The sequence below is a fragment of the Phoenix dactylifera genome, chromosome 1 (assembly GCF_009389715.1).
Source record: "Phoenix dactylifera cultivar Barhee BC4 chromosome 1, palm_55x_up_171113_PBpolish2nd_filt_p, whole genome shotgun sequence".
NCBI classification, from domain to species: Eukaryota; Viridiplantae; Streptophyta; class Magnoliopsida; order Arecales; family Arecaceae; genus Phoenix; species Phoenix dactylifera.
Genome location: NC_052392.1, coordinates 3,467,347 through 3,529,146, shown reverse-complemented (window position 1 = coordinate 3,529,146; position 61,800 = coordinate 3,467,347). Strand labels below are relative to the sequence as shown.

The 61,800-nt window shown below is 41.2% G+C and overlaps 4 protein-coding genes across 5 annotated transcripts; all 4 read right to left on the bottom strand.

Annotated features, from left to right (window-relative positions):
- Positions 1-21,036: 21,036 nt before the first annotated feature.
- LOC103699254 (putative disease resistance protein At3g14460) lies at positions 21,037-22,719 on the bottom strand. Its single transcript, XM_008781296.2, has one exon. The coding sequence runs from the start codon at positions 22,717-22,719 to the stop codon at positions 21,037-21,039; it is 1,683 nt and encodes a 560-aa protein (XP_008779518.2).
- Positions 22,720-22,755: 36 nt separating this feature from the next.
- LOC120104219 (putative disease resistance protein RGA4) lies at positions 22,756-31,238 on the bottom strand. Its single transcript, XM_039114985.1, has 2 exons — positions 30,694-31,238; positions 22,756-23,464 (listed from the first exon to the last, which is right to left on the bottom strand). The coding sequence occupies exons 1-2, from the start codon at positions 31,236-31,238 to the stop codon at positions 22,756-22,758; spliced, it is 1,254 nt and encodes a 417-aa protein (XP_038970913.1).
- An 8,483-nt stretch (positions 31,239-39,721) lies between these two features.
- Positions 39,722-43,954, bottom strand: LOC103715783 (putative disease resistance protein RGA3). Of its 2 annotated transcripts, XM_039124093.1 has the most exons (4): positions 40,606-43,954; positions 40,422-40,497; positions 40,099-40,253; positions 39,722-40,011 (listed from the first exon to the last, which is right to left on the bottom strand). In XM_039124093.1, exon 1 carries the CDS (start codon positions 43,832-43,834, stop codon positions 40,676-40,678), a length of 3,159 nt encoding a protein of 1,052 aa, XP_038980021.1. In that variant the 5' UTR covers positions 43,835-43,954; the 3' UTR covers positions 39,722-40,011; positions 40,099-40,253; positions 40,422-40,497; positions 40,606-40,675. The 2 variants fall into 2 exon arrangements, with proteins under 2 accessions (XP_038980021.1, XP_038980019.1); XM_039124091.1 differs by having other exon boundaries at positions 39,722-40,253.
- Positions 43,955-48,199: 4,245 nt separating this feature from the next.
- LOC120110141 (putative disease resistance protein RGA3) lies at positions 48,200-52,876 on the bottom strand. Its single transcript, XM_039124088.1, is given in 6 exon segments — positions 48,200-48,731; positions 48,828-48,923; positions 49,030-49,116; positions 49,300-49,376; positions 49,485-51,147; positions 51,150-52,876. Coding segments are annotated over 2 exon segments (3,192 nt in total). The 5' UTR covers positions 52,749-52,876; the 3' UTR covers positions 48,200-48,731; positions 48,828-48,923; positions 49,030-49,116; positions 49,300-49,376; positions 49,485-49,554.
- Between the last annotated feature and the right edge of the window lie 8,924 nt (positions 52,877-61,800).

The window sequence follows — 61,800 nt, the reverse complement described above, 5'->3', positions numbered from 1 at the left end:
AATCAAGTTTCAGCCATTTTTTCCAGCAGGTTATATGAAAACATTCCGACTTTGGAGCAACAGGTTGACAGTGTGCTGCACAGGCAGGTCACTTAATGTGGGACTCTCCTTGAAAAGAAGGGTACTTCTGTTGACATTATAAGACTTCTAATCATCCGCTAGTAGCGCAGGGACCATCTTAATTAACCTGTGTTACAGCATCTGTTCTCTGATAACACAGGGCTGACCATAAAGCAATCGAACGCTTGCTTGTTAAGAAAAATTCTAGTGTTCCTCTCTTTCCAGCATACATAGCCATATCATAGCAGCAAAGAGCATGAGGATTAACACCAACTTTTAATTTTGAGAATAAATTATCACCAACTTTTCCTTTCCCAAGCAACTAAAACAGCTGTTTTTCCCCTTATATTTTCAATAATTGTGGGTGTTGTAGCGAATTTACCTTTCAAATTGTTTTTGCATCTTACAGACGTTGCTTGTTCTTGTTGAGATATTGGTTTCGAAGTTGAAGGTCCCAATCCTGTACAGGGATATCGATCTTTTTGGACAAAGAAAAGAAGAAATTTTTTTTTGGAGTGAAAAATACAAAGAAGAAAATTAAAATCACATAGAAGGCAGCCAAGAAAAGAAAATGAAAAAGAAACTGGTAACACATAGCCTCTCTTGGAGGCAAGGTCATTAGTAATCTAATCAGAATACGTACCTGAAGAGTATTACGGAGTTGGCAAGTAGTTCCACATCTCTTGCTTGCTTCAAGATGTGTCATCAGCTCAGAGGCAATCAGGCAGCCCTTCAGTGATAGATTTTTGTTGGGGAGAGTCAACTTGTGGAGGGAAGGGAAGCATGGTCGCTCTTCGTCGGCACCTACTAACCACTCTGGGAGAGATTCTTCAGCTTCTCGATCGTCGAGCTCTATGTGCTCCACAGCTTCCACATCCTCCACGTACATCAACTCCTCACAAGCATAAACATGTAGGAGTTTGAGTGTAGGAAAGCTGGACACTCTCTCCAAACTTGAGTTGTCCACCAAGATCAATTCTGTAAGAGAACGGATGTTTTGTCTCTCTCTGAGGATATTGGCGTTTCTTATTTATAATTCTCTTCAGGGCAGTGGCATGATAGAGGAGGCTCTCTGGAAGAGACCTCAACTTCGGACATCTATTAATGATCAATACCTTAAGAGAAGGTAGCAACGACAGTGTCTGGTTTTTCTCCTGCTCCCTCCACCATTCTTCCCAATTAGGCATGTCTGTAAATACAAGTTGCTCTAGTTTTGGCAAAGTAGGAGGAGAAGCAAGAGTATGTTATTCTTTCATTCTGCCTCCTGCGCCAGCACTTCCATCTGCCAGCAAGTAGAATTTAGATCCGATGCTTGTGACTGCAGAAGCACCAAAAATTGGAGGAAATCTAGTTGTGGCAGCATTCTCAACGGTGGAACTTGCTTGCATACAGCACAATTCTCTAGATCCAGCCTTCGCAGGTTGCAGAGAGATGATGAGGGTGTCATCATCCGGCTAGGAAGCTTACAGCCAAAGTAGCCATCGATTTGAAGCGTTTCGAGGCATGGTGGTGGGCAGAGCTCCTCGAAGACCTCCCCTATTCTCTTGACATCTGTTAGGAAACCATCAATAATGCAATTCCCTCCATGAAAGGAAACTACCAATCTGTCAAATGCTGTTAAAGATACAGAGTTAATTGGAAACCAATAAGGAAGATATAGAGCCATTGGAAACTAATAAAGGAAGATGCACAATTGTTGGAACAAACCATCAATCATGGTAATTCCCTCCAAGAAAGAAAACCACCAATCTCTCAAATGTTTATTGAAGATGCAGAGTTATTGGAAACCAATAAAGAAAGATATAGAGCCATTGGAAACCAATAAGGAAGATGCAGAGTTATTGGAAACAAAGGAAGAAGTCTCTCCAACGTTCCAATTAAGCTGTTAAAATCCTTTGTAATTATTTTCCTTCCCATTCTATTGTTGTAAGGTTTCCTATTTATAATCAAATACAATCACCTCTCAAATTAAGGAGAGTTTTAACCCAAAAAACTACTAGCTAAATCTTTCTTCATGGTATCAGAGCATGCTTATTACTAATGCTCTCAAAAAAACATCATCATCCGATCCACAAAAACCCACTCTTCCGCTCAATTTTGTGCAACTCTCCTCCATAGCTTCTCCAACAATTGCTGTCAGTAACTTTGTTACCCTCCGCCTGAAATCAGATAACTACCCTCTCTGCTGGAGCAAATTCTGATCCTTGCTGCAAGCCAAGATTTGCTTGGCTATCTCAATGGCGACACACTAGAACCCACATGAACTATTGCTAGGTCAGGATCATCCAACACTAGCTCCATTCCCAACCCCGAACACACTAAGTGGAAGAAGAATGATCTTCTTTTAAGAGAGTGGATCATTGGAAGCTTAACTGAAGAAGCCCTCGGTTCTTGTTATTGGACTGGAATCAGCCTCCAAGGTCTGGAGTGCTCTTCAAGAGGCGTATGCCCAACCTTCCTAGGAGAGACAGTTTATGCTTCTACATCAGTTGAATTCTCTTCACAAAACTTCTGAGATGGAACTTGATGATTATATTTGTGAGTTTAAGCAAATTTCCGATAGCTTTGCTGTTGTGGGATGACCTGTCTCGGACAAAGAAAAGGTTTTTTCTCTCTTAAATGGCTTAGGTGCTCAATATGAACCTTTTGTTTTTTCTATGCTTAAACCACCTATTCCATTCTATGGTGAGATAATTCCTTTACTTCAAGCCTTCGAAATTCATACTAACACCAACAAACACCACTCCCATAGCTATGCTGCATTTTTTAGTCAATAGAACAAAGGCAACAAAAACAAAGGTACATTCCATTGTCATAGCAAGAATTATTCAGGCAAAGGTAGAAAACCCTCTCCTTCAAATAAGCCTACAAATTGTAATACTCCTCCACCAACCAACCCTACTCGATCCAAGACCTCGGGTCACTCCTCCAATGCAATTGTTCGCTGTCAAATTTGTAAAAGGCACAAACATGAAGCCCTTGTGTGCTGGTTCCGCTATGATCAGTTCGATGATGACACTCCGAATCAAGAGGCGTCTACTGCTTTGCAAATCTGTGATGCTTTGGAAGACCAGGAGTGGACAACTAACACTGGAGCATCATCTCATATGATGCCAAATGCTGGTATGTTGTGTAATCTCAAACCTTATAGAGGCACTGATAAATTTTTATACTATGCTTGTCTTGTTGATGATCACAGTAGATATATGTGGCTTGTTCCGTTGCAAAAAAAAAATGAATTCTTTAACTATTTTCGTGCCTTTGTTGCTTATATTAAGCGACAATTCTTCCATAAGAACAAAATTTTGCAAAGTGATGGCGGGGGTGAGTTTTTTAGCAATACTTTCACTAATTATTTGCAGGAGCTTGGTATAGTCCATTAATTGTCATGCCCACACACCTTGGAACAAAATGGTGTCATTGAACGTTGCCACCGAATCATTCATGAGCTTGGCCTTACTATGCTATATCACTATGGTATGCCAAAAAAAAAATTAGGTGGAAGTCTTTTCCACCACTACTTTTTTAATTAATCGCTTACCATCTCTTGCAAATCATAGTGAATCTTCTTTTTATAAAGTCTATGGCAAACATCCTAATTATAAATCCTTTAGAGTTTCGGCTATAAATGTTATCCTTACACTTGACATACCAAATCTAATAAGTTTGTTCCCAAAACTGTATTATGCATTTTTATGGGTTACAGCCAAAAACATAAAGGATACAAATGTGTTTCTCCTCAATTAGGAAAAATGTTTGTCTCTAGACATGTGGTGTTTGATGAAGAGATTTTTCCTTACAAAAACCAAAGCACACTTTATCTAACCTCCCACAGCACACAAAATATTACATCCTTTTTAGATTGGCTTGATGAGCAGCCCCCTATGCCTACATCTGCATCCCCTATGATGTCTCCAATCGAATCACCCTCACACATTATCGACCTTCCCACTTTGAAAGTAATAGCCAACCCTGAGCACAGATAAACACTGCGTTAGAGAATCTTTCTGTCCTCGCGAATCACTTCTTCATGGTGTCATCTAGTCCTCTTATGGCCTCAGCTCCGAGCATGTCTTCAGAAAACATTCATCCCATGGTCACACGGGGTAAGGTAGGTATTTCTAAACCCAATCCCAATTACGCCTATCTTCATAGTGTTACCTCCATCCCTCAGATACCAAAAACTATTAAAACTGCTTTAAAACATGAGGGATGGGTCAATGCTATGAAAGATGAATGTAAAAATGGAACCTAGAGTTTAGTCCCTAGAGAGCCTAACATGCATGTAATTAGCAACAAATGGGTTTACAAAACTAAACTCAATTCTGATGGTACCTTAGAATGCCTAAAGGCTCGTTTAGTTGCAAAAGGATATCATCAAGTTGATGGCATCGATTACCATGAGACTTTCTCTCCGGTAATCAAACAAGGTACCATAAGACTTATGCTCTCTATTGCTCTTTCAAAAAACTGAGACATTCGACAACTTGATGTTAAAAATATTTTTTAACATGGTTCTCTCCAAGAAACTATTTTTATGGAACAACGTCCCGGTTTCATTGATTCTCACTTTCCAAATGATGTTTGCAAATTATACAAAGCATTATATGGTCTCAAACAAGCACTACGTGCATGGTATGCTCATTTTAGCTCATTTTTGACAAAATTTAGCTTCTTCTATAGCATTGCTGACCCTTCACTCTTTATTTACAAAAAAACAGAGTGACACTTTAATACTCCTTCTCTATGTTGATAATATTCTTTTGACAGGGTCCAATCCTACCCTTTTACAAAATTTTATTCTTGATCTTCATAAATAATTCGATATGAAGGATCTTGGATTTCTTCGTTAATTCCTTGGTTTTCAAATTACACGTACTACTAATGGTTGCTCTTGTCACGTCTAAGTATACTTTAGACATTCTTCAATGAGCTCAAATGGAGGGGTGTAAGCCGATGAACACCCCCATGTCTCCCAAGGACAAGGCCTCCACGGACACCACCCCATTTCCTGATCCTACTCACTATCGGAGTATAGTTGGTGCTTTACAATATCTTACATTTACCAGACCTTACCTCTCTTTTACTATGAATTTTGTCTCACAATTTATGAATTCTCCAATGCAAGGACATTATCAACTTGTCAAAAGGATCCTCAGATATGTGCACGGCACCATCACTCTTGGGCTTCACCTTTGCCACCATTTGGCTCTTAACTTTTATGTTTTTTCTAACTCTGATTGGGTCGGTTGTAAGGAGACTTGACGATCTACCTCAGGATACTGTACCTTTCTTGGTAGCAATATCATCTCTTGGTCAGCCAAAAAACAGTCTTCCGTCTCCCGTTCTAGCTCCAAAGTTAAAAAAAAAAACATTATCCATTACTGCCGCTAAATTACTTTGGTTATCCTACATTTTACGTGATCTTGGCATTCCTCCACAACGCCCTCCTCTCCTCCTAACTGACAATCAAAGTGCTATTTATATGGCAGCCAATCCTATTTTTCATGCCTGTAGCAAGCATATAGAAATTGATTTCCATTTCGTTCGGAGAAAAGTCCAACAAGGTCTACTTCGCACGAATCATGTTCCATCCAAACTCCAAACAACAGACATTTTTACAACACCATTGGATCGGCCAGCATATGAGTTCAATCGCCGCAAATTAAGCCTCATCTTGCAGCTTCATTTGAGGGGGGATGTTAGGAAACCATCATTCATGCAATTACCATCAATCATGCAATTTCCTCCAAGAAAGAAAACCACCAATCTGTCAAATACTGTTGAAGATATAGAGTTATTGGAAACCAATTAGGAAGATATAGAGCCGTTGGAAACTAATAAGGAAGATGCAGAGTTGTTGGAAACAAACCATCAATCATGCAATTCCCTCCAAGAAAGAAAACTACCAATCTGTCAAATGCTATTGAAGATGTAGAGTTATTGGAAACCAATAAGAAAGATATAGAGCCATTGGAAACCAATAAGGAAGATGCAGAGTTGTTGGAAACAAAAAAGAAATCTCTCCAGCGTTCCAATTGAGCTGTTAAAATCTTTGTAATTATTTTTCTTCCCATTCTATTGTTGTAAGGTTTCCTATTTATAGTCAAATACAATCACCTTTCAAATTAAGGAGAGTTTCACCCAAAAAACTAATAGCTAAATCTTTCTTCAACATCTTCCTCATAATTATTTAAATGAGGCTGCTGCACATTAGAAGAACTACTCCGTAGAGTGCAATGCAGAAATAGAACTGTGAGATGGGGCTTGGTTTGAAGTGCTGCGGCTTTTGCTTCGGCCCTGTTCGATACGCTCTCCAACTTGTATATGCTAAGATAGCAGAGGGGGCGAGGCATTTTAACTCTTCCAAGGTGCACCATCCTACTCCAGATCTGCAGCCCTCGCTAGCATTCACCACAAATCCCACTAGTGTATTTAGTTGTTCCAATCTCCCTATTCCTATTGGCATAACATCAATTGGTGCATCATTGACATCCAGAACCGTTGGACTGGTTAACCCAAGGACATCGCTAGGGAGGCTGTGCAAATATTTACAATTCTTGAATATCAAAAATTGGAGATTTCTAAGATTTCCTATACTCTCTGGTATCTCTCTTATTGGAGTCTCACGGAGATCAAGACGTCTCAGGTGCACAAGATCTCCCAAGGAAGTTGGTAGATTGTCAATGGCTATTTCAAGTAAATTTAGGACCCTTAAACTCCTCAGCTTTTTGAGGAGATCTTCTGGAAGATCATATATAAGTGGGGCATGGAAGAATGACAGGTTCCTCAAGGATCTCTCTTCCACCAATGAGTTCGGCGCTGTTTCCAATCTTCCATCCACAATTTTTCCATTATTGTAAATCTTCTGAGGAAGATCCCATGCCATGTCAGAAATAGCAGAAATAGGGATTTTTTTTCTTGTGCTCGTTTATCAAGTAGTCCGCCGGCTTCCTTGCATCATCCTCAATTTTCTCTCCCACACAAGATCAGGTTCAACAACGGGAGATGTCTTGCGGCTTATTCCACTCTCATAGCGGTCATCACGAGGATGGACTCCTAAGCTGTTGGTTCCATCTCCCTTCCAAGTTCTCACATTAGTCTTAGCTTTCTAGTTTACTGAAATAAAAATAAGACATTCTAGTAGCATAAAAAAATGTTTGATTGTGGGAACGCTATGTTAGCTGGTCTAATTACCACTAGAACAGAAAAAATGAAACAATCCATTGGGCTCTTACACAAAGAACCAAGTATCGTACCTGCTGTGGCAAAAACATTTAAAATAGAAGAAATGAACCGATCGATATGTTGAATCACGCCTGCCATAGCACAAAATTAATGCAAAAGAAGAGACATGAACCAAAGATGATAATAGATGCATGTAGGATGGGTGGTTTGAATGGGCTTGAGAGCCCTTATTTTTTGAACTGATGTAGGATGGATGTTATCTTGCAGTCACAAGGGTCCTCCTGGAACCGATCCAGCGGGGGATCATTTTGGGCCAGAAAGATGTCGAATTGGGTGTGAGCTGGATTAAGCATGGATTATAGTAACTTGGAGTAAGCTCGAGACTACATTTAACCTAGCCTAACCCACCGATTTTGGTATCGCTAGGCATAGAATCCATCATAAAAATAGCATCATCACACTATAGGAAAATTGGGAAAAGCCGACCCTTTTTTGCCGATGCTATCCACACGCGTCGGGAAAAAATACCCCAGGCATCACATATCCTCACGGTTCAAAGAAGCGTCGGTGGCTGCTCCCCAAATACAACCCTCCCGATCGAGCCCTAGCCTGGCCTCCTTTTCCGGCTCTCCGCCTCCCCGAATACCCACCCTCCTTTTTCGGCTCTCCGCCTCCCCGAATACCCACCCGATCGAGCCCTAGCTAGCCCTCCTCTCCGGCACGAGCGGCTGCCTCCGCCCTCAAGCCTCCTCCCTCCTCTCCGGCGTCAACCGACAAGCCTTCAAGCCTCGAGCGAGCTTCACCTCCGCCCGAGGATCTTTTCGAGGATCTTCTCCTCGTCCCTCCTCTCCGGCTCCGACCGATTGGCCCTCAAGCGTTGATCGAGCTTCTTCTCCGCCCGAGGATCTTCTCCTTGTTCTTTGGAAGCGCCGATTCGAGGTATGCCCCCTCTTTCTCCTGTCAGCTAAATACTTTACAGAAAATTTTCTTTACCACTGTAGGATGTTTGTTGTGGTGGCACATACATGCGCTTAGTTGGAATAGTTGACGAATCTATGTCCCCGATGCAATACTTGCTCATCATCTCCTTAGCAGAGGTGCTGTGACCTACATCTTCAAAATCGTTGGTTGCATCCTTCCCTGCAAAGACAATTAGATGAAAAATTTAGTTCTGCAAATAGAGTCAATTAAGCAAGACCAGAGTTTGACTGGTTTAATCATGCTTTCTTTTATATAAGAATGGAGGAAAATATACAAGACAAAAAGCAACTAACATGTAAAATCTACAGTTCAACAAAAAGCTGATTTGAATTATTACCAGTTACTGCTAGCAAGACTTCATCACCACCTGGATGCTCATCCATAAATGGGGTGACATCGAACACCTGTAGTACCAAAATATGTGAAAATAAAAGTGAGTACTTCATGATGAAGAAAAGATATGGGCATGCCCAAATTTTCATATCAAGTCCCCGCAAGTTAATACGCAATTATTCGGATATGTCTTAAGCTCTTCATAAATCATTGTCCTATATGTTAATAAGGGGAGATTGTCAATATACAGATCGACTTGCCTAACGTAAAAAAAAAGAAGGGGAAGAGAAGAGCATAGGTTTAATGTTTTATAAACACTAAATCTCAGATAATGTCAGAAAGAAAGAAGGCAAGAACAGTAATATAATTTGGTTTAGGTGTGAAATCATTAATATTTTTATAAGAGATAACGCGTAAGTCCCTACAAATGACGACCAGAATGAGAACTACTAGATACAATTTCTTAAGATGATTAAGATAAAAATATTGAAGTCACCAGGAGAAAGGAAAGAGGGCATTTCAAGAAAAGATCCAATTTTCTGTAAGTTCTTACAGAAAATTTAAATACTTTACAGCTAAATGTAATTTCTTTACCACTGTGGTCATACTGTAAGTTGAATTGTGATTCAGATCATAACTTGAGCTGCTTTTTTTTTTGTGACTCCTGTCATCCTAACTCCACATTTGCATCACAAATAAGACCTAGACTAGCTAATTGGGCACGCATGAGTTTTGCACTGATAAAGAATGCTCGGGTGAATGTATATTGATGCCATAAAGATAGGGACAAAAATCAGTACAAATTAAAAAAAAAAAAACAAAAAAAACATGGTTATAGTACTTGGGTTCTCATGCTCCAAGTAAATTTCTTAGGTTCTCCTGCTCCAATATACATTTATGACATGACACAAGAAAAGAATATGATATGGCACAAGAAACCCACTTGTGCCTTTCCCTTCAAAGCAACTGCATTTAATGATAGGAATACACACATACAAATATATATACATACAATATATATATATATATATATATTGTATGTATATATGTGTATATATGTACACATATATTCATAGACATGCATGCATACATAAACACGTACTTTTCATGAGTAAAAAAAAAAAAAACCAATATAGCCCATTCACTGGATGTACAGATATATGAATGCTATTTATCAGAGTTATATATGTAGTCTTTTTGGGGGATGAACTATATGTTGTCATCTGCATGAGTGTGGATGAAGCAATGAGGTAGCTTGGCAGACTGGATAAAATGCAAGATGGTATTGCAATGACATCTAAGAGCACCTGACATTGATACACAATAGTGATGATATTTAGGAACTGAAATTTGAGGTTCCTGTGCCAGTGTACCGACTCGTGTGCTGCATTTCTTTTGACAAGCTATCTTATGTAAGGATGCCAGTCTTTTTGAACAGAAGCTCTATGTCTGTGGCTAGAATGCTGGCATCTTTTAACTGTGGAACTTCTTCATGGCATCAATGTCAGAAAGGTACGCAACCACTTTCAAGGCATCTTTTATCTGTGGAACTTCTTTCACTACAGTAAATGAGGAAAAAGAGAGAGGTAGAAAGAGAGAGGTTTCTTTTCTTGCCATTAGCTAAACAAAACCTCTTCCATATAGCAGGAAAGAGAGAGGTAGAAAGTGATCCCTATGAATGAGTGAGAAGGCTCTCCAAGCACCACATTTCTTTAATCTAGCTTTTAGGCTGAAGGTAGGTGAAAAGTACCATTAATCTCATCGCATGGATAGAGATATCTGGCATTGGACTTTTTTGTTTGTCTTTATTTATCTATCTAGCAAATGTGAGGAATGGCTTGCATCATGGAGAATATAATTTATAATTCCTAGGATACATAGGGTTGATGATAAGCACCATGGACCACATTACTATTGTTCCTGATGCTTAGCTAAATACAATGTCTCACCGACCATCACATGAACTATTGCACAAAATAATACATCCATGGTTCAAGAAAGATAGGACCATAGAAAAGGTGCCATTTGTTAAATCTTTCGACAAACACGTATAAATAAAATAAGAAAAAGGCATCTGCTGCTATGTGTTTTGGATTCAAAATAAATAGCTTACAAGTTGTATGTTACATGCATCCACCAAATCATATGATAATGGTGCATCCAATTCACATTCAATAAAAGCAGAATATAAGTTGGAAATCTTCTCTTCTTTTTTGTATAGGTTTAAATGTACAAGATGAAATACAGCCTAGTGGGATTATAGATGCTTTGATTCGTCCCAACTGTCACATGCATATAATATGGATTTTTGTTTTTTTCTGTTTCATGCATATACTATGGATCTGTTTCATGCATACTGTGGAATGTGGATGCATTATGCATTACTTGCCCTTATGCATATTAGATCTTGATTCGTAATATCTTGGATTGGTGCACTTACCCTTATGAGAAATGATAAGATCAACTTTAGGCTCCTATGAAACTACATATGTGTATGGGAATAGGTCAACTCGTGATAGTAGATGTTTGCCAATATTGATTCAATTAGTATCTTCTGACCTGGATTTCAAAACTGGGATCCAAGGAACCTTCAAAATGGACTAAATTGTAAGGTAGGTTTCTTAACAAGCTATGGTTTTGTTTTGAGAATGATTACAGCGCATTATTTTTGTATTTTGAATGTCAGGCAATATATTGTGAGGTTATAGTAAGTGTCACATGCTTTTCTTCATGCAATTTATATGTAGTCCATCCTTCTAATAGTGTTTATCTTTTTTATATGAACTGCAGTTCAATCGGTATTCTAATAGAATGGACAAAAGTTGGATAAATAAGTTGAGATCCAGTGCCGAATATTTGGATGGAGTTCAGAATTTCATTAAGTTTGCTTTTGAGAAATCTAATATGAACGGAAAAATTTTATGTCCATGTCAAAAATGTGTAAACGGTTCTGCTCTTGATCCAAAAATTGTTGAAGAACATTTGGTATGGAATGGTTTTCTAAAGGGTTATACTGCATGGGTACTCCATGGAGAGTTCATACCTTCATGTAACCAACCCTATCTAGAAGACACCTTCAATTTTGGATGTAGTGACACGGAACAAAATTCTGTAGAAGAAGATGATATAAGGAGCCTACTTAGAGATGCTCTTGGACATAATATCAGAACTGTAGGAGAAAATGAGCGTGCAGTTATTGATCAGTCCATGCATGTTGAGGAATCTATACATGCTGATGACACAGCTCATTATGATAACTTGGTGAAAGATTGTGATCAAGAACTGTATCCGGGTTGTAAGAATTTTATGAAGATTTCTTTTCTTCTGCATTTATTACATTTGAAATATTTGAATGGGTGGTCCAGCAAGTCTTTTACCATGCTTCTTCAATTATTAAAGGATGCATTTCCGGAAGGTGTTACTTTGCCATCATCTTCATATGAAGCCAAAAAACTAATAAAAGAGTTGGACCTTGGATACGAGAAGATACATAGTTGTCCGAATGACTGCATTTTATATCGTGCTGAAAATAGCAACCAAGAGTCATGCCGAATATGTGGAACTTCACGATGGGTAAAACCTAAAGAAGATGAGAATGATTCATTGACTGAAGTGGATGCTGCACTGACTAAGAAAAAACCGGCTAAAATTTTGAGGTATTTTCCTCTTATACCAAGATTAAAAAGGATGTTTGCATCATCAAAGACAGCTTCCTCGATGAGATGGCATGACGAAGGTCGTATAAAGGATGGAATGTTACGACACCCAGCGGATAGTCCTGCATGGAAAGCATTTGATGATAGGCATCCCGGATTTGCTTCTGATATTCGCAGTGTTAGGCTAGGTTTAGCTACTGATGGATATAATCCATTCCGAACGATGAACTCAACATACAACACTTGGCCGGTTGTTTTAATTTCATATAATTTGCCACCATGGATGTGTATGAAATAGTCTTCAGTAATTCTGTCAATGGTTATTCCAGGTGACAAGGGCCCAGGTAATGATATTGATGTTTTTCTACAGCCTCTAATAGAGGAATTGAAACAAATATGGGAGGGTATTGATGCATTTGATGCTTTCGCTGGCCAAAATTTCAAATTGCGTGCAGCTCTTATGTGGACTATCAATGATTTTCCTGCGTATGCTAATTTATCTGGTTGGAGCACTAAGGGGCGTATTGCATGTCCTTCTTGTGGAGATTCAACCCATTCATATTGATTAAAATATGGAGGAAAGTTCTGTTATATGGGCCATTGTCGGTGGTTAGAAGCAAACCATCCATTTCGATTTCAGAAAGACTTATTTGATGGTACCATAGAGTTGCGATCTGCCCCTATTCCACCAACTGGAACTGAAGTCCTTAGACAAATGCATGGCACCAATTATATACCGGGTAAGGTCTCCAAATTTCAAAGAAGAGGGGAAGGGAACATGTTGGCAGCACAATGAATGAAGGATTAATAGCAGAGGTTGAAGAGGATGCTGACAACTTTTTTGAGAATGAAGATAACGTATATGGTCAGGAAACAATGGCAGCATCTACACAGAAACAGCTATGGAAAAAAAAGAGCATTTTCTTTGATTTACCTTACTGGGAGTATAATCTTCTTCGACATAACCTTGATGTGATGCATATAGAGAAGAACATTTGTGATAACCTGATTGGAATATTGTTAAATCTTGATGGAAAGACCAAAGATAACTTGAAAGCGCGTCTTGATTTGAAAGATATGGGCATAAGACAAGAGCTTCATCCGACAGAGCTTGCCAATGATAAATTTTATACACCTCCTGCATGTTATACAATGTCTACTCAAGAGAAAGATCTTTTTCTAACAGTTCTGAAAAATATGAAGGTTCCTGATGGGTACTCATCGAATATTTCACGATGCGTAAATCTCAAAGAGCGTAAACTTTCAAATCTTAAAAGTCACGACTGTCACATTTTGATGCAAGATATCTTTCCATTGGCTTTAAGATCGTCAACACCGAAACAAATTTTCGCAATTGTTTCTTAATTGTCATCATTCTTTAAGGCATTATGTTCTAAAGTTCTTGATCCTAAGGAGCTTGATCAATTGGAGTCTAATGTTACACTTACACTATGCCATATGAAAAAGATCTTCCCTCCTGGGTTTTTTACTATTATGGTTCATCTACTCATTCACTTAGCGGCAGAGGCTAAACTTGGTGGACCGGTTCACTACCGATGGATATATCCTATTGAGAGGTGATTTTTCTAAACTCTAATAGCCAAATTTAATAATCAGTTTGATTTTGATATTTATTTTAAAAATTTATTGTTGAAGGTTTCTTATGCGCTTAAAAGATTATGTACGCAATCGAGCCTATCCCGAGGGATTGATTGCTGAAGGATATATTGCTGAGGAGTGTTTGACATTTTGTTCGAGATATCTTGAAGGTGTTGAAACAGTTTTCAATCGACCTCAAAGGAATTGTGATTTCATAGAGAATGCAGATGTTTACAAGTTCTCATCTGGTAGAAGAGTTTTGGAAAAAGTTGAAAGTGTTGTTCTTGACCAGAAATCATTGGCACAGGCACATCGCTATCTCTTACTTCATAGTGATATAATATCCGCGTCTCGCAGGTTAGTACGGTTAATGAAAATCTAAATTTACTGTCATGTCAGGAGAATGTAATATTGATACTCAATTAAAGATTTTCTGATCATGCAGAGAATTTTTAATGGCTCAGCGAAGTCTCAACCATAACATTCGTCCTACACCAAGGATTGAGCAACGATGGTTGGTTGAGTTATTTCCAGAATGGCTTTTCAAACAGGTTAGATGTCTAATATATTAAGTTTTTTTTAATTTTTATAGAGAGAAATTAATCATTACTTCTATAATTCTTTTTAGGTACCAATGATGATGGAGAGGAATTGTTTCGAGGAGTTAATAGTCATTGCTCGAGGTCCGAATAATATTGTCAACAGATATGGTGGGTTCATTAAAAATGGTTTTAAATTTCATACTAAAGAGCGTGAGAAATTTAGAAAAACCCAAAATAGTGGGATTATGGTTGAGGCGGATGGAAAAAATTATTATGGTGCTCTAACAGATATTTATGAGCTGGATTATTATGGAAAGTTTAAGGTAGTATTATTTCGATGTGATTGGGTGGATATAAACTCACCTAGAGATTTGAGGCAAGACATAAATGGATTCGCACTTGTAAATTTTTCAAGGTTGATACATACTGGTGTGTTATTGAAAGATGATCCATTTGTTTTTTCATCTCAAGCTCGACAAGTATTTTTTGTGCAAGACTCAAAAGATAAAAATTGGTCTCTCGTTATTAAGACGAAACCTAGGGACTTGTATGATATGGAAAAAAGGTTGGAAGAGGAGGACGATGATACTTATACTCAGTGTATGCCTTATAATGTTGTGCCAACTGATGAAGTAAATGCGCCAATGAGTTTGATTAGGATGGATGTTGAATGAGAATGTAGTTTCATAATGGTAAGTAAAATTTATGAAGCATACGTTGAATGAGTTATTATATTCTCTTTTATTAGCCCTTTATTTAGTATAAATTTATCATTTAACCAAATATTGATTCTTTTTTGTACATACCAGGTAACAATATGCCCCGAGGGAGGCAATTTAGAGATGTGGAGTTCCAGCATTCTCAGGTGGGATCTACTTCTGAGCAGTCCCTGCAGTCCCAGCAGCCATATGAGCACCAGCAGCACGAGTCAGGATCTCAGCGCGAGCCTCCTGCTGATTGTCCGGAGGATGAGCTCCGGATCCAGGGTAATTCGATTTAAAGTTCATATTTTATGTTCATATTTGTCTTCAACTTTTTAAGACATTTTATTTAATTTGAATAGATGGACAAGGGACAGTGAGGACGAGACGGGGACCCACTCAAGCAAAGGATGTGTGGAAGCTTCCTCCGGGTGAGAAGATCATCATTTGATGCAACGAATTGGGGCAGCCCATCAATAGAGCTGGAAGTCTTCTATCAAGCTTTTTAGGATCGGTTGCACGCAAGGGTCAGCTGTGTCCGCTCAACTATACGAAGTGGAATGACATGCTTCCTTCGTATAAGGTTGAGCTTCTTAGACTCATACAGGTAATGAATTGAATTTGTTCTTTTTAATTTGACACCTTCTGTATGTTAATTTGCTTACTACCATGATTTTACTTTTGAGGTTTAATATTATTATAACATTCTGTATCTTGTTGTAGGGTAAGTTTGTACTCCCTCCAGAGAGCCATGATTGGGTGCTAAAGTCCCTCAACCGCAAATGGAAAGAATATAAAGCAAAATTGAAGACGGACTTCAAGCGTGAGGGTATGACAGAGGAGGATGTTGCTCGTGTGACTCCTCCTGATGTATACCCTCAGCAGTGGAGGGAGCTTGTTCACTACTGGTTTTCTAAAAAAGGACAGGTCACGTATATTGTTTCAATATCTTATATTATCTTTATTATTAATATAGATTGCAAATATATACATTGAATAATATTATACTGTGTGCTTTTATTTTGGCTGACATATTCTAATATTGGTAGAGCTGCACGAGCATCTCAAGCAGTTCCTCATACTTCAGGCTCGAAGAGTTATGCGAGACGTAGAAATGAATTCGTAAGTTTGTTTGAAACTATTTGAAACTCTACTAACATATAGCACGTATCATGATATATAGTTTGGCAATATACTTTCCGTATGTGTAGATAGTAGAGCATGGAAGGGAGCCTGGTTAGGTAGAGTTTTATAAGATGACCCACACTCACCGAGATGGCAGCTTTGTCCGGGACGAGTTGAGAGATATAGTTGTATGTATTCATTTTTTATTTGATCATAATTTTTTATTAATTTTACTTCTTTTAAATTATTAATGTGACTGTTTATTTTTTTGAGAGAGATATAGAAAAGAGCTACAAATCTCATTTCAGAGCGCGTCGGGGAGTCATCATCATCCGACGCGGCCAGTCGCGTCGAGGCTCAGGTCTATGCAGAATTGATTGGCCCAGAACGTTATGGTCGCATGAGGGGTTACGGTATCGGAGTTACCCCCACTCAGCTGTCTGCAGTGAGCCGATATACCCAAGATGCCAGACAAGGTACTAGCACTGCAGAGATTTGTAGTTTGAAGACAGAGATGGCACAGATAAAGCAGTCATATGAGACAAGGATAGAGGAGATGAGGCAGAGTCATATGACTGATATGGCGGAGTTCAAGCAGAGCCAAGAGTTGAAGATACAATCTTTGCAGGATCAGCTTGACCATATTTCATCTTTTTTGCAGAGATTTGCTCCTTCGGTACATAACTAAATATATTTGAATATTTTATATAATTATAATGTATTCTTGTATGAGCGTGATGACTTTCGTATTTTTAGTTTCTAAAGTATTTTTTTTCTTGTAGGTTGCTGATACTTCATCTACTCGTAGAGATGATGATGCCGTCGACTCTTGATACATCGTAGATTGTGTACTTACGAATTTGAGATGAATGTTTTTAGATTGTTTTAAATTTTTTTTTTTGATACTTACCTCAATTTCCAAAATATGTTCTAAGATATAGAACTTTGATAAGTATAGATCTTGGAAAGGACTTTAATTAGTATGTTCTATGTTGACTTGACAGGAACATGGTTTCCAAAATCTTATGTATAACAATTAGTTTGTAGAGTTTGATCGGTTTAAGATAGATAATGCAGATTCGGTCAACCTCAGCCAAAGGAAGAAACACTATCTAGACACTCCACTCCATTTTAGGTCCTAACGGGCTCCAGGGCCAATAGACCGGTCCCATTACTGGTATAATGGTATAACCCTTGCACTATTGACAAGTCTTCTCGCTCTTTTCTCTGCAAATTAGTGACTGACATGGATCATTTGCTGCTACTTGGTACAGGTCCAGCATCCCAGTAATGCTGAGTTAATCCATAGTGGATTTGCAGGGTGAGAATTTTTAACACGTATTACTATTGCTTGATCAATTGAAGTATTGAATTGGCATCATCCAGCTAAAAAACATGCATTTGTTAGTTATAGAAATTTAAGTTGTATGCCATATTTTAGGTGGTTAATTTTGTTTAATTTGCTTTATGATCACTTTGCCAACTGGCATTTTCTGATTGCAATACAACTTTCTTATATGGTTTACATGGTACTGTTGTGGTAAATGAAGGTGATTCCAGAAAGAGCAGTCATGATTTGGAGTCTGTTCTATTCCTTGATGATGGTAGTTGCTTTGTTCCAGTAGAAAAATCCTGATCCTTGGCCACCAGTGTTGCACAGGAAGATTCTCTTCAGTTGAGTATCAGGCAACCATCTCCTCCTCCAGTTCTTGCTGAGGTGGAACCTGAGGTGCATGCAATTTCTCCATCAAAAGTTGCTAATCCAAGACTTGGACCACCAAAACGTCCATTGGATGACATGCCTGATTCTAAGGAATATCAAGATTTGCACGTAGTAAGCTCTCCCCCTCCCCCCCCCCCCCCCCCAACCCCACCACCATTATCTTACCTCAATTTCCAAAATATGATTATGCCAGAACTTTGATAAGTATAGATCTTGGAAAGGACTTTAATTAGTATGTTCTATGTTGACTTGACAGGAACATGGTTTCAGGACAGGCAGTCCGGCTGGACGACTTGACTCCCACGATCTAGATGAGGTAACTGGAATACATCTTCTTCATGAAAGTAAACTGTTCATTCTATTTATCCCATTATGTTTTTTACAGGGTGTTGATGTAACTGTAACATACATAGATTTTTTGGGGAAACTTCAAACATTCAAGGTCAACTCAAGAAACCTGTCTTCTTCCTGGGTGTGGGAGAGTTCTTTTGGTGCAAACCACACACAAGCAATGGTTGGACTGGTACTCTTTTAACCTCTTCAGCGCTGCTGGTCACAGGATTAATTGTATATTTGGATTTGTGAGAAAATTGAGAAAATATTTTCAGTTATGTTAAACCAAAAGGTCTTTGAAACAGTATGAAACTCATTTAAAGGATTGCATTTCAATTTGGCTCCTTTGGCTTGATATTTAACGACGGTGGCGGTGGAGTTGTGAGCAGCCAGACCGAAAGCCTTCCCAAACTATGGATATATGCAGATATATGCAGATATATAAATGAAGAGGTTTCAAGTGGGATCTTCAATGCTGATAGATATATGCGGGATTTAGGTGAAATCTTCAATAATAATAAGAGCTCGTGGAAATTGAATTTCAGTTTAGTGGCATGATGAACTCATGAGCAAGTGCTTGATGGTGGTGCTTGTAAAAAAATTAAGTAATGCTTTGAAAGTTTATATATGATAAACTAAAACAACAACATCATATACCCTTTTTCTTTTTTTGTTGTAAGAATTGTGCATTTGTCTTGTGTTTTCTTTAGAGTTTCCTCCCTCCTCTTCCTGATGCTTGTCTTTGTCATCATGATTAGAAACTTGTTTGCAAAAGGTTGTGCTTTCAGGTCACCAGATTGTTGGCTAAAGGTATGTATTTCTTCATACTGTAGATGACTAGTGTTTGGTCTTTTGGCAGATCACCAAAAGGTACAAGCAAGCACTGTCCAAATCCAAGAAATAAAAATAGGTTGCTCTACCAAGTCCTGGCAAAATTAATGAAAGGTTTCTTCTCGAAGGAGATCAGGGTTTAAGCATATCTGTTAAAGGTCTTCAGGAGTTTATGCATGCCTTTTTCTTTTCCTATGGGATTTAGAGAACGTATATTGAACAGGATATATAAATCAGTGATGGTTTTCTGTTACTAGTTTTTCTACATAACTTGGCATTCCTTTGGTGTGGTAATACCAAGCTATATGTAATCAGTGTAAAGTATTAATTGGACATGTTAAGGAATGAGCATGATTTGTTTTCTCAATTGGTTGTTAATATTGAATGAAAGGAAACAAAAAAGGAAGAAAAAGATATTGATCTATGATGTGATCAACCAGAAGTGACCAAAAAAAAAAAGAAACAATTACCTCAAGTTCACAACTACCAGAAGTTCGCAACCCATAGGTTTGATGTTTAACGATGCTTTATTGCGTCGGTCAAGTAGCATAAGCCGACGCTTTTAAGCGTCGGCATAGTCCAACACAAAATACGGTGGGAAGCGTCGGTTCAAGTACGCCGACGCTTTCGTATAAAATGAACGACGCTTAAAAGCGTCGGCATAGAGCGACGACGCTTTTTTGACGCGTCGGGTTAAATCCGACCCACGCCCACCTGCCCGACGTCTGACCCACGCTTTGCGGTGCGTGGGCTGGAAATTCGCCGACGCTTAAAAGCGTCGGGAGAGACCAAAAAAAGCGCCGGGAGATATCCTTTCTTTTGTAGTGGATCATCAAATGAATAACAGCCCAATTATTGGGGCCAACGGTTTTCATATGGTCATATTGAATTATTGATAGATGCATCAAAAGAACTTTTTCAATAGAACATAGACATACAACATGTTTTCTCTATCACAATTTTGTTACATAGACAAGCATGATCTCATGTTTTCGAGTGCTAATTTGCTTTTGAAAAATCTTGTGGAATGCTTGAAGGAATTGGGAGAATCTTGCTGTTACAATAATGAAATTTGAGAACACCGTTGTCCAAGCAGGTGAAAGAATAAAATTGGGAACACCATCATCTTGCAGTCATCGATCCTTTCTCTGCACAAGATTAAAATCTCAACTTATAATTGTCCATTCATGCTATGTTAACAGCCAGTGGTTTGCGGGATTAGCACCATAGATGGGTAGTTGCTTGTTCCAAGACCCTGCTAGAATGAAAGCTACTACTAAAGTTGGAGAGAAGCCTCTAGAAACAAGGACTTCAGCTTATCTGTCGGGCCTGATAAATCATACAAAAGCAGAAGGGTGGGTGGAAAGACAAACAACTTGATAGATCTTTGCTTATCATACGGTATTCAAACTGAAACTAAGATGAGCAATCATACGGTAGCCAGTTAATGTAAGGAATTGCTATGCATATCATCTGGGACCTGACAGATTTTTTTTCTTTCTTGCTAGAGTCCCTGGGTTGAAGTCTTGCACAAAAAGGTATAGATCATGCAATATACACACAAGGATTAATTCCATGTATTCAATAAAAGAAGGCAGGCAAGAAAAGAAAAGAAGAAAAGAACTGGTATCAGATATCGTCTCTTGAAAGGACATGCAAAGAGGATTAGATATCAGAAAGAAAAGGAGCGATTAGGTCATGATATGTACCTGAAAGGATGAGAATGATGCAAAATATCAAATAGTTGCCGAGTAGTATACCATCCATCCCTGGCTTGCTGAAGCAGCTGCAAAATATGAAGAATAAATTGATGGGCCTATTTGCCAATTATCTTCCATTCATAGCTATAGAAAGACGAATGAAAGGTTACGTAGAGGTGAAAACCATTTCTGACCTTTTTCTTGTATAGTTGACTGTCGTTGGCCCATACTTGTTGATTGTTTCAACATGAGATGGGTGTCGTGTCATCGGATCAGAGGCCAATCGGGCAGCCCTCGGCGACAGATTCTGTTTTTGAGAGTCAACTTGTGGAGGGAAGGGAAGCACGATTGCTCTTCACCAGCACCTACTAACCAGTCCGGGAGAGACCCTTCTCGATTATGAAGCAGAATGTGCTCCATGGCATCCACACCCTCCACAACCTTCAACTTCTCACAATGATGAATCCTCAAAAATTTTAGTGCCGGAAGGTTCGACACTCTCTCCAAATTTGAGTTGCTAATCAAGATCAATTCTGTAAGAGAGGGGAGGTTTTGTATTTCTCTCAGGCTGTGGGCACCAGCAATGTATAGTTTCTTCAGGGCGGTGGCATGACAGAGGAGGCTCTCCGGTAGAGACCTCAACTTCGGGCATCGATCAATTCCCAATGACTTGAGAGAAGGTAGCAACGATGTTGTCCGGTTGTCCTCCTCCGACTGCCACCGCCATTCTTCCCAATTAGGCATGTTTTTAAATCCAAGTTGCTCTAGTTTGGGGAAGTAGGAGGAGAAGCAAGAGTCTGTTTTTTGTCCACCAGCTCTACCACCCGCCAGCACCAAGAATTCGGGCCCGATTCTCAGGACTGCAGAAGCACCATTGATCCAGACGTAATCTAGTTGTGGAAGCATTCCCAAGGGTGGAATTTGCTGGTATAGAGCACAATTCTTCAGTTCCAGCCTTCGCAGGTTGCGGAACGACGAGGAGGACGGTGTCATCAACCAGTTGGGAAACTCACGGCCAAAGTAGTCATTGATTCTAAGAATTTCAATGCATGGTGGTGGGCAGAGCTCCTCGAATACCTCCCCTATTCTCCTGATATCTTCCTCCTCGTAATCATTTGCACGAGGCTGCTGCACTTCAGAAGTGTTGTTCGCTAGTGCCCAATGCATATCTAGGTAGAGAAGATGGGGCTTGGCTTTAAGTGTTGCAGCTCTTGCTTCATCCCTGTTCGATACCCTCTCCAAGTTTTGTATAATCAAATACCGGAGCTGGGAGAGGGATTTCAACTCCTTCAAGGTGCAGAACCTCCTGTGTTGATGTCCCTTGTGCTCCTGCTCCCTGTCATCTTCTCCTACTCCAAATATGCAGCCCTCGCTACCATTCGCTACAAATCCCCAAAGTGAATGTAGTTGTTCCAGTCTCCCTATTCCTACAGGCAGACCATCATGTGGTACATTCTCGACATCCAAAACCCTTAGATTGATTAACCCCACGACACCATTAGGGAGGTTGTGCATATATTCACAATTCTCAAGGAGCAGGAATTGGAGATTTCTAAGATTCCCTATGCTCTCTGGTATCTCTCTTATTGAAGTATTAGAGATATCAAGAGTTTTAAGGTGTACAAGATCTCCCAAGAAAGTTGGTAGATTGTTAATGGCTGTTTCACGTAAGTTGAGGACCCTTAAACTCCTTAGCTTTCTGAAGAGATCTCTTGGAAGATCCCGAATAAGTGGGGTATGGAAGAATGACAGGGTCCTCAAGGATGTCTGTTCCATTATAAAGTCTGGTATGGTTTCTAATTTTTTATCTACAATTGATAAACGGCGTAATTTTATCAATGATGATGAGGAGGAGGACGTGATCTTGTTTTCAAATGCTCGTGCATCTCCAACGAAGCACTCATCCCCTGCTATATGGTGAGCTAGAGATCGCAGGAGGTCATGCATCCTACAAACGAATTGTTCATAATATATAGGATCTGGCTATAGGAGGTTCCTTTGCATCAACTCCTCCCAATATCCTTCCGCCACATCTTCCAAGGGTGTATTGTCTTCGGATGTTACAAAGCCCTCTGCAATACAACTTCTGACAAACCGATTTTTAACAATTAGGATGTCCTCGGGAAATAATGAAAGGCAAGTGAAGCACTGCTTGAGAGGAGGTTGTAAATGCTGATAGCTTAAGTACAAAGCACCCATCTCCCCATCCGGAAGCTTAGTAAAAGACCATGCTGAGCTAGAAAGGACCTTTTCCCATTCCAATGGCCTTTTTACCTTGGTTCGAAGAAGTCCCCCAGTAGTCCTAAGAGCAAGGGGAAGGCCATCACATTTCTCTACAATTTTCATTCCTATATCACTTAACTCATGCATATCTCCTTCCTCGCCTTCCTCAAACACCATCTTGCAAATTAATGACCAACCATCCTCTCGAGACAACTTATCCACCATATGAGTGTATATGGCACCCATCTGTTGAGCAATGTTTATATTTCTAGTTGTTATCAAAATTCTACTATCTGCCAAACCACTCTGCAAGGGATTTCTCAATAGCTTATCCCATACTTGTGCATCCCAAACATCATCCAAGACTACAAAGAATTTTTTGTTCCCGAGTAATTCGCTAAGCATGGGTTCAAGCACTTCCTTCTCCTTGGCCTGTCCAGGATCACCTCCAACTTGATGTATGATGGATCTCAGTAAATCGTGTTGGGAAAAATTTAAATGCGCACGCGGCCCGAAATTTGGCCGCGTGCGCGTTTGAGAGAAAAAAAAAGGTAACGCCCAGCGGGCGTTACGCATTTCATTCTGGAAACGGCCGCGGCCGCGGCCGCGTGCTCGTTTGAAAACGAAAACGCTCGTTGGCGTTTTCGTTTGCATTAAATGGGACGCGTGCGCCCGTTGGCGCACGTTTGCGAGAAGAGCGCGGACGCGTCCGCGGAAGGCGCGGACGCGTCCGCCGAAAAGACCATATTGCCCCCGATTAAATCCCTATATAAACCCCTCCATTTCATCTCTTTTTGAGTACGAAAAAAATATAGAAAAATAGTGGAAAAACTCTGAAAAAATTCTTCTTCTCCTTAGCCACTTCCGATTTTTATTTTTACATTTTTATTCAGTTTTATTTTATTCTTTTCATACTGCTCTTTGCTGGATCTGCAAGTCCGATCGGGTTCGTTTTGACTTCTTCCGAGACGTGCCGAAGAAGAGGTTGTAGGGTCGTCGTATCTCCGAGAAGGATTGCCGGGTGACCCGTACGTGGGGGCAAATACTTCTTTGGGACAGCGTCTACGCGCTTCGACCTGCTTTCAATCAGGCTACTTTCTTCTACCTTTATTTTTAATTTAATATTAGTAGATTGGTAGGATTTGAAATTCTATGATATAAACTTATTAAATGCATAGATTTATTTTGTGCTAGAATAGATTTATTTTGTATTAAAATAGAATTATTTGGATGCCGAATGATATGCATGTATATTATTTCCTTTAAGATTTTTATTAATTGAATTTATAGATTTATTTATTTAGTTAGGAGATATATTGCTAACAATCCAAAGAAGTATTTTTTTTTGTTAGTAATATATAATTAATTAAATTCTTTATTACAATTGTGGCATATTAGATTTTAATTGCAATAATTGTTTTTGCTAGCACATCATCAATAATAAATTATTCTAAAGAGTTAATAATTTGGTTAACCTCCAAGAGGTTTATTATACCTCCATTTGGACTTCTCAAGGAGTAATTTCCAGATCCCATTCAAACGGAAAATTCGGAAATTGGTTGATACATAATAGTTAATCTATTGAATTGACTTATTAGATCTCAATAAATTATTCTAATAAAGGAATAAATATTTTAATTCGCTGAATTGACATTTTAGATCTTAATTACAATAATTGATTTGCCATAAAATTAGTAATCAATTATTTCAATAAGGCAATAATTCAAATCTAACATATAATTCATTAAATTGATATTTTAGATCTCAATTAAAATAATTGATTTGCTACTACTAAATTAGTAATCAATCATTGCTAATTCGGAAAATTCAAACGAAAAATTTTGAAATTAGTTAATCCACAATATCTAATTTAAATTTGCATTTAGGTTATTTTAAATATTGAATTTGTGTGATTTCTAGTGATTATATCCACTAACTAATAGTGTCTAAGAAAAGCTTGTCAAAAAGGCATACGTGCCTAAGAAAGGCTGGTACTTAAGTGAGCCTAGTGCTCCACCACCGATCTGGAGCTGATCTGGCTATTAGTTTTTTGGATATATCAATTAGACATCCAAAGTTCAATATAAATATTACTGCAATCTTTTGACATAGATTTCTTTGATTTCAATCAGGTTTCTGTCACTATTCTGTAACCCTGATCCTATGGCCTCAAACACTAGTGACCATCTTAGTGCCAAACCTGAAAAATTTGATGGCCATAACTTTAGGAGGTGGCAGAACCAAATGCGGTTCTGGCTCACCACATTAGGGTTAATCTCAGCCATAGGTGAAAGTACGATCGAAGTTGATAACGGGTCCAACCCAACTATCTCTTCCAACACTGAACATTCTGCCTCCACTAGCACACCCTCTAGGACACCTGATGAGATAGATTATCATTGTATCCATAGAATTCTAGGTGCTCTTTCTGAGAGGCTGTATGATATCTATTACACAGCCAAGAGTGCCAAAGAACTCTGGGACACCCTAGATAGCAAATATGGTCTTGATGATGCTGGGGTAAAGAGGTTCAAGGCCTCCGATTTCAATAAGTTTAGGATGGTGGACTCAAAGCCTATGAATGACCAAATTCATGAATTTGAAACCCTGATCCACCAGCTTAGGGCTAATGGAACCAATTTGGATGAATCATTCCAGGTAGCCTGTTTGATAGATAAACTACCTACTTCCTGGTCTGATTTTGCTAAGACCCTGAGCCATACCCAAGGAATTCTCACCCTAACCCAAGTCTTAAACTCCATTAGGATTGAAGAGCAGCATAGGCTCAGAAATAATACCTCTACTGGATCTAAAAATAATGCATATAATGTAGAAGCTCCTCCTAAAAAAAATCAGAACCGACCCTTCCGTAAGAATTTCAAGAAGAAACCCTACAACCCTAGAAACCCTAACCACCACTACAATGGGAAGCCTATTCAATCCCAGGAGCAGAAGAAGAAGAAAGAGGAAGGTGGTGCTCGTTTCTGTTATGTGTGTGGTCGGACCAACCATTTGTCTCCACAGTGCTTCTATAAGAAGACTGCACCTCTTCAATCTAAGAAGAAGGGTCCACACACATCCAGTGCTCAAGTCAACATGGTGACTTCCGGCGCTGGCTCCTCTGAGACAGCTTTCAGGTCTGTTTCCTTCACTCCTGAAGTTAACATGACTTTACAAGCACTAGATTGGTGGATTGATACCGGAGCTGGTATTCATATTTGTTCGGATCGTTCCTGATTTTCTTCTTACCAGATCTCAAGTGGAGGAGCTGTGATCATGGCAAACAGCTCGGAGGCACGTGTGTTAGGAGTAGGACGTGTGGACTTAAAGCTTACCTCTGGAAAAAGTCCTGTCACTGCACGGCGTCCAACATATTCCAGTTGTTAGGAGAAACCTCATTAGTAGTTCTTTGCTTGTCCAGCAAGGCTTTCGTCTTGTTTTTGAGTCCAATAAGGTTGTAATTTCTCATGGTGTTATGTTTATTGGAAAAGGATTCCTTAGTGAAGGATTGTTCAAATTGAATGTAATAGCTCCTTCAATAAATGAAAATCCTTTGATTATGAATATAGAGCCTCCTTCTATTTGGCATGGTAGATTAGGTCATGTAAATTATAATTCAATTAAGCAACTTATGAACCTAAATCTAATACCAAAAAGTGATCTCAAGAACCATGAGAAATGTCAAACTTGTGTAGAAGCCAAACTCCCTAGGAAGCCTTTTAAATCTGTTAATAGGGATTCTGATCTATTAGAGTTGATTCATAGTGATGTTTGTGACTCTGGTAGAACTTCTAGGGGAGGTAACAGATACTTTGTAACATTTATAGATGATCTATCGAAGTTCTGTTACATCTACCTAATTAAAACCAAGGATGAGGTGCTCAGCAAATTTAAAATTTTTAAGATTGAAGCTGAGAACCAACAGGAAAAGAAAATTAAAATTCTTAGATCAGATCGGGGAGGTGAATATACATCAAATGACATAACTCAATTCTGTGAAGATCATGGAATCATTCATGAAGTGACTGCACCCTATTCTCCCCAATCAAATGGAGTAGCAGAAAGGAAGAATAGGACTTTAATGGATATGGTGAACTCCATGCTTATAAGCTCAGGAGTGCCAGAAAATTTGTGGGGGGAAGCTCTTGTTTCAGCCTGTTATATCCTTAATAGGATTCCCTCTAAAAATAATGATCTAACCCCATATGAAGTTTGGAAACATAGAAAACCTAATCTTAGCTATTTAAAAGTGTGGGGGTGCTTGGCAAAAGTAAAAATACCTGATTTTAAGAGAAAGAAAATAGGCCCTAAAACAGTGGATGCCATATTCATAGGGTATGCAGCCAATAGTAATGCCAATAGATTTCTGGTAATAAGTTCAGAAATAAATGATATTAGTAACAACACTATCATAGAAGCCAGAGATGCAACATATTTTGAAGAAACCTTTCCACTTAAGACTAGAGTAGATAGCGGTATAGCTAGTAGCTCTAGTAGAATAAGGACAAGAACAATAGAAGTAGAAGCAGAACCTAGGAGGAGTAAAAGATCCAGGGTAGAGAAAACATTTGGAGATGATTTTTATACCTTCCTAATAGAAGACTCTCCAACTACCTTTGAGGACGCAATGAAATTTTTGGATTCACCTTTTTGGAGAGAAGCTGTGGACAATGAGATGCAATCAATTATCCAAAACCATACTTGGGAATTGACTGATCTTCCTTCTGGTTGTAAAACAATAGGATGCAAATGGATCTTTAAGAAAAAACTTAGGCCTGATGGCTCTGTAGATAAATTTAAGGCTAGATTAGTTGCCAAGGGTTTTACTCAGAGACCTGGTGTAGATTTCTTTGATGTTTATGCACCTGTAGCTAGGATTACTACTATTAGGGTCCTTATAGCATTAGCCTCCATTCATAAATTAGTGATTCATCAGATGGATGTTAAGACAGCTTTTCTAAATGGAAACTTAAATGAAGAAATTTATATGGACCAGCCAGAGGGATTTAAAATCCTAGGCCAAGAAAATAAAGTTTGCAGACTAGTCAGATCTCTTTATGGTCTTAAACAAGCACCTAAGCAATGGCACTTGAAATTTGATGAAACCATAATGACATTTGGATTTGAAATCAATAGTACAGACGAATGTGTATATCATAAGAGAGTTGGACACAAATTTGTGATCTTGTGCCTTTATGTAGATGATATACTGATCTTTGGGACAGATCTTCAGATAATTGATGAAGTAAAACAATTTTTAAGTAATAAGTTTGATATGAAAGACTTGGGACAAGCTGACTTAATTTTAAATACCAAAATAATTAGAAGTGCAAAAAGTATTGAGTTATCCCAAAGTCATTATGTTGACAAGATACTTAATAAATTTAATTATTCCGATTGTCAGCCTGTCTCTACTCCATTTGATCCCTCTACTCATCTTAAGAAGAACTTAGGAACTCCTGTCCTTCAAAGCCTATATGCTCAAATCATAGGCTCACTAGGATTCCTAACAAACTACACTAGGCCAGACATAGCATATGCTGTAAATAGACTTAGTAGATATACTGTTAATCCAAATAGAGATCATTGGACAGCATTAGAGAGAATTCTTAGGTATCTTAAGGGTACCAAGTCCTATAGTTTGCACTTTAGTGGGTTTCCTGCTGTTCTAGAAGGCTATAGTGATGCCAACTGGATCAGCGATACCTTAGATGTTAAATCCACCACAGGATACGTCTTTCTCCTAGGAGGTGCTGCTGTGTCTTGGAAATCCACCAAACAAACCTTAATATCTAGGAGTACCATGGAGTCTGAACTGATAGCTTTAGACACTACTAGCACTGAGGCTGAGTGGCTCAGAGATCTACTTATAGACCTTCCTGTAGATGAGTCACCTTTACCACCTGTCTCCTTACATTGTGACTGTAAATCTGCAATAGATAAGTGCAACCAAGAAAATGCCAATGTAAAAATGAACAGGCACTTAAAAGTACGTCATAAATCATTGAGATATAAATTGAAAAATAATGTTATTGCCTTGAATTTTGTAAAATCAGAAAATAATTTGGCTGATCAGCTTACAAAAGGTTTATCTAGAACAGTGGTTCTAGAGTCGTCGAGGGGGATGGGGCTTAGCCCATAAAGATAGATCACCACGGTGGGAACCCAACCTTAAAAGGTTCAATGGGTAGAAACAAACCGGAGTGTGACTAAGAGGAGCACTATTTCATGTTTTCCTCATCCCTATGGCGCTAGTGCTCATAAAAGCAAGCGGTAGGATGAGTTCGTTTGTATAACTCTTAATGAGTCCGAGACCCAAGAGGCAGGAGCTTCCTTGCTAGCTTCCTTATTAGGACTCACCTATATGTGCAATCGTGAGGCCGCGATTATGGGAAATGGGCGATTCCCTAAAAAGCACATGATAGATACCTGCGCATGGCCATAATAGCGCAACCCGCTTAGAACCCAGATCGGGCTATATTATGTGTGCTGTTGATTTAATCTGAGCCATGGACCGAGGTTCAAGGTTAAGACCACCTTGGCTCCACAGATGTAATCAATTGTCACTAAGTGAAGGTTCAAACCGAAAGGTACCTACACCTATTACATAATATAAGATATCCAGCATTTTATTTTGATTTTAAAATTATTTAAATTTTTGTGAGGGATTGTTGGGAAAAATTTAAATGCGCACGCGGCCCGAAATTTGGCCGCGTGCGCGTTTGAGAGAAAAAAAAGGTAACGCCCAGCGGGCGTTACGCATTTCATTCTGGAAACGGCCGCGGCCGCGGCCGCGTGCTCGTTTGAAAACGAAAACGCTCGTTGGCGTTTTCGTTTGCATTAAATGGGACGCGTGCGCCCGTTGGCGCACGTTTGCGAGAAGAGCGCGGACGTGTCCGCGGAAGGCGCGGACGCGTCCGCCGAAAAGACCATATTGCCCCCGATTAAATCCCTATATAAACCCCTCCATTTCATCTCTTTTTGAGTACGAAAAAATATATAGAAAAATAGTGGAAAAACTCTGGAAAAATTCTTCTTCTCCTTAGCCACTTCCGATTTTCATTTTTACATTTTTATTCAGTTTTATTTTATTCTTTTCATACTGCTCTTTGCTGGATCTGCAAGTCCGATCGGGTTCGTTTTGACTTCTTCCGAGACGTGCCGAAGAAGAGGTTGTAGGGTCGTCGTATCTCCGAGAAGGATTGCCGGGTGACCCGTACGTGGGGGCAAATACTTCTTTGGGACAGCGTCTACGCGCTTCGACCTGCTTTCAATCAGGCTACTTTCTTCTACCTTTATTTTTAATTTAATATTAGTAGATTGGTAGGATTTGAAATTCTATGATATAAACTTATTAAATGCATAGATTTATTTTGTGCTAGAATAGATTTATTTTGTATTAAAATAGAATTATTTGGATGCCGAATGATATGCATGTATATTATTTCCTTTAAGATTTTTATTAATTGAATTTATAGATTTATTTATTTAGTTAGGAGATATATTGCTAACAAATCGGACTCTGAGAATTCTTGGGACACGCACAACCAAATTCGTGGCATTTGGTTGAAGTTGTCCCGAAGCTTCTCATCATTGTAAATTTTCTGAGCAAGAGTAGTTTTGCCTATCCCACCCATGCCGACAATAGCAAAGACTGGGATTTTTTTCTTATATTCTTTGGTCAACAGGTCCACCAACCTCCTTGTATCATCCTCAATTTTCTCTCCCACAAGATCAGGTTCAACAAGTACAGGAGATGTCTTGCGGCTTATTCTACTCTTACAACGGTCATCATGGGGAGCAGGTGTAAGATGGAGGTCAGCTTTGTCCTTGGTAAGTTCATCAAGCCTCAGGTTAAGATCTCTAATTCTATTGCCAATCTCATGACGGAATCCAACTTTGTGCAAGCAAGCAATGGGAGGGTAGCAACAACGTACCGACTCAGCATCATGAGATGAGGATGAGTTTGAGTTGAGAAGCTTCTCCCCCTCGATTCGGCATTCATCGATGATGTCGTCTGCATCGTACATGAGATCTCGCAGCTCGTTCAGCCAAAGGTTGATGGCCTCATCGTCGAAGCGTCTATTCTCTGCATCAGCGAGAACGGCATGCATCCTCTTCAGCCTCCTATGGAACTTCTTGATTTCCTCAGGCACACCCAAGATCTTGGCAGCCTCTTCCTTTCCATAGGTTAATAGCGTGTTACACAAGTTGGAGACGAAGGCATCTGCGATCATGGCCATCCTTTGTTTCTCCAAGTACAAGATGATGGGAGGATGGAGAGTCGGAAATGGTAGTGTACTTCATGCACTCTCCACAAAGACAGCTATTTAATGACCGTTAATACCATTCCATTCGTCCGAAACACGATATGCGATATGGAAGAGCTATTTCATTACTTTACTCCAAAGATGCCCTAGCTTAGTTTTGGTTTGGTGTAATAGCAGTGATAGTGGGCTTAGCATGGTCCATCGCTTATTTAATTTCAAATGTTTTTTTTTATTTTCTTTCATTTTGGATTTTAGTGTAGGAAGTGGGTCGAGTTTGAAGCTGATGGACAACCGGTGCCAAAAATGCAGAGGACGAACAATCGAATACAAGCTTTCATGACCTCAATGCATGATCTAAGAGCCTAAACTGCAATAATCAGGTGGCAGTGATCAAGAGGCATCGGAGCAGGATCAGGATGATCAGAGATGAGGATGGGCAGCTAGTGGAGGACCCAGATATGATTCGAAGGGTGTTGGAGGGCTTTTTCAGGGCCAAATGGTCTGAGAAGACGGGCACCGAGACTTCAGAGGGTATTGTGCCACCACTAATACGGGTGGCGGAGGAGGATACATCAGCACTGATTAGGCCGGTATCAGAGAGGGAGATTCATGAGGTGATGTGGTCCCTTGAGGGGGACAAGGCGCCGGGTCCGGACGGCTTTCCATCGTTATTCTTTCGGAGGTACTGGATGATTGTGGGACAGAGTGTGACGGCTGCCATACAGCAGTATTTCAGCACAGCCGTGATGTCTACAGATTGGCAGAGGACCCTAGTCACCCTGATACCGAAGCGACAGGATGCTTCTGAGCCTGGTCACTTTCGCCCGATTAGTCTGTGTACTACCCTGTACAAGGTGACGGCGGAGTTACTAGCCTTGAGATTGAGGGATATTCTATTGAGACTGATCAGCCCGGAGCAGGGGGCTTTTATGGGAGGGCGGAGTATTACAGATAATGTCCTTATTGCCCAGGAGTTTATCTTTGATCTTGGTAGGGTCTCGAGTAGGAGGAGTTTGATGGGGATCAAGCTTGACATGGAGAGGGCCTATGATAGGATGAGATATGATTTTGTGCACCAGTCTTTGCAGGGGTTTGGCTTTCCTGAGGTATGGATCAGATGGGTTATGGGATGTATCAGAGCCCCCTCCTTCGCTATCCTGGTAAATGGAATGCCATTACGGTATTTTGTGTCTTCTAGTGGATTACGTCAGGGCTGCCCCCTCTCTTCATTACTGTTTATTATATGCGCAGATGCACTTTCCCGGGCCCTTCGACATGCAGTGATCTCCCAGGAGCTAGAGGTTTATAGGTCGGTGTCGGAGGCCACACCGATTTCTCATTTGCTCTTCGCCGATGATTGTCTCTTGTTAGCCCGGGCGACTAGGCAGGCTGCAGGGATTATTTGGAGGATTCTTCGAGACTATTGTTCAATGTCTGGTCAACAGGTCAACTTATCTAAGTCAGCAATTATTTTCAGCCCGAAGACTAAACTGGCTGTGAAGACCTCCATATTGGAGATTCTGGGAGTGGGAGAGCAGGAGGACACATTGAGGTATTTGGGAGTGCCGCTCTCCGGTCAGCGTCTACACAGCAGCGATTGCTCTTCCCTCGAGATCAGTATCAGACACAGGCTGGAGGGCTTGCAGATACATTCACTCTCCATGATGGGCAGGATTACTCTGGTACGGTCAGTTCTTTCCTCGATCCTTGTCTATCTACTGTCTAACTCTCTTATCCCAGTAGCGACAGTGAGGAAAATTGAGCAGATCTACAGGATCTTTATTTGGGGGAGGAACAAAGGTAGGGGAGGCATCCCTCTTATGGCATGGGAGGTTGTATGTCAACCAACGAGATATGGTGGTTTGGGGGTGTAGTCCTTGGTGGCGAGACAGGAGGTCCTAGCGGCACGGCATCCGCTAGAGTTGTGTTGGAGCCTAGTGGCATGTGGTCCTCACTGATGAGGGCCAAGTATGGCGTCCTAGTGTCTGGGGCCCGTGCTGGACGTCGTCATTCACCAGTCTGGAGGGAGATTTGTGCTAGAGCAGGGTTGGTGTTTCCCGCGATTAGATGGGCCATTGGTGATGGTCGGTCCATTGATGTGTTGAAGGATTGCTGGGTGACGGAGCAGCCTATCAGTAGATTACCGGTTATGGTGGATACGTCGAGGTTAGCTGGCCTCAGGGTCAGAGATCTGATGGAGCCCGGGGGCGATCTTGTAGGGTGGAGTTGATCAGAGAGACTTTTGGGGAGCAGTTGGCAGAGATGATCCTGGCCCTACATGTCCCTGCCCGGGAGGGGCCGGATAGACTAGTCTGGATGCCGTCAGGGCGATCGCAGTTGCGAGCCAGGGATATTCACACGTTCTTGAGCCGAGAGCCAGCTCGGCAGATAGAGGAAGGATGGATTTAGAGGATGTAGATTCACCTGCGTGTGGCGCTCTTCATCTGGAAGGTGGCATGGGGCTGCCTACCGACCAGGAGCTTGCTAGTACAGCGAGGTTTGAGGATCACTCATTGTTGTGAGGAGTGTACGGAGACTGAGGAGACGATTGATCATGTTCTTCTGCAGTGTCCTAGAGCTAGGGAGATTTGGCGCCTATCACCATACTTATTACCCCATTCAGTCGAGTCGACACAGGATTTGATTCACTGGCTGAGGGTTTCCATGAGAAGGCCTAGTACTGTTGAGGCCGGCATTTGCTGGATATATTTGGCTTATTCTATTTGGTTGGACAGGAATGCTGTCCTCTTTGAGGACAAGCGGTTACCCCCGCAGAGGGTGGTGGACAGAGCCATGCTTTATGCGAGGGAGGTTGCTACAGCTGCCATTAGTTTCTCTTCTGAGATGGCCAGGGACACCTGGGGTACTCTTTCCGCTATCACAGCGTCCAGGTTCGCCCTAGTTTCTTGGGTACCCCCACCCCTTGGTCATCTCAAAGTAAATTTTGATGGTAGTATATCGGTGGACGGGGTGTCAGGAGGAGTTGGCTTTGTCATCAGAGACCATCTGGGTAGGCTGATAGCAGCTGGTGGGCGCCGTACGCCGGGACTTACCGCAGTTGGGGCAGAGTTGCGGGCAGCCTGGGAGTGTATATCCTATGCGAGGCGGGTACTCCGTGCTGAGCATATATGTCTTGAGGGAGATTCCTCTGTGGTGATCGATTGGATTCGGGGAGTGGACAGATATGGTGATGGTCATCCCCTCATTCGTGAGATTCAGCGATTGGCTCAGGAGCCGAGCGATTTCCAGGCTTCACATGTTTTTCGGAAGGCGAACAGTGTAGCAGACTGGATTGCTTCATTTGTTGCTCGGCACTCCGGGGAGATCATATGGACATCTATAGGATGTATTCCTCCCACCTTTTACTCTTTGCTTTCTTTTGATATGGCTGGATGTACTCAAGTTAGAGCTATATGAAATGCCGTTTTCATCAAAAAAAAAAAAAAAAAAAAAAAAAAACATACCTAAACTGCATAGGGCCATGAAAATGGTTCCATGCATGACCGTTGGACCCAACCCATGTCCTTTGATGTAAGAGCGCCATCAATGAGGTAGGCATGGCTGTTTATTTTCACTGCACCTGCCGGCTACTTTAGGTAAAGTCTTAGTTTGGTATAATATCATTATCAATAGGATAAGAATGATTGATTTTATGGAGTTATCATTAATTGCCGTCCTTTTGTTTATTATTTTTCAGCTGGTGCAATAGCATCATCTATGCAATACACTTTGTTCCTTTCGGGACTGATTCGCGTGCAGCGGTCGAAACAAGAATACTGTATCCAAAAAATATATTAAAAAAATATGAAAATCCCACAACGTGCTCGTGGATACAGCAGTTGTGACTCGTGCTCCTGATAGGCTCAACATGAAAAAAAATTAAAGTTATAAATAGATCGAATCGAATCAGATTCTGGATGATTCAGATCTGATTTAATTTTTTGTTCGGATCCTAATTTTGGATTCAGTTCCGGCCTGGTTGAAGATCGGATCGAATTCGAGTCGAATCTAGGTCGAATCTGAGTTGAGTCGGATACATATCCGAGTAAAATTATTTTTTTTTTGTTTTTGGAAAAAAATTTGGACAAACCTAATTTGGTCATATCATAATTATGAGGTGCTGGGTGATCCATGACAAGAAAGACTTGCAATTGACCTCCAGAACGGATGACCCATGACTTACTAACTAAGTCGGTCAATAAGCCGAATTTCATATCACACTATTTTTTATCTATATGACTGATTGGACGGAACTTGGTGTCTCCCAGCTCCCCTCTCACGAGGACAAAAAAATATCCCATTGCAGAAAATTGGCACATGACCCATATTCAGTTCAGCGTTCCCTCACTTTCTCCCTTCCGAAGTTAAAAGAAACAAAAACCAAAAAACAGAAAGAAAAAAAAAAAAAAGCCAGCTACCGAGACACCAGAGGTATCAACAGTGTAATAGATCGAGAGAGAATCCTAACGGGCCGAGGTTCTTTTGGATTCTGCGAACCTATGCTTGTTGCTGTCCTTCCACGCTTGAACCCTATTTTTCTTAGGGCTTTTCTTCCAATAGCACCATGGCCCATCCACACAAAAAAAAGAAAAGACTCCCCCTCTCTCTCTCTACGGGTTCATTCGGATCGGATCGGATCCGTTTGGTAAATCCAGATCCGATTCAGAAAATAATTCGGATCCAATTTTAGAATTCGATCCAGACCCGCGAGTCCTAAAATTCGGATCGGATCGGATCTATTGGGTCGGGTCATGGATCGATCTGACCCATTTGCAGTCTTAGAAAAAATTATTAAAAATTTAACTTCTATAGCCTCACAATTTTGTTTGTGTTATCATGTGGGTCCGCATATTTAGCTCTTCGAACTTTGAAAGAAGATAGGCTAAATGATATATATATATATATATATATATATATATATATATATATATATATATATATATATATATATATATATATATTATTAAAGGTTTTAGGAAAATGAAAAATAATTTTTTAAAAATAGAGTTTAAATTTTATAAAAAAATATATATAAAATATAGAAAAGTTTAATTTCTATCCTCCAAAAATTAGAACAATTTTTTTATAAAAATATTTTTTAAAATTATGAGATAGAATAAGATAAAATCTTTTTTATTAAAAATATAATAAATATTTATATAATTTTTAATAAAAAATAGATATCAAAAATTAAATATAAGTCACAGTAAAATATGCGAGAGAAGCGTCTGCTGGCTCCCACGAGCTCCCATCATGTCCGGAGGACAAAATATCATGTCACCAAGATGGGTGGGAAAAGAAGATGAAATATCACAGTGAGGCCAAGGGGACTTTTGTGGTGGTAGAAGACCACCACCATATAACGAGTGCTCATGCTTTCTGCACACGACATGCGACATGCAAGATGCTCTCCTTCGTGTGGAAGCTGTAATTTATCATTTTTTTAATTAATTTCGGTTTGGTGGAGTAGCACTTGTAGTGGGATAATCATGGTTTCCCACTTATTTTCTATCAAATATATATTTTTTAATTTTCTTTCATTTTTGATTTTTGTGCAGGAAGTGGGTTGGTTTTGAAGCTAAGTGGACCTTGGAAGGCGTTGATGCAGCTTGGTCACGCATGCCAAATGTATAGTCATGATCTATGCACATAACATGTTAGCTTAATTTTAGAGCTACGTAACCATCAGTATCAGCTATATTATTTTTTTTTGATCTTGTATCAGTGAGTATTATTTTTTTTTATTAGAGTGATCGGCGGGCAAAATGGATCGTCCTACCCAAGTATGGGACCACCCCATCCCAGCCAAGCAAACTTCAGTGTCAAGCAGGCCAGACCTCGGACCTCGCCGAAGGCCGAGCTGACCTCGGCCCCTTCCCACAAATCAAGTTACTGCCACGACCTGCAGTAACCTTCTCTGATGACATAATGACGTCTCGGGCCTGAGCTCGGGATGCCCTGTAGAGTCGACTAAGAGCCGAAGAGGCTCCGTCGACCGTTCGCAAGAGACGACATCCCGGGCTTAAGCTCGGGACGCCCTGCAGAATCGACTAAGAGCCGAGTATATGTTACGGTCTCCAAGCGAGCCCGACCTCGTCCACGGCCGCATCCACGCGCGCACCCATGTGCGCCCCTACGCCCGCACACGTGGTCGTATATTACAACCTCACCGTGCCATGCTTTGCTTGCTGGCCACTCCACGACATGTCGACCAGGGGCCATGCTTGCTGTCAAGGGCCATACCCTACCACATCTGCCAACGCTATGCCGTTCACGAGAACGGACTACACTATGCGCCTCAAGCAAGCCATGGCTGCATGTCACCGGGCCAAGACCATCTCCTCCCATGATGAGGATGGGTCAAACCTCCGCCGCCTGGGCACTTCTCTAGAGGTTATAAATAGCCCGCATCAGGTAACGCCTGGATACTTTTGGACCAAATAAGTTCCACTCTAACTTAAGCATCGGAGGGCCCTCACAGAAATCACCGGTGAGGCTTCGTGCAGGTACGCCAGCATGCAGGAGGTGACGCCCTTTCTCCGTCTCAATCAGCGGCTCCTTCGACTCCTCCGGTGTGGTTATCCTCAGGCCAGATTTCAACCACAACAGTCAGTATTATTTTTCTTTATTAGCGTGATCTTATATCAGCCTATATTATTTTTTTATGAAGTCTGTACATGAATATATATAACCCCTGAGATGATTCGAATATGATGGAATAAATAAATAAAATCATTTTTCTCTTTCTTTTTTCTCTTGTTTTTCTCTTCTTCTGCAAATATTTTAACACGGTATTAGAGCAACCGCTCACCTAATCTTCTGCCAGCATCTCTTCCATTTTTGTTGTGGCTGTCGTCGCCATATTTAGAAGCTTTGAAGATCTCTATTGCCGATTTATCGCTCTCTATTTCCGGGTGGTGAATAGATCATGGCGCAGACTAATTGTTATAACTTATAAACCTAAGGTCGATTGACTCTCCGCATCTGGTGAGCAATCAAGCAAATAATTTAGAAAACGCAAGTGGAGTTAACAGGAGTCTTTTGGGTAACAGGTCACGTCCTGCATGAAAGCCACCTGGACTATATTTCACTACCTAATCGTTTGGATAAAAGTGGCATCTTTGGCATCAAAAGAAGTTGAATTCACCTACGGATCATCAAATGGTCGCTTTGAGATTCATACAGGTGGATAAATGATGGAGCTCAGAGTGCTTTGAGATCATCGCAATGGGTGATACAACCTCGATCATAATCATCCAGCCGATCTAGCATGTTCCAATTCGGGGGTGCAAGAATGGGTGCCGGACAGTTTGGTGCATCTAAAATTTCCACTCGCAAAGTGGACAGACACAAGCAGAGGACTTGGCAAAGTGACCCACAAGTTAATCTTTGGAAAAGGAAAAGGAGAAAGATAGCAGGGTTAAGCGGGCCACCACCTTAACGCATTGCTGATGGGATCAAGGCTCGATGGATGTTGGCGTGATTGACGTTAGACATAGTGTTGTCTCTTTCCCCATAGTTTATTATTTTAATAGCTCCAAACATTTCTTGGAATTTTGCTAACTATGAAGAAAGGGACCCTTCAAAAAACAAAAAAAAAAAAAAAAAAAAAAAAAAAAAAAAAAAGGGGGTGGCTGCCACTAAGGTGGGAGCTCAGTGGAACTGGACCTCACTTCTAATCACGTGGTTTCGAGTTCAAAATGCGCGGGCGTCGATTAAATTGTGGAGACTAGATGCTTCCTGCTCGAACACGTGTTTGGAAGGGCTTATTGATCTACTGGTAGCTTCGGTGGTGCCAGGTGTGACGTACTCACACGGTGGGTTCGTGCCGGAGTCCATAGGGATAACCGAGCCGGACTCACGGATGGAAAGGGTATGAGTAAAACCGGCTGGGGTGCCCAACACATGGTCATTTCTGCCCGCATCGAATATTTTTCTGGCGGGTTGGGGGCCAGTGGGGGCTGCTACGTAGGGTGGGCCTGTCCGTTCCTCCCTCCTTCCCTTTTTTTTTTAAAAAAGAAGGGAGGGTCACATCGCCATCGTAATCTCCGCCAACTTTAGAGAGTACAGATGTGCGTCACTCAGACTCCCTTTGCCTACTTCCTTCCTCCAAAGTCTTCTCCCAACTCCCAAACAAGGCCCACCCTCTCTTTTGCTGGTTATCGTTGATTCCGAGTTCATGATCTATTCCCCACTAATTAATTGTTTGGACGTTGATTCCGAGTCCATGATCTCTGGTCATCGTTGATTCCGAGTCCTCCTGGAACCGATCCAGCGGGGGATTATTTTGGGCCACACAATGTCAAATTGGGTATGGGCTGGATTAAGCATGGATTATAGTACTTAGAGTAAGCTCGAGACTACATTCAACTTAGCCTAATCCACCGAATTTGGTACCGCTAGGCACAGAATCCATCATAAAAATAACATCATCATCAAATGAATTACAGCCCAATTATTGGGTCTAACGGTTTTCATATGGTCACATTGATAGATGCATCAAAAGAACTTTTTCAATAGATCATAGACATACAACATGCATGTTTTCTCTATCAGATTTTTGTTACATAGACAAGCATGATCTCATGTTTTCGAGTATTAATTTGCTTTAGAAAAGTCTTTGCAATGCTTGAAGGAATTGGGGGAATTTTGCTATTACAATAATGAAAGTTGAGAACACCATTGTCTAAGCAGGTGAAAGAATGAAGTTGGAAACACCATCATCTTGCGGTCGTCGATCCTTTCTCTGCACAAGATTAAAATCTTGATTTTACTAAGTAGTGCCATCGAGAAATCTCAACTCATAATTGTCCATTAATGCAATGTTAGCAACCGGTGGTTTCCGGGATTAGCACCATAGATGGGTAGTTGCTTGTAACAAGACTGCTAGAAGGAAAGCTACTAATGCAATGTAAGGAATTTCTATGCATATCATCTGGGGCCTGACAGACTTTTTTTCTTTCTTGCTGGAGTCCCTGGGTCGAAGTCCTGCACAAAAAGCTAAAGATCATGCAATATGCACAAGGATTCCATGTATTCAATAAAAGAAGGTGGCCAAGAAAAAAAAAGAAAAGAAGAAAAAAACTGTTGTCAGATAGACATGCGAAGAGGATTAGGTATTAGAAAAAAATGAGCAATCAGGTCAGGATATGTAACTGAAAGGACGAGAATGATGCAGAATATCAAACAGTTGCCGAGTTGTATAACATCCATCCCTGGCTTGCTGTAGCAGCTGCAAAATATGAAGAATAAATGGATGGGCCTTTTTGCCAGTTATCTTCCATTCATAACTACAGAAAGAGGACTGAAAGGAAACACAGTGGTGAAAACCATTTCTGACCTTTTTCTTGTACAATTGATTATCGTTGGCCCATACTTGCTAATTGCTTCAACATGAGATTGGTGTTGTATCATCGGATCAAAGGCCAATCGGGCAGCTCTCGGCGACATATTTTATTTTTAAGAGTCAACTTGTGAAGGGAAGGGAAGCGCGATTGTTCTTCACTAGCACCCGCCAACCACTCTGGGAGAGACTCTACTTCTCGATCATCGAGCTGTATGTGCTCCACGGCATCCACACCCTCCACAACCTTCAATTCCTTACAATCCTCAACATCTAAGTGTTTGAGTACAGGAAAGTTGGACACTCTCTCCAAACTTGAGTTGTGGGCCAAGATCAACTCTGTAAGAGAGGAGATATTTTGTATTTCTATTAGGCTGTGGGCACCATCAATATGTAACTTCTTCAAGGCACTGGCATGACAGAGGAGGCTCTCCGGAAGAGACCTCAACTTCGGACAGATATAAATCCTCAATAACTTGAGAGAAGGTAGCAACGATGTTGTTTGGTTGTCCTCCTCCTCCCACCGCCACCACCATTTTTCCCAATTAGGCATGTCTATAAATGTAAGCTCCTCCAGTTTGGCAAAGTAGGAGGAAAAGAAAGAGTATGTTATTCTTCCATTCCGCCCTCCTGCACCAGCACTGCCATTTGCCAGCAACAAGAATTCAGGCCCGATGCTCGTGACTCCAGAAGCACTCACAATCCAGAGGGAATCTAGTTGTGGCAGCACTCCTAAGGATGGAAGTTGATGGCATAGAGCACAATTCATCAGACTCAGCCTTCGCAGGTTGCGGAGCGATGACGAGGAGGGTGTCATCATCCAGCTGGAAAACTCACGGCCGAAGTAGCCATTGATTTCAAGCAGTTCAAGGCATGGTGGTGGGCAGAGCTCCTCAAAGACCTCCCCTATTCTCTTGATATCTTCCTCCTCGTAATCATTTGCACGAGGCTGCTGCACATCAGAAGAGCTGCTCGGTACTGTGCATTGCAGATATAGAACTGTGAGATGGGACTTGTCTCCGAGTGCGGCGGCTCTTGCTTCAGCCCTATTTGATACCCTCTCCAAGTGTTGTATTGTCAAACACCGGAGTTGGGAGAGGGATTTCAACTCCTCCAAGGTGCAGAACCCCTCGTGTTGATGTCTCATGTGCTCCTGCTCCCTGCCACCACTCCCCACAAATCCCATTAGTATATTTAGTTGTTTCAGTCTCCCTATTCCCACAGGCAAACCATCAAGTGGTGCATCCCGGACGTATAGACCCCTTAGATTGATTAAGCACACGACACCACTAGGGAGGCGATGCAAATATTTGCAACCTTCGAGGACAAGGAATTGGAGATATCGAAGATTCCCTATGCTCTCTGGTATATCTCTTATTGGAGTCGCACTGAGATCAAGACGTCTAAGATGCACAAGATCTCCCAAGGAAGTTGGGAGACTGGCAATGGCAGTTTCACTTAAGTTCAGGACCCTTAAACTCCGCAGCTTTTTGAAGAGATCTTCTGAAAGACCACGAATAAGTGGGGTATTCAAGAATGACAGGTTCCTCAAGGATGTCTGTTCCATTATAAAGTTCGGTATGGTTTCTAATTTTCCATCTACAATTGATAAACGGCGTAATCTTATCGATGATGATGATGAGTAGGAGGAGGACGTGATCTTGTTTTCAAATGCTCGTGCATCTCCGACGAAGCACTCATCCCCTGCTATATGCTGAGCTAGAGATCGCAGGAGATCATGCATCCTACAAACACTTTGATTATAAAATATAGGATCTGGCTGTAGGAGGTTCCTTTGCACCAACTCCTTCCAATATCCTTCCGCCACATCTTCCAAGGGCATATCATCTTCGGATGTTACAAAGCCCTCTGCAATACATGTATTGCCAAAGCCAATTCTAGGAATTTGGCAGTCCTCAGGAAATAATGAAAGGCAAGTGAAGCACTGCTTGAGAGGAGGTGGTAGATCCTGATAGCTTAGATATAACGCGCCCATCACCCCTTTTGGAAGCTCTGTAAAAGACCATGCCGGGCTAGAAAGGACCTTTTTCCATTCCGATTGCCTTTTCTCCTTAGTTCGAAGAACCCCTCCAACGGTCCGAAGAGCAAGTGGAAGGCCATCACATTTCTCTACAATTCTCATCCCGACATCCCTCAACAAATCCCTATTTTCTTCCTCACCTTCATCAAACACCATCTTGCAAATTAATGACCAACCATCCTCTCGAGACAACTTATCCACCATGTGAATGTCTATTGCACCCATCTGTTTAGCAATGTTTATGCTTCTAGTTGTTATTAAAATTCTACTATCTGCCGAACCACTCCGCAAGGGCTTTCTCAATAGCTCATCCCATACCCGTGCATCCCAAACATCATCCAAGACTGCAAAGAATTTTTTGTTCGTAAGTAATTCGCTAAGCATGGGTTCAAGCACTTCCTTCTCCTTAGCCTGTCCAGGATCACCTCCAACTTGCTGTATGATGGATCTTAGTAAATCGGACTCGGAGAAATCTTGGGACACGCACAACCAAATCCGTGACTTTTGGGTGAAGTTGTCTCGAAGGTTCTCATTATTGTAAATTTTCTGAGCAAGAGTAGTTTTGCCTATCCCACCCATGCCAACAATAGCAAAGACTGGGATTTTTTTCTTATGTTCTTTTGTCAACATGTCCACCAACCTCCTTGTATCATCCTCAATTTTCTCTCCCACAAGATCAGGCTCAACAAGTACAGGAGATGTCTTGGGACTAATACTACTCTCATAGCGGTCATCACGAGGAGCAGGTGTAAGATGGAGGTCGGCTTTGTCCTTGGCAAGTTCATCAAGCCTAAGGTTGAGATCTCTAATTCTTTTGCCAATCTTACAACGGAAACTAATTTTGTACAAGCAAGCAATAGGAGGGTAGCAACAACGTACCAACTCAGCACAACGAGATGCGGATGGGTTTGAGCTGAGAAGCTTCTCACCCTCGATCCGACATTCATCAATGATGTCGTCTGCATCATACATAAGATCTCGCAGCTCGTTGAGCCAACGGTTGATGGACTGGTTCCCAAAGCATTTATCCTCTGCATCAGCAAGAACATCATGTATCCTCTCCAGCCTCCTATGGAGCTTCTTGATTTCGTTGGGCACACCCAAGATCTTAGTAGCCTCTTCTTTTGCATAGATTAATAGCATCTCACACAATTTGGAGACGAAGGCATCCGCGATCATGGCCATCTTTTGTTTCTCCAAGTGCAAGATAATGGGAGGATGGAGAACCGGAAATGGTAGGGTACTCCTTTCACTCTCCACAAAGACAACTATTTAATGACCGCTAATATCCTTCCACTCGTCCAAAAAAAAGATACCATTCCTTGCCCAAAAAAAAAAAAACAAAGATGCCATTCCCTATTAAAAAAAAAAAAAAGCAAAGATGTCATTCCTTGCTTAAAAAAAAAAAGAAGCAAAGATGCTATTCGGCAAACATAGATACCATTCCTTGCTTAAAAAAAAAAACGCAAAGCTGCCATTCCTTGCTATAAAAAAAAAAAAGGAAAAAGCAAAGATGCCATTCCTTGCCGAAGAAATGCAAAGATGTCATTCTTTCCAGAGAGCTTCAGATAATGCCTATATTGTGTCTTGTAAAGTAATTTAGGATAAAGTATGCCTTTCAAAAGAAGAAGGAGATTCTCTCAAGCAATCTTAAGCTAGCGAGATGAAGAGATAGGCTCCGATGCCATCTCAAGGAACATCTGTAAGAAGAAGAAGGTAAAGATTCTCGATGAAATCGATATAAATAGGATCAAATAAATCGAAATCCACTTTATTTCTCTTTATCTATAGGAAAATTTGTTTATTGACGGTTTCTTTTATGTATTTTCTTGCCCATCAGACGAGTTGATTCATAAAATTGAAAGCAGTGCAAGTTTGATGTATAGTAAGAGTAATGGTTTTCTTGTGGCATGATTCTAGGTTTATTAAGAGTTTTCTTTTTTGGTTTCTATTTTGGGGATGGATGTTTGCTCACATTTGTTTCGAAGATTAGATTTTCCTCTCTTATCTTGCTTAAAATAATAATCTTGTTTGTTTGGAGTTGGGAGTTCTGCTTATATTTATTTTCAAGAGTTGGGAGGTGGCACTTCACCTACTACTTCAGATAGGTAATAAAGTGATTCATTACCCAATTTCACTGTGCATAATTCCAGTACTCCACTCCCAACAGTATGATCAAATGCCAGTTACATGTAACAACTTGGAACAGCAAAGTCATGACTCAACATTCTGAAAACAAAAGGAAAAAACGACACCATGAAACCTCAAAACTCATACAACCTTATTTTCCACATCAAACTTTTTTCAGTAACACCACAAAACAATCCACTTCATCTACATGTTTCGTATCTGCATCTTCCTCCTCATCTTTGTTTCTTGCTGTCTGAAATCTTGAACCCGCAAACCTCAAATATGAAAATAAGTTAATATCGAGCTGCCTTGTGGGCAAAATAAAAACCCACAAAGCAATGAAATTGAATACAAACCATCCTGTACATAGATAGTAATCCAAGATACAACTATATTCCAATCACTTAGCTCACTCCACTTCAGAAAAAGATTTCTTTTTGCCTCTCTAAAATTTGTAAACTCAAAAAATACTCAACATAATTGTTGCAATCTACCTACTATTGGTAGACCATCAAGTGGAGTACCTTTAAGATCGAGAGTCCTTAGATTCATCAACCCTAGAGCACCTTTAAGGAGCTTTTGCAAAGATTTATAATCCTTGGGGATCATGAATATGAGATTTTTAAGATCTCCTATATTCTGGTATCTCTCTTACGTGAGTACTGATATTAGCTTTTTTTTAATTATTTTTGTGAATTTTTCTGTGATTTCAAATCGATATTGGATAGTTTAATGCAAATAGATGTGTATTTAATGAACTCTAACAATTCGAGGCTTAGTTGGGCTTTATAAGTTCTGAGCTGCTGATCATGAAGTGCAGCTCGGTCGATCGTGCCGTGCATGATATGGATATGTGCATAGCTAACATTTTTGGCCATGCTCTCATATAATTCAAATTTTAAAATTCAATTTGAGGTGCCACACTCCCATTTAATTCAAATTTTAAAATTGAATTCAGATCTTAGTCATCTTGATTTCACTCTTCCATATATAACATTGGCATTATGGGTCTCCAGCTATAAGATGGGAGCAAATGTAGGCAATTTACGACCTTCATGAGGTTATTGTTGAGGCCTTTATAGACCTCTTTACGGATTACCTAAGCTTGTATAAAGGCTCCAAGTCTGCATGCAACAGTGGTACTATCAGCCTTTATGAGATGCTAGCACTTGTAGGCCTCTGTAGCCTCCATGAGATAGTTGTGGGTTACTGAGAATCAGTTTATATAAAGATTCTAGGTCTGGGTCTTCAATACAGATCATAAAACTAAAATCTCCACAAGAAATAAACTTCCTAAATTCTCTTCATGCTTCCTAAATACAGATCTTCGGCATGGTAAAGGGTAGATTTTCGCCCGAAGTAGCAATGGATACCAAGAAATTATACACAAAGCTCCTGGAACACCTCCTGATTTTCTTAATCTCATCCTCTTTGTAATATGTTCAAGGCTGCGTGTTGCAGTCACTTGGTAGTGTGGAATGCAGACTTTAGTATTCAACATGTATGTTGGATGTTGGCTAGAAGTGTCACAGCTTTTGCTCCAAACTTGTGTGTAGGAAATAAAAATATGTGGAAAAGAAAATATTGTGGGGAACTTTTTCTATCTACCTCATGAGATAGTCATTCTGTATATTTACAGTTGAGAGTGTACAAGAGATTACAACTAAAATGAACAAAGATAAAAAAAATAACAAATGGATCCCTAGGATCAATCCTAAAATTATGCTATTTAAAATTCAAAATTCAGAATTTAAAATTTTGAAATTCATAAGATCATAGATCTTTGATATGTGGCTTGATATGGGGTTGAGATGAAGATACTGCAAATATTGTAAAATCTCTTTCTATGATAGGACTTAATGAAGCCCAATAATTCAAAGTCTATTTGGGCTTTATAGGTTTTTGACCAATGACCGTGCATGAAGGCTCTCGTGCAATTTGGTTGGTTGTGCCATGCACGTCCATATCGTGCATGGCTAACATTTTCGGCTATACTCCCATACAATTCAAATTTTAAAATTCAAATTGAGATGCCACACTCCATTTAATTCAAATTTTGAAATTAAAATTCAGGTGATCGTCATCCTGATTTCACTCTTTCATATGTAACATCGGAGTTGTAGGATATAGTTCACTAATGCATTCCATCTTCACCCACTCTGCTTACACATTTGAATTCTAAAAAAGAGGCCAGATGGCACGCCATCTTGTCCATTCACAATCAGTACTATTCCTCCAACATGCAGAATTTGCAGAGCTATGATGCATGCTCGGCCATGGCAAATGCAAAAAGGCAAGTTCCGTGGTGTGGGGGATCTACAAATGACACCCAAGGGTCCTATGATTCTTTAAGTGTTGTAATCTTCAACAAATATTGATGAGATACAAATATGAAGGCCTTTTTCTTTTGAGGGGCCAAGGCACACCTGCTGGATTTACATGATACGAAGGAATTGAGGGGAGGTGGCCATGATATTGGAGAAGACGAAAAGAGAGCACTCCAAGCTCAGGATGCAAGTGGGTTAGGTCGAGTCGGGTCATGAGTGACCTTGACCTAACTCAGTTTCTTGTTCGGGTCCTAATTTTTGACCTAGACCCAACCCAATAAAAAATCGAGTTGGGTTGGATCGCGTCCACCGCTATAATTTTTGACCCAATAGGTCATTCAGATAGGGTCGGATTCATGTATAACTCAGACCCAACCCAAAAAATTCATGTTCGGCTTGGGTTCGGGTCTGGTCCGCTTCGGGTCAATCAATCCATGGCTATTGAACTTGTTTGCAACCTCGCAGGCTGGGGCCTGCGAGCCCAAATAATTTTTCAGATGCGGGTCAGGTTGGGTCGGGTCGTAGGATTTAAAATTCAAAATTATCCAAATTTCAAATCGGTCGGGTCGAATCGGGTGTGAATTTAGTAAACCTAGACCCAACCTAGAAAATGGAACAAATCCAATTTTAGGTCTCAACCCGGCCCCATGGGTCCTCCAAAATGGGTCGGGTTGGGTCACGAGTCAATCCGATCCATTTGCAGTCTTACTCCAAGCACTTCCCAAGGTTAAGATATATATTGATTCTTGTTTCTTTGCTAGTCTTTTATATCTATTATCTATAAGAAAAGCTTGCAAAGTTATCTTGATTAGGCATCCAGTAGATATTGATGATTAGGTATCTTTGATCAGTTACTAAAACAAGGAGTCTCATAGGTAAACAGGATCGATGTCCTAAGCTCACTCTTCATTCATCATGCCGAGCTCGGGCCACAAACAGTCGAATTGGGTATGGGCTGGATTAAGCATGAATTATACTAACTTCGAGTAACCTTGAGACTACATTTAACATGGCCTAACCCGCTGAATTTGGTATCGCTAGGCGCAGACTCCATCATAAAAATAGCATCATCATCAAATGAATAACAACCCAATTATCAGGTCTGACGGTTTTCATATGGTCACATTGATAGATGCATCAAAAGAATTTTTCAATAGATCATAGACATACAACATGTTTTCTCTATCAGATGTTTTCGAATACTAATTTGCTTTAGAAAAATATTGTGGAATGCTTGAAGGAATTGAGAGAATTCTGCTGTTACATGCTCTCAAATCAAACTACAAAATATGGTTTATGTATTCATGAATCCATCTGCTCATGCATTCATGCAAATACATTCTAAAAAAATGTTATTTCTTTCTAATCCTTGTCCATCCAAATGTCGTAATAATACGTCGAACATGATTTCCGCAGTCAAATCCCCAAAACAAATGTGCCCAGAATTCGTTAATGTACTTGCTCGCAGACTCCATACTTTCATTCACATCTTTCCAATGTCTGATACTCCCAAGTATGATACAATGATCTCATGAGATTTTGTCCATGATGCAAACTTTTTATGGCCAAGCAGGTGAAGTAATGAAGTTTGGAACACCATCACCATGGGGTCATCGATCCTTTCTCTGCACGAGAACAAGAAAGAGGTTTAGTCTTGATTCTGCTAATTAGTAATTGTTGAGTAATGCATGTGAGCAGCCTGTGGTTTTCGAAATTAGTACCATAGATTCTGTAATTCGCTGTTGCTAGAATAACAGCTACCAATACAATTGGAGAGAAGCTTCTATAAACATGGGATTTCAGCTGACCTGTTGGGCCTGCAAGAACAAATAAAAGCTGAAGGAAGGGTATAAAAACAAAAAAGATGTTAGATCTTTGCTTATCATACGGTATTCAAAGTGAAACTAAGATGAGCAGTCATACAGTAGCCAATTAATGTAAGGAATTGCTCTGCATATCATCCGGTCCCAGACTTTTCTTCTTTCTTACTGTAGTCCTTGGGTCCAAGTCCTGCACAAAAAGCTGTAGATCATACAATATGCGCACAAGGATTTCTTGTATTCAATAAAAGAAGGCAGCCAAGAAAAAAAAAAAGAAGAAAAAAAAAACTGGTATCAGATACGGTCTCTTGAAAGGACATGCGAAGAGGATTAGGTATCAGAAGAAAACGAGCGATCAGGTTGGGATATGTACCTGAAAGGACGAGAATGATGTAGAATATCAAATAGTTGCCGAGTAGTATAACTTCCATCCCTCGCTTGCTGAAGCAGCTGCAAAATATGAGGAATAAATTGATGGGCCTGTTTGCCAATTATCTTCCATTCATTGCTCCAGAAAGAGGAAAGAAAGGAGACACAGGGGTGGAAACCATTTCTGACCTTTTTCTTGTACGGTTGACTGTCGTTGGCCTATACTTGCTGATTGCTTCAACATGAGATGGGTGTTGTTTCATCGGATTGAAGGCCAATCGGGCAGCCCTCGGCGACAGATTTTGTTGGAGAGAGTCAACTTGTGGAGGGAAGGGAAGCATGGTTGCTCTTCACCAGCACCTACTAACCACTCTGGGAGAGAGATTGCTTCTCGATCATGAAGCTGTATGTGCTCCACGGCATTCACACCCTCCACAACCTTCAATTCCTCACAATCAGAAACGTCTAAGTGTTTGAGCCTGGGAAAGTTGGACGCTCTCTCCAAACTTGAGTTGCTATCCAAGATCAATTCTGTAAGAGAGGGGAGGTTTTGTATTTCTCTCAGGCTGTGGGCCCTTATAATTCGTAACTCCTTCAGTGCGGTGGCATGACAGAGGAGGCTCTCTGGAAGAGACCTCAACTTCGGACAATTATAAATATGTAATTCCTTAAGAGAAGGTAGCAACGGTGTTGTCTGGTTGTCCTCCTCCTCCAACCGCCACCACCATTCTTCCCAATTAGTCATGTCTTCAAATCCAAGTTTCTCTAGTTTGGGAAAGTAGGAGGAGAAGCAAGAATCTGTTTTTCCTCCATTCCGTCCTCTTGCACCAGCACTACCACCCACCAGCACTAAGAATTCAGGCCCGATGCTCGTGACTTCAGAAGCACCTGAAATCCAGAGGAAATCTAGTTGGGGCAGCATTCCCAAGGATGGAAGTTGTTGGCATAGAGCAAAATCCTGCAGATCCAGCCTTCGTAGGTTGCGGAGTGATGACGAGGAGGGTGTCATCATCCAGCTGGGAAACTCTCGGCCGAAGTAGCCATTGATTTCAAGCTCTTGAAGGCATGGCGGTGGGCAGAGTTCCTCGAAGACCTCCCCTATACTCTTGATATCTTCCTCGTCGTAATCATTTGCACGAGGCTGCTGCACATCAGAAGATCTGCTCGGTAGCGTGCAATACAATTCTAGGCTGATAAGATGGGGCTTGGCTTGAAGTGCAGCGACTTTTGCTTCAGCCTTGTCTGATACCCTCTCCAAGTTTACTATTGCCAAAGTTCGGAGCTGGGAGAGGGATTTCAACTCCTTCAAGTTGCAGAATCTCCCATGTTGATGTCCCTTGTGCTCTTGCTCCTGCTCCCTATCATCTTCTCCCACTCTAGATTTGCAGCCCTCACTACCACTCACCACAAATCCCAATAATTTACTTAGTTGTTTCAGTCTCCCTATTCCCATAGGGAGACCATCAAGTGGTGCACCCCCGACGTCTAGAATCCTTAGATTGATTAACCCCACGACACCATTAGGGAGGTTGTGCAAATATTTACAATACGGGAGGAGCAGGAATTGGAGATTTCTAAGATTTCCTATGCTCTCTGGTATCTCTCTTATTGGAGTCGCACGGAGATCAAGACGTCTAAGGTGCACAAGATGTCCCAAGGAAGTTGGGAGATTGCAAATTGCAGTTTCACTTAAGTTCAGGACCCTTAAACTCCTCAGCTTTTTGAAGAGATCTTCTGGAAGATCCCGAATAAGTGGGGAATAAAAGAATGACAAGGTTCTCAAGGATGTCTGTTTCATTATAAAGTCTGGTATGGTTACTAATTTTTCATCTACAATCGATAAACGGCGTAATTTTATCGATGCTGGTGAGGAGGAGGAGGACATGATCTTGTTTTCAAATGCTCGTGCATCTCCGATGAAGCACCATCCCCTGCGATATGCTGAGCTAGAGATCGCAGGAGGTCATGCATCCTGCAAACTGATTGATCATACCAACGAGGATCCGGCTGTAGGAGGTTCCTTTGTACCAACTCCTTCCAATATCCTTCTGCCACATCTTCCAAGGGCGTATTGTCTTCGGATGTTACAAAGCCCTCTGCAGTACAACTATTAAGAAAATTATTTCGATGAATTAGGTAGTCCTCGGGAAATAATGAAAAGCAAGTGAAGCACTGCTTGAGAGGAGGTGGTAAATGCAGATAGCTCAAGTACAATGCACCCATCACCCCATCCGGAAGCTTAGTAAAAGACCATGCAGAGCTAGAAAGGACCTCCTCCCATTCCGATTGCCTTTTTGCCTTGGTTCGAAGTACCCCTCCAATCGTCCTAAGAGCAAGGGGAAGGCCATCACATTTCTCTACAATTTTCATCCCTATATCACTTAAGTCGTGCATATCTCCTCCCTCGTCTTCCTCAAACACCATCTTACAAATTAATGACCAACCATCCTCTCGAGACAACTTCTCCACCATGTGACTGTATATTGCACCCATCTGTTTTGCAATGTTTATGTTTCTAGTTGTTATCAAAATTTTACTATCTGCCAGACCACTCTGCAAAGGATTTCTCAATAGCTTATCCCATACTTGTGCATCCCAAACATCATCCAAGATTGCAAAGAATTTTTTGTTCCTAAGTGATTCGCTAAGCATGGGTTCAAGCACTTCCTTCTCTTTAGCATGTCCACGATCACCACCAGCTTGTTGTACGATGGATCTCAGTAAATCGGACTCTGAGAACTCTTGGGACACGCACAACCAAATCCGTGGCATTTGGTTGAAGTTGTCCCGAAGCTTTTCATCATTATAAATTTTTTGAGCAAGAGTAGTTTTACCTATCCCACCCATGCCGACAATAGCAAAGATTGGAATTTTTTTCTTATATTCTTTTGTCAACAAGTCCACCAAACTCTTTGTATCATCCCCAATTTTTTCTCCCACAAGATCAGGCTCAACAAGTACAGGAGATGTTTTGGGGCTAATTCTACTCTTATAGTGGTCATCACGAGGAGCAGGTGTAAGATGGAGGTCGATTTTGTCCTTGGCAATTTCATCAAGCCTAAGGATGAGATCCCTAATTCTTTTGCCAATCTTATGACGGAATCCAACTTTGTGCAAGCAAGCAATGGGAGGGAAGCAACAACGTACCGACTCAGCATAACGAGATGAGGATGAGTTTGAGCTAAGAAGCTTCTCACCCTTGATTCGGCATTCATCAATGATGTCATCTGCATCATACATGAGATCTCGCAACTCGTTGAGCCAGCGGTTGATGCTTTGGTTGTCGAAGCGTCTATTCTCTGCATCAACAAGAACATCCTGCATCCTCTCCAGCTTCCTATGGAGCTTCTTGATTTCATCAGGCACACCCAAAATTTTGGCAGCCTCTTCCTTCGCATAGGTTAATAGCATCTCACACAATCTGGAGACGAAGGCATCCACGATCATGGCCATCTTTTGATTCTCGAAGTGCAAGATGATGGGAGGATGGAGAGCCGGAACTGGTAGGGTACTCTTGCACTCTCGACAACGAGAACTGTTTAAAGACTGCTAATAAAGATGATGTTCATTATTTTACTCCAAAATAAAGATACCATTCCTTGCCACCCCCCAAAAAAAAAACAAAGATGCTGTTCCTTGTTTTTTTTAAAAAAAAAAAGCAAAGATGCCTTTCCTTTCTTGAAAAAAAGAAGAAGCAAAGATGCCATTCCTTGCTTAAAAAAAAAAAAGAAGAAGCAAAGATGCCATTCCTTGCTTAAAAAAAAAAAAAAGAAGAAGCAAAGATGCCATTCCTTGCCGAAGAAATGCAAAGATGCCATTCTTTACTCCAAATTGCTTGACTGGGTTATCAAAAAAATTTTTTCTTAAAACTGCATGATTGGGCAATCAAAAATATTGATTCTTTCCAGGGAGGTTGGGATGATGCCTATAGTGTGCCTTGTAAGGTAAGTTAGGATAAAGTATGCCTTGCAAAGGAAGAAGGAGATCTCCGTATCAAAAATCTGCGAGAATTTAACCGGGCCCTCCTCTCTAAATGTGGTTGGAGATTACTCAAGAATGACCAAAGCCCATGGAGGCAACCCATTTCTGCTGCCTAATTCAAAAGAGTGAAGCTTTCTCTTAGTGGGTCTCCCAAGAAGTGCTACTCTTTTCTTTGGAAGGATATTTCAAGCCGCCTTCTTCCTCTCTGTGATTCATGTGCAGCAGTAGAAACAAGAATACTAGAACAAAAATAAATAAATAAATAAATAAATAAATAAATTGACGCCCTGTTTTGGTTCCCTTGTTCTTGCTAGTTCTATTTTTATAAACAGAAACACAAAATACGTTGTAGAAAATATGCCATGTTCCTATTTTTTTTCTAGCAACTTTCATTATTTTTATAAATAGAAACATGGAACCCGTTGTCGTCGTCATCTCTGACATCGTTCAAACATGCTCCATCCTCCAGATCCTTAGCAAGCGCACCAACCACGAGGCTAGCGACGATGCTTGAGCTCCTTGCTACAAGAAACTTGGACATTAGCGACGCTTTTTTGGGCTATTAGCGACGCTTTTAAGCGTCGGTAGAAACCATCCCGACGCTTTACAAAGCGTCGGTAAAGCGTCGCCTATGCTACAGTGGAAAAAATATTTTCCGACGCTTTCAAAAGCGTCGTTAATTACAATTTAGCGACGCTTTTAAGCGTCGCTCTTTCCCGACGCTTTAAAGCGTCGCTCTTTACCGACGCTTTAAGGCGTCGCTAATTACCATTTGCCAAGAAAATTACCATTGGCGGTCTGCATCTTCTCCTCCATTCCATGGTGCTGATGGAACACAAAGAGAAATATAAACAACCTCCCCAATTGGTACCTTCATTCCATCCATGCAGAGTGGTTGGGTTTGGCTATATAAACAGTTCTTTTCTTTTCAGATCCGCCGATGTGGGACTAAAATGAGGTGATTTTTTGGCTTCCGATGACGCTTTTAACGACGCTTAAAAGCGTCGTTATTTAACAACGCTAAAAACGTCGTTAAAAGCGTCGTCAATTACATATTAACTTTGACGACGCTTTTAAGCGTCGTCATTAGCCGACGCTTTTTTCGTCATTAGCCGACGCTTTTAAAAAGCGTCGGCAAATGTTGACGGGGGAAAAATTTTTGCCGACGCTTGGAATAAGCGTCGGCAAATAAGAGTCGGAAATTTACTTTTTTGGCGTAGTGTTGTCGGCTCCTCCTAGCTCCGCCTTGGGGCTCCATTCACCGGAAAAAGAGAGCGAGCCAAACATATTTTCTGTTATCAAATTTTTTTTTAAAAAAAATGATAGATTTTTTGTTTTCAATATTTTTTTTAAAAAAAGGTGACAACGATCACAAATGTTCAGCCATAAAAATCCACCCACTTGCTCATTGAGACAACTGTCATCCCTATACTTATCAAACAGATAGGAGGGAGCAACCTCTTCCCTCTCTAGATATTCACCAATATTTCAAAAGAAAAATCCAAGGAAATAGTATCACTATCATGTTATTAGGAAACCGCGTTGTTTCGGATTTTAGGAGTGAGATTTTGAAATTTAAAATCACACGACTCTTAAGGACTTTTCAAAAAGATACAAGTGGAAAAGTTGCATTGGTTAGAAAGGAAAAATTTATCATTTTTTTTAACTAATCATGATTCTTCTTAACTAAAATCAATTGAAATTCCTCTCCATGTCATTCCTAATTTTTGGAGTTGGATTTTAAAATTTAAAATCACATGCTAATTAAGGACTTTTCAAATAGATATAAGGTAAAAAAATTGGCATTAGTTAAAAAGAAATGATTTACCATTTCTTGACTAATTAATCAGGATTCTTCTTAACTGAAATCGATGAAAAATCCTCTCCTCCATTTCTCTCAAGCAATCTAAAGCTAGCGAGATGAAGAGATAGGCTTCCATGCTATCTCAAAGAACATTGGTAAGAAGAAGGGGGTAGAGATTCTCAATGAAATCGATATAAATAGGATCAAATCAAATCGAGATCTACTTTATTTCTCTTTATCTATAGAAAAGTTTGTTTATTAACAGTTTCTTTTATGTATTTTCTTGCCCATCAGACGATCTGATTTGTAAAATTGAAATCATTGCAAGCCTGTACGGTAAGAGTAATGGTTTTCGTGTGGCATGATTCTAGGTTTATTCTATCTACTTTTTAGCCTTTCTTTTTTCCCCTAATGTTTTGCAAATTTAGGTTTTGGAGAACAGAGATTTGCTCGATAAATTTGAATTTTGAACTTTAGGATTTTGCTTGATTTTGCTTAAAGACTTTTCTGTTTTGGTTTTTATGTTGGGGATGGATGTGTCACGCCCCGAACCCGGGGCCCGAGGCGTGAGCAGACACCGCGCACCTGCAGGGCGGACCCCGCAGGCACGCAAGGCAGATAGATCAGATCCAACATCAATAGCTAAATAAAGATAAATTCCAACTTTCAATTTAAATGTCTACATATGCAAATGTCAAAGGAGAAGTCAATATCCACTAGCTAAATACATCATGATCACTCCATCTCGTAATCCCCATAGTCATATATCATCACCTGTAAAAAAAATGTAAATAGTAGGAGTGAGCTAACAGCTCAGTAGGCAACATCATGCAATAAAGTCGTCATATAACATGTCGTGATGCATATAAAAAGCAACTAAACTCATGAATCCAAAAATCCACACGATAATCCGTAAACCCGATCCGAGACTCAAAATAACTCAACCGTATGACTACGGCCACATCACCCAGTGGCATGGTTCCACCGAAGTGCCAATACAACTCTCCGAAGAGCCGCTCTACTGAGCCAACGCACCACTGTGCCGCACCCCCTGGTGCCAAACTCATGCTCCATCGAGCCGCTCCGAAGAGCAAAACGCACCCCTGTGCCGCCACTATTCTATCACCGGTAGTTGCGGTGTCGGAACTAGTTCCTCAGTACAAGTCGACAGGGCCAATGTATCATCCCATTGGCGGGGCCTAGACTATAGTCACTCGGATTTTAAAAATCAATAAATCAACTTTCTATATCAAAGTCATAATCATCCTCCCAACAGTAAAGCACATAACAATTTATGAAATTAAATATTTAATTCTAAATCTAACACATAATGCCAATAATAAATCATAACATCGACATATGCAAGATACATGTTAAAATTCTACTTTAAAGCAATAGGTCACCTACCTGGGCTCGCTTAAAAATCTCTACCACAGATATCACGAACCCCTGATTAAACATAAATATTAATTATTTAATTAATTAAGAAACATAATTTAAACTAATTCCAACCTCCTAAACTCCTAAGTTCATAGATCCAAGAATGGGTCTCCAAAATCAAACATAGACCCTAAGAACAAGTAAACTAAATTCCAAAAATCAGAATCCTTTAAACCCAAAACCAATTGTGGCCCAACACAGATTAGGCCCAATTGAACCAAACCAGATTACAGGTCCAGATCAGATCTCGGGCCCAAACCAACCCAGCCCACAGATCCAATTAGGTTCAACTCAGCCCAACACAGATTTTCCAACCCAAATTCTTGACTCAGATTCAGACCCTAATCAAAACCCATTCACTCAAACTTGGATCAAACCCCATTCACGGAATAGGTGGAACCGGTTCACAGTTTAGACCCAGTTCAAAGTCTGGTTCACAATTAAGGCACGGATTTCAAAGCAAGGAAAAACCCAGGACGAATAAAGAAGAAGAAGAAGAAGGAAGAGAAGAAGAAAGAGGAAGAGAAGAAGAAAAAGAAGAAGAAGGGGAGGAAAGGAAGATGGGGGGGGGGTGGCTGGTGGTTCCGATTGGCCCTCGGCGGTCGACCGTGGCCCTCGGCGGCGGGGCTCGGCTAGCCGCCATCGGCTACCCCACCGTCACGAGCGGCGGAAGAGAAGAAGAAGGAGAGGAGAAGAAGAAAAAGAGGAAAGAGGGAGGCCGGGGCTGGAAAGCTCGCCCCCCCTGTTTGCCCACCTCCGGCCGAACTCATTTCGGCCGGATTGACCCCAGCCGACCACCATCGGCCGGCCGAAATTCACCAAATCTTCCCCGAAACAGGGGAAGTGCAACCAATAACATCCCTCATTCCTCTCCCCTCTAAATCTATAAAAATGATAAACAACAGTTGTCTTTCTCACCTCCGGTCGTCGACGTGTGGTTCCCCGGCGGTGATGGCGGCTCCGGCGACGACTACGGCTCCGGCGATCGTCTCAAGAAGAGGGAAGAAGATGAGGGGAAAACTCAAATTTTTAGAGGGATGGGGAAGGGATGGGGCTCTCAGAGAAGAGAAAGAGAGGGAGAGAGAGAGAGAGAGAGAGAAAGGGAGAGAGAGGGAGAGGGATTTGCGGGGAGGGGGAGGGAAATCCACTGGCCGTTCGGCCGGCGTGTTCATCGTGGGGATGACCACGATGAACAAACTGAAGTCGGCATCCATTGCCGACTTCAGTTCATTGGGCCCAAGGACGGGCCTAATTTCAGATCTTTACCGGATGTTTGCTCATATTTGTTTCGAAGATTAAATTTTCCTCTCTTATCTTGCTTAAAATAATGATCTTGTGTGTTTGGAGTTCAGAGTTATGCTAATATTTATTTTCAAGATTTGATTTTTTTTGGTTTTCTTGCACAAAGAAGAAAAATAATCATAATGGTTTGGGGGCGTGGGTGATGGTTGGTTGGCCAATTGAAGATGAACAAGGGTTACAAGACACCAAGTATAGGCACCTCACCTACTACTTGAGATAGGTAATAAAGTGATTCATTACCCAACTTTACCGTAAATAATTCCAGTACTCCACTCCGAGCAGTATGATCAAATGCCAGTTACATGAAACAACTTGGAACAGCAAAATCATGACTCAACATTCTGAAAACAAAAGGGAAAAAACGACATCATGAAACCTAAAAACTCATACAACCTTATTTTCCACATAAAACATTTTTCAGTAACACCACCAAAACAATCCGCTTCATCTACATGTTTTGTATCTGCATCTTCCTCCTCATCTTTGTTTCTTGCTGTCTGAAATCTTGAACCTGCAAACCTCAAATACGAAAATAAGTTAATATGGAGCTGCCTTGTGGGCAAAACCACAAAGAAATGAAATTGAATGCAAACCATCCTGTACATAGATAGTACTCCAAGATACAAGTCCAAGAAAATGTTGTCCTACAAATACATAAACATACAGTAGCAAAGCAACAAAATGAAGTCTAGAAATACAAAAACATAAGCAAACAATACAGGAAAAACATCATTCAAGAATCGGAGTTGCTTGTTTGTGTGCACTGCAGACTTTAAGTATTCAACATGGTTGTTGGCTAGAAGTGCCACAACTTTTGCTTCAAACCTCTTTGATACCTTCTCCAACTTGTATGAGGTAAAATGCTTGAGCTGGGAGAGAGATTTCCACTCTTTTAGACTGCACAATCCACCTTGCCAAAGTCCCTTGTGCTCCTGCTCTGTCACCTCCTTCTTTAGACATGTTACTTTGGCTATCATTCACCAGAAACCTAAGAAACTTATTTAGTTTGCTGCGACAGGCATGGAGAATAATGAAAAAAGGAGGAAAAAAGAGAAAAGAACAAGAGCATAGAGTGTTTATATGGTTTAGTCTATTGACCTACGTCGATAAAACAAGAGCATAGAGTATTTATGTGGTTCGGTCGATTGACCTATGTCCATAGAACAAAAGCATAGAGTATTTATGTGGTTTGGTCTATTGACCTACGTCCATAGACAGAGATGATGCAAAAGTTTCTCCGTAGAAAACTAGAGATTATAAAGTACAAGATTTTCTCACAAATCCTAGCTCCCAGTACATCCAATCTCTAGAACATTTGATTGCTCTTTTCTTTTAGAGTTACAAGAGATATATATAATAGAGTAAGTCAATTTGGACTCAAACGGGTGTCCTATAATAATTCGGTTAGTTCAATCCGTGGGGGCTCTGCTCCTGTACCTCGACTAACTAATCGTACAGCCGAAACAAAACAAATATGGTTGTTGGGGGGTGCCTTTTTCCCTCCGTTGTACTTGCCTCGTTCGTTATGCTATGCTCTACATGCTTCGGTTGCTCCGTTTTGGAAAAAGTTTCCTTTCTTTCTTTCTTTCTAGAGTTTCTACTTGGATTGAAGTTTATGAAGTCAAATATATCCAAAAATTTCTCACCATCTCTTGCACATCTACCCCTTAGGGCACTAGTCTCGACAAACAACTGAAAATGGCTTAGTCAATATATTATCTAGATTCTTTATGGTGGCTATTTTCGAAACTGCAATAATACCATTGTCGATGATCTCTTGAATGTGACTGTCGATGATCTCTGCTGAGTAAAAGGAGGAGAACAAGGTAAATGATGAGAGTTTATCCTTTATGGAGTTGATTGAAAACGAGAAGCAAATGGAAGAAATCATGCAAGTAAATCTCTCCAATTGCATGAGAGGTGAAAACGACTTCATTGGAGAACATAATTAATATGATCTTTAGATCTTCGATGAGTTCCACGAAAGGAACAAAGATAGCTCAGTCATAGGAGTGACAGAAGCATAAGCAACCTTTGCTAATACCCTACTCAAGTTATTAGATGGACAACTCAAACGATTAAAGTAAAGGCTTACCCATTACGCAAGAAAGAGAAAAGTAAACATGAATTTACAAAGGAAGTTCTTTCATTGATAAAAGCCCGAAGGCTGAAGTACAAAATTAAAGATCAGCCCTACAACAAGTTTGGAGGCCGACCTCGCTTACAACAAAAAAAAGAGAGAACAAAAGGAAAGGACAAAAAAGATAACAAAATCTCTGGAGGCTGCGGCTTCATCGGTGCCGGGGTCGTCCACAACGATCACTTGGGGGCCCACGGCGGGACCCGGCTCGGAACCTTCCGCGGCGGGCTCAGAAGAAGCTCCGCCAGCAGTCTCGGGAACTCCCCCGGTGACCTCCCCAGCAGAAGCTACTTGAGCCGGTTGATCGGCCTCGGCGGTCTCGGTCTCGGCGACTTGCCCCCCGACCTCAGTCCCCGCAACTTCTCCCTCGACCTCAGTCTCGGCAGCCTCCTCCTCGTCCTCAAGCGCCGAGGGCAGGTCGAACTCGCTCTCCGCGCAGAACCCCGATTTTGGACGGATCCACGAAAAAATCGAGCTGGGGGCAGTATCGCGCCATCTGCCTCCGAAAATTTTCGAAGCCCCGGAGGAACCCGTCCACGGTTTCCTCCTCTAGCATGTCGCGGAACTCTTCCAACTCTTTGAAGAGCTCCACGGCATTCTCGGCTCACTCAAGCGCCCTCTTTTCTCGGGCCTCGAGCTGCTCGATCTTCAGGTGGAGAACTCCGCCCTCATACTTATGGCCGGCGGCTTCAGAGCGAGCCTCAGCAAGATGCGCCTCGGAGGCGCGCAGCTCCGATCTCGCCAGAGTATGTGCGGCCCTCTCCTCTTCGAGCTTGTCGACGATCGCTCGCCGCTCGGCCTCGGTGGCCTCCCTCTATGCGATGGCTTCCGCCAACGCGGCCTCCGACTCCGCAAGCCTCTTCTCGGCTGACTCCAGTTGTCTTTGGAATCACCGAGACTCGTTCTGGCATTCCGAGGCAATGAATACCAGAGTATCGATTTCGTGGATATGCTGCAGGAGAAATAACGATAAGTAAAAATAAAGAGAATACCAATAGCTAAAAAATAAAATGAGAAGGCAGCTTACCCGAACAGTATTGCGGTATGTCTGATCGACAATCTCCTCGAGCCCGAGGGTTCTGAACTCGGCCCGGTCGGCCGGGAGCATCACGTGGCGGAATACTGTGCGCGCGACATCGGCATCCCGGAAGGCCGAGCTACCCTCGTGGATCGGGGACTCGGAGTCGGCTGACTCCCTTCTAGAATGTCCTCCAGCCCCCGGAGAGCTCGGCCCGCCCGAGCTCGTAGCAACGGGGCGGGATGCGCTCGGGACCCCGGGGCCCCTGCTCAGCTCGGGCCCCGAGCACCGCAAATGAACGATCGGCCGCCCCGCTCGTTGAGAGATGGGGGCGGGACATGCCGCCGAGTCCGACGCCCCCCAGAACCCGAGCTCGTACGCTCGGCGGCTGGGGCCCTCTCCTGGGCAGACCCCGATGTTCCGGCCCAGGAGCCCCTCACCTTGGTAGGGCCGGAAGTAGCAGCCGGCCTGGCCTTCTTTCGGGGCTCGGGAAGAGCCCCACTAGCCTCGGCTGCCCTCCTCTTCAGACGAGAGAAAAGAGATGTGTTGCTGGTCGGCATGTGAGGAATATTTGAAACAAAGAAAAGAAAACTCCAAGTAAGGAAAGGAAGAAACAAGATAAGACGAAAAGCAGAGCAATACGACTGCTCTTACCCTCGGGGCACGCCGAACTCAGGCCGACATTCACCAAGGCCTCCTCTCTTAGGAGGTCGGTCAGGCTGATGTCCTTCCCGAGGCCTCGCAGAGCGTCAAAAACCCTCTGCTCATCCACCGTGAGCTCGGAGAGCCTGTTGAAGGCCTTCAGCCGGGGATGCCCCCA

What these genes read in the sequence shown, in the direction of transcription:
- LOC103699254 (XM_008781296.2), bottom strand. Translation starts at nt 22,719, where the DNA reads ATGCATGACCTCCTGCGATCTCTAGCTCACCATATAGCAGGGGATGAG.
- LOC120104219 (XM_039114985.1), bottom strand. Translation starts at nt 31,238, where the DNA reads ATGGCCATGATCGCAGATGCCTTCGTCTCCAACTTGTGTAACACGCTA. An exon ending in ATTGAGGATGATACAAGGAG is followed by an intron (nt 23,465 to 30,693) that starts GTTGGTGGACCT and finishes CGATTTACTGAG; the next exon opens with ATCCATCATACATCAAGTTG.
- LOC103715783 (XM_039124091.1), bottom strand. Translation starts at nt 43,834, where the DNA reads ATGGCCATGATCGCGGATGCCTTCGTCTCCAAATTGTGTGAGATGCTA.